The sequence below is a fragment of the Schistocerca gregaria genome, chromosome 7 (assembly GCF_023897955.1).
Source record: "Schistocerca gregaria isolate iqSchGreg1 chromosome 7, iqSchGreg1.2, whole genome shotgun sequence".
Taxonomy (NCBI): Eukaryota; Metazoa; Arthropoda; class Insecta; order Orthoptera; family Acrididae; genus Schistocerca; species Schistocerca gregaria.
Genome location: NC_064926.1, coordinates 442,243,260 through 442,315,348, shown reverse-complemented (window position 1 = coordinate 442,315,348; position 72,089 = coordinate 442,243,260).

The following is a 72,089-nucleotide window of genomic DNA, read 5'->3' as shown; positions in this document are numbered from 1 at the left end:
ATATTGAAAGGGTAATGCAGTATGTAAAGGGGGACGAAAATCTAATAGTCATGGGCGACTGGAATGCAGTTGTAGGGGAAGGAGTAGAAGAAAAGGTTACAGGGGAATATGGGCTTCGGACAAGGAATGAAAGAGGAGAAAGACTAATTGAGTTCTGTAACAAGTTTCAGCTAGTAACAGCGAATACCCTGTTCAAGAATCACACGAGGAGGAGGTATACTTGGAAAAGGCCGGGAGATACGGGAACATTTCAATTAGATTACATTATGGTCAGACAGAGATTCCGAAATCAGATTCTGGATTGTAAGGCGTACCCAGGAGCAGATATAGACTCAGATAACAATATAGTAGTGATGAAGAGTAGGCTGGAGTTCAAGACATTAGTCAGGAAGAATCAATACGCAAAGAAGTGGGATACGGATGTTCTAAGGAATGGAGAGATACGTTTGAAGTTCTATAACTCTATAGAGACAGTAATAAGGAATAGCGCAGTAGGCAGTACAGTTGAAGAGGGATGGACATCTCTTGGGAAGGAAAACATAGGTACAAAGAAGGTAGCTGCGAAGGAACCATGAGTAACAGAAGAAATACTTCAGTTGATTGATGAAAGGAGGAAGTACAAACACGTTCCGGGAAAATCAGGAATACAGAAATACAAGTCGCTGAGGAATGAAATAAATGGGAAGTGCAGGGAAGCTAAGACGAAATGGCTGCAGGAAAAATGTGAAGACATCGAAACCCTAGAACTTAGAACTACTTAAACCTAACTAACCTAAGAACATCACACACATCCATGGCAGAAGCAGGGTTCGAACCTGCGACCGTAACGGTCACCCGGTTCCAGACTAAAGTGCCTAGAACCGCTCGGCCACACCGGCGGGCTATGCGGTGACGGTGTTGAAACCAAGGGCTGAGAATGTTTTAACCACTAATCAAAGACGCCACCCCTCGACGACGGGTGAACACTTTTTATAGCACGTTAAGTTAAAAGAAAAAGATAAATTACTATCTGGATTAGTGTGAGTATGACTTGCGCACATAGCATTCCACACAAACGTAATTTTTGCCTGTTATCGACATATATGTTGCCAAGATATCAAAATATGTGACCTACATGGCTGTAGCTTTTTATTTCACTAAAGCAAGAGTTTAACTTTCCTTCACCTCCAAGAAACCGTAGATATTAGCATGTGACATGAACTTCAAATTGATATGTGTAATCGTGCCTGAGAAAAAAGTGTCTCTTAACAGACGGACAGACAGAAAGTCAGATCAGAAATGACAAAAGAAATTTTTTCATGTCATTTGATGACAAATAAACAATTTTCCCATTTTTCCCTTACTTGTCCTGTCAAAAATTGCTTCTTGCCTAATTTCATAACTCTGCGTCAACCCTCTAAGTTCACGAGTATCAAAAATGTGACATAAATGGCCCTGTCTTCTCATTGCATTAACTTAAATGTTGACACCGCCAAGGAGCCGTAAACTTTAGTATATGACAAATTTCAAATCGATATTTCTAATTGTTCCTGAGAAAAAGGGTTTTTAACATTCGGGAAGATAGACAGGCAGAACGAAAACAAAGTGTTCCTGTACGGATTCCGTTTTTTACTGATTGAGGTACGGAGCCATAAAACGACTTTTTCAGTCATGGAGTTGCTCCTATCCATCAGGGAAATTCCATTCAGCAACACACCGTCAACACAGTTTATTTTACCTGTAAGGAAGGGAAGAAGTGAAAAGACCGAGGTGTTGGCACACATAACAAGTTTAACTATATTTCCAATAGTTTCGTGAATAAAGTTGATCTCAGTTTCAGTAACAAAGGCAGCTTACTTTGCATGTACGAAGTCCTTAGGTCATATTGCTGGAACCCTTCAGTTTCAAAAAGAAAATGTCGATGTTGGCTATTCACAGTTTATAATTATTGTAGACCCGCGATCGCAAGCCCAGACCTCATCCGCCAATCATTACCGCTTTGTTTATGCGGAAACAAAGCAGGTAAAGTGGCGTAATGGGGCAGCAAACATTGCGAACAACACAGACTGGAGCGCAGCTGCCATACAAGCAGGCGCTGTTTGGGACTGACACACAAAATTTAGCAGCATACGTCATGAGCTGGCGGTCAGTACAGCGCTAGGCGTGGCCGACAGCTGGCCGACTGAGCTAACTGTTTCAGCTGCAGCTTCTGGAACACAGGTGGGCGTGTTCGGCTAATACTACCTTTGGTTTTGTTACATAATCATAAGTGAGTTATGAACTTATAATGTCATGATAATTTAATCGAAATGACATCCATACGTCACAAGTTCATACAAAAAAGATGTAACACATTCGCTCTTCGTGTCTTCGCGTCGAAAGTGCCATAATGACAGTATCGTGCTTCTGTACTGCAGTCACCAGATTTTCTTGGATACATTATCATAAATACAATGAGTTTGGTCATAAAAACGAACCATTTGAGTTCATAAGAAAATTGAGATGCTGTTGTGGGCGAAAGAGCAGACGAAAGGGTTACGAAAGAATATGGGCTTGGTACTAGGAACCCCGAGAGACGAGGAAGACTAATTAAGTTGTTAAATAAATTTCAGCTAGTTAGAGCGAATATTCCGTTCAAGAATCACAAGAGGAGGAGGTGCACTTGGAAAAGTCCGGGAGATACGGTAAGATTTCAACTACATTACGTCGTGATTAGTCAGATATTGCGATATCAGATACTTGACTAAAAGGCAGACACATGCCCAGATATAGACTGAGATCACAATTCAATAATGATGAAGAGTAGACTGAAGTTTAAGAGACTAGTCAGGAAGCATAACTGTGCCGTCAACTGGGATACCGAGGTAGTAAGAAATGAAGAGATAAGCTTGAAGTTCTCTGAGGCTATAGATACTACGATAATCTGTAGCGCACTAGGAATTTCAGTTGAAGAGGAATGGACATCTCTAGAAAGGGCAATCACAGAAATTAGAAGGAAAAATGTTAGTACAAGGAAGGCAACTGCGAATAAACTGTAAAAAATGGTTCGAATGGCTCTGAGAACTATGGGACTCAACATCTGAGGTCATCAGTCCCCTAGAACTTAGAACTACTTAAACCTAACCAACCCAAGGATATCACACACATCCATGCCCGAGGCAGGATTCGAACCTGCGATCGTAGCAGTCGCGCGGTTCCAGACTGACGCGCCTAGAACCGTTCAGCCAGCGCGGCCGGCGAATAAACTGTAGGTAACAGAATAAATACTTCAGTTAATCGATGAAAGTAGGATGTACAAAAATGTTCAGGGGAAGTCTGGAATACAGAAATATAAGTAATTTAGGAATGAAATAAATAGCAAGTGCAGGGTAGCTGAGACGAAACGGCGACATAAAAAAGTGAAGAAATCGAAAAAGAAATGATTATCGGAAGGACTTACTCAGCATATAGAAATGTCAAAACCACTTCGGTGAAATTAAAAGCGCGGGTCGTATCATTAAGAGTGTAATGGAAATTCCTCCGTTAAATGCAGAAAAGGAAGCAGATAGATGGAAAGACTGCAGTGCAGGCCTTTATAAGGACGAAGACTTATCTGATGATGTGGAAGAAGAAATAAGAGTCGATGTAGAAGAATATGGAATCCAGTACTAGAATCAAAATTTGAAAGAGCCTTGAACGACTTAAGATCGAATGACACAGAAGGAACAGAAAACATTACACCTGAATTTTTTAAATCTTTGGGAGAAGTAGCAACATCGTTGTATGTAGATTGTATGAGTCTGGAGATTTACCATCTGACTTTCGGAGAAACGTCATCTACAAAATTCCGAAGACTGCAAGTGCCGATCAGTATGAGAATTATCGCACTATCAGCTCAACAGCTCGTCCACCCAATTTGCTGACAAGAATAACATACAAAAGAATGGAAAAAATGATGTATTAGATAATGATCACTTTGGCTTTAGGAAGGGTAAATGCACCAGAGAGCCAGTTCTGACGTTGCAGTTGATAAGGGAAGCAAGACTAAAGATGCGTTCATAGGGTCTGTCAACCTGGTGAAAACTTTCCAGAATTTCATGTGGTGCAAGATGATCAAAATTCTAAGAAAAATAAGGGAAAGCTACAGACAAATAATATTCAGGATGTACAAGAGACAAGAGAGAACATTAAGAGTGGAAGACCAAGAACAAAGTGCTTGGAATAGAAAGGATGTGAGAGGGGTCTGTAGTCCTCTACCCCTACTGTTCAATCTATGCATCGAAGAAGTAGTAACGGAAATAAAAGAATTAAAATTGAAGTTGAAAGGATATCAGTGATAGCGGGCCGGAGTGGCCGAGCGGTTCTAGGCGCTACAGTCTGGAACCGCGCGACCGCTACGGTCGAAGGTTCGAATCCTGCCTCGGGCATGGATGTGTGTGATGTCCTTAGGTCAGTTAGATTTAAGTAGTTCTAAGTTATAGGGGACTGCTGACCTCAGAAGTTAAGTCCCATAGTGCTCACAGCCATTTGAACCATTTGATATCAGTGATAAGATTCGCTGTGGACTTTGCTGCCCTGAGTGAAACCGTAGAAGAACTATATGATCTTCTGAACAGAATGAACAGTCTAATTAGTACAAATATGGATTGAGAGTAAATCGAAGAAAGACGGAAGTAATGAGAAGTGGCAGAAATTAGAACAGCGAGAAGTTTAACATCAGAATTAGTGATCACGAAGTAGAAGAAGTTAATCAATTTCTTCACCTAGACAGCAAAATAACTCAAGACGGAAGGAGCAAGTAGAACAGCACTGGAAAAAAAGGCAGGTTCTCCAGAAAATCGACGAGGAAAGAAACACATCGAAAACGCTGACAAAAAGGACAGACAGAGTGGTAGGACATCTGTTAAGACATTACGGAATAGCTTCGATTGTACTAAAGGGAGGTGTAGAGGATAAGGGGTATAAACTATAGAGGCAGACAGAGTTTGGAATACAAAGAGCAAACAATGGAGGACATAGGTTGTTAATGGTACTCTGTGATGGACAGGTCACAGGCTGGCGCGCCGCATCGAAGCAGTGGGGAGACTGGTGACTGAAAACAAAGAAAAGATAAAAAATCTGTAACAAATTTCCAAAAATCTGGATAGTTTCCCAGATATTTAACTGTGCCTAAGGTCATGAAGAACGCGAAATGTAATGACATGCCTGTAGAGCGAAGTAAAGCGTCCACTACAGTAGACATCTGTAATGGTCTCTCCTTCGGCGTTTCCAAACAAATCTCAGTCTCCAATGCACACACTCCACAGCAGTGGGCACTCGCTACTGGTGTTGTGCCCTGCTCGCATTTGCACCTTCATGACTGACTGAAAACGCCAGAGAAGTAAGCTGTCCAGTGCAATAAAAATTGTGCACAACAGAGTTTAAGTAGTTCAGTATAGTTTACCATTGACACTAAGATTTATTGTTGATGGAAGAAAGACTTTAACACACGATGGACGATAGTGCAGTGTTGGGGAGCATTCACTGTTCATTTTCTAAGACAGAAAAAACTTTTAGTTCATTTCTTAAGTATGACAGGCAGTAAATTTTAATGCAATTTGCATGCAAAACGGTATTTCTTTAATAAATCTTAATGTTAAGAGAAAGCTAATATTTTTTTCTACTGTTATTTCTTTATATCTTTGTAATTGTGCCTACTGTATACCTAGTACTTCACGCTAAGTGCATACGCCCCAAAATGTTCCACACCATCTATGAATTACTACTTTCAGAAGACTTATTGGAAACGCCTCCCGTCCCGGATTTTGTCATGTACGTTTCATTAATTAGTTCCGTTTACTCAAAAGCGTAAGTAATTTTAAGACTGCAGTAGTGACATAGTATTGCATTGCATGTTAACCGGAAGCCTAGAAACCACGGAGGGGCTCCGTCTCCGCCACAGCGGTCCACAACCCGACGACGACTACCGCAGTCCACTTCACCGCCCCACACGGAACCATTCTTTCAGGGTTATGTGCGGGGCGGTTCGGCCCCCGGTGGACCCCTACCCGCCCCCCTCACCACTATGTTTGGATGCGTGATAGAATATGGTGGTGTACGCGTACGTGGAGAACTTGTTTGCACAGCAATCGCCCACGGAGGCGGAATAACGTGAACCAGCCCGCATTCGCCGAGGCAGATGGAAAACAGCCTAAAAAATCATCCACAGACTGGCCGCCTCACCGGACCTCTACACAAGTCCGCCGGGTGGATTCGTGCCGGGGACCAGGCGCTCCACCCCAATCCGGAAAGCGTGTGTTGGACCGCACGGGTAACCGGGCGGCGTAGTGGCAAGAACTTAGTTTTTAGGTATGTTAGTGAAATGTGGATAAGCAGAAAGGTATCCCAACACAAAAGTCAACAACTTCATGGCGTTTCTATGATAAATCTAATTCCCATAAGAATGACAAATAGGTCCATAATATAGGCGTAGAAGGTTACTAGTAAAATTTAGAGCTTGTCTTATCACTTACATACTTAGCAACACTACTTCGAAGAGATATGAATTGGAACAACTTAATAAGGAAGGCAATTGGGATACCGTTAAGGTAACAGTACACCATCGGGCAGTGTGATTTTCCTTGATGAGACTTCTCTAGAGCACTGCTCAAGCTTTGGAGTCATTGCCTACTGAGACATAGTCATTAGTTGGGGTACTTATCTATGGTGTCCATTAGACTGTTTATAGAAATGCTCAGCGAATTTAAATGGACGTTTTTGGAAGAAAGGCGATATTATCCCACCAAACCTATGAGGATAAATTTAGAAAAGCAACATTCGAAAAGGATTTTTGAGGAAATTACTGGACTCTCACCTCTCGGACCGACCACAGGAATAGGAGACGAGATTCTGCAGCTCATGGAGAGTCATTTGGAGACAAACATTTCCCTTGTTCTGATTGTGACAGAGAATTAGCTACGTTTTTCTTGTTGTTTCTCTTGTTGTGTTCTTCACTCCGAAGAATGGTTTGTTGCAGCTCTCTATTATACTCTACCCTGTGCAAGTCTCTTCATCTCCGAATAACTACTGCAACTTACATCCTTTCCAACATGCTAACTGTATTCACCGTTTTGTGTCCCTTTGCAATATTTACGCACCATACTTCCCTTCAACGTTAAATTGGCCACCCCTTGATGTCTCAGAAGGTGCCCTACATCTCACCCCTTCTTTTAACCAGGTTGTGTCACGAATATCCTTTCTCTCCACCTTTATTCAGTAGCTCTTCATCACTTAGATGGGCTACCCATCCCCTGTTTAGCATTCTTCTGTAACACCACACTTTAAAAGCTTCTGCTCTCTTCTTGTTTGAATGGTTTATCGTCCACATTCCATTTCCCAATGAGGCTACTCTCCAGATAAACAGCTTCAGAAAACAATTTACACTCATCAGCCTGATCATTATGATCCCTATGTAACAGCCGGTATGACCATCTCTGGCACTAGTAGCAGCAGCGACACATTCGTGAGCTGGAAGCAATAAGGCCATGGTAAGTCGCTGGAGGGAGTTGGTACCACATCTACACACACAAGTCACTTATTTCCCCTAAACTCCGGGGAGGCGGTCATGAGCCTCGACACCATGTTCAATCACATACCAGATGTTTTTAGGCGAGTTCGGGGGAGGGGGGAGAGGGGATCAGCATATCAATTGAAATTCACCACTGTGTTCCTCTGACCTCTACATCATACTCCTTACCTTGTGGCATCCGTATTATCTTGCTGAAAAATGCCAGTGCCGTCGGCAACCACGATCGTCATGAATTGGTGTAGGTGGTCTACAAGTTAGTTAGATTAGTTAGGTTTAATTAGTTCTATGTCTAGGGGACTGACGGCCTCAGATGTTAAGTCCCATAGTGCTTAGAGTCATTTGAACCATTTTCTCACTGTTCGTTCCTCCGTAGTTCGCCGCCTATTCTGTATTACCAGTCTGCCCAGCCCACGACGTCCGACATCTGTAATAAGGGGTGCCCGCCCAAATCCACGACGTCTACATGTGGTTTCACCTTGATTTCGCCACATGTTGAAAATACTCACCACAGGGCTTCTCGAACACCCGATAAGTCGTGTAGTTTCGGACAATCTGCCGCCGGTTAAATTCAAATAGATCGCGTGCCTCCCCAAAGTAAACACAGGCAGCATGCTCATACGTACTACATGCACCGTGCTTGTGTATGACTAACAGTCTTACCGCGCCAGGTGGCACTGCTATCACCTGGATGGGTTCATATCGAGAGTAGGTCGGTGTTCATAATGTTCTTGCTGACCAGTGTATATTCAGTGTTAACAAACTTCTCCTCTTCAGAAACGCTTCTACTGACATTACCAGTGTGTATTTTACATCCTTTCTACTTGAGCCACCATCAGTTACTTTACTGCCAAAAAGTAAAACTCATATACTACTTAAAATGTCTTATTTCCTTATTTTATTCCCTCAGCTGCACACGATTTAATTCGATTACATTCTGTTGTCTTCGTTCCTTAGTTGATAGTGGCTCTCCAGGCACCACAGTGAAGAGTGCAGTTGCAATCGATGGGGCGAGTAGTGGCGACGGGCTGGAGAGTCCCGTGGGAACACTATTGACGGTAATGAATGCTTCATTAAACTTCGGTATATGCTCTGTCGTCGCTCAGTGAGGCTAAGAGAACCTCAATGTGTTAACCCTGGCCGGTGCTGACATACGGACAGCGACTTCCGCCCTGGCGAGAGGATGCTGTGTAGGCGCCCTGTGTTGCTGAAAGCAGACCCATGGATGGCCAGTGGCCTGTATTGACCACGGGCTTTACGTCAGCGACGCGCTACTTCTCGATCCATGATGGCGTCTTCAGCGGTCCCTCAGCCCTACACGATTTCATCAAGACAGTGCATGGGGACTTCTGAGCGTAAGTTAACCTGTTGCCCTCTCAGGCACCAAGTCCCATGGGGCTCCCCGATTTCAGATCTGGTAGCGAGAAGACAAGGAAGGTTAATGTACAATACAATGCACAAGATGGATAACAAGGTCCTGACAACACCATCAGCAGATTTTGATTTCAAAGATGTGCCCTTTCGAACAGAGTTCACGTCTAAGAAATGCTGTCCCAAGGATTCAGTAGGAAAAGGCCGACTTAAATTTTAGGTGTCTGTGAGGTACGGTTGTTGGACTCTTCCCCTCCCTAACGAGACCTTTTTTAAAATTTTACAGTCATCTTTTTCACATGCTTTATCTTTTTCACGAAGTATTCTTTCCTGAAAAAAAGAGCTGCTCAAACGAGTCAGTCGAAGGTACTTTGTTAAAATTGTTTGTTACTGCATGACACCAAATGACTTTTGGTGAATAAAGTTAACTTCTTGTATGTCAGTTTACTTGTGGTTTCTTTGCTTTGCCCACATCAGTATACAGATAATTCGATAATCTCCGTAGTGTGATTATTTGCCTCTGTGGTATCATGTTTCGGTCGTTTTTATGTTATGTTGTTCTTTCTATTCTTAAAATTGCTTTTACTTAATATTTCTTGCAACAGCACCGGAGAAACTTTCAATCGAAATCTGCCATTAACGAAACTTAAACTTTATTCCACAAGTAAGCAAGCACCATCAAACCAAATAAACTGTCGAAAGACGAGCAAAGCACTGATAATGTAGCGGTCTCGTAGCAGTTCCAGCAGAACTGCGTCTGAGGTCTGCGACTATGTTGGTGCTAAACGTATAATGGGGTTATCGCTAAGGCAGCAGCACTTTCCGACGATCTAGCTTACAGGCAATTCCGAGACTTGTCCATTCAGTTATGACCGTACCTTACTTTCCAAATGTTTGTGAACAATGTAGGCAAGTAACTACATTGCTAACATTTCAATATTCAATCAAATACATTTGTATTTATTTTTATTTACTGAATTTATGGTTGTTTCTGGGCTCTATGTTTTTCTGTTATATGTCCACCAACGACTTAGTTCTCGCACCGCTGCTTCATGAACTCTTTGGATAAAATTAAATTGATATGGAAAATGTTGCATACGCACTAAGGTAGGTAAACTTAATGTTTGGTTGCCCTTTTTATGCGTCCGAAATTATGCGGTTTGCTGATCTTGTGTCTTTCATTCGTCATGCAATGCATACCATTAACTGGAAGAATTGCATTTACTTCCAGTAGAACGTAGTCATAATTCAAGACAGAAAATTATTACAGGAGAATGAAAGGCAAGAGAGTATTATTCTCGAATAACCTGATTACAAACGTAAACAGGGAAGAGGCCTGAAGTATTTGGGCCTTCGCGATGGGTTAGTAGCAACGATTACACATTGTACACTAACGGGCTACAAGAAAGAGTGAAAACTAGCAGACGAGAGATAAATATAAATTGTTGTAAATTACACGCGATTTAAATACAGTTATTAAGCCACTAATAAGAAGTAATATTTCCTGTCCTTTTCAAACAGTTATCAGAAATGGGAAAAGGTTCAAATGGCTCTGAGCACTATGGGACTTAACATCTGAGGTCATCAATCCCCTAGAACTTAGAACTACTTAAACGTAACTAACCTAAGCATATCACACACGTCCATGCCCGAGGCAGGATTCGAACCAGCGACTGTGCTATTCTAAGGAATTAAGTGTTCACGTTAACTGACATAGAACTTGTGGAGAGAACTTGAGTGTCATCCTTATTGAATTCCATTGTTTTTGCAAGTTGTTAACAGGGTCTTGGAAGGTACGGAACGGTTGATCGTGATTCGAAGTACTGCGGTTGACAGTCTATCGCTAGATTCACTTCAACTGCCCAAGCTTTATGAAGATGCACTTAACGATTTCGGAGACGAAATGATATCTTCACGTGTTAACATACTAACACAAAAGATTAAAAATCACTTAATTGTGACGAGGGCAGATAGTTATACGCCTGAACAACAACGGAAAAAGCTAAAAATTTCAACGCCAAGTTAACATGGTTGGCATACACTTTTAACGATAAAGTTTATTCTATGTCCTTGTCGTCGAGTGACTGATCACCTAATTAATTGAGAGCAATCGACTGTAACATATTCGTTTCTTTCTAAAGCTTTTTGTATGTTTTTTCCGTATTTCAGGAATAATTTTTTTACCTTCCTATGGTATTTAATTTCTTCAAAGTATCAAAAGCAGTAATTTAAAAACCGTCTATTTGCACTACAACTCATATCAGAGTACTTTTGTGCCACCCTGTTGTAAAAACTCCAGCTGTTTTGAATGCACGTTCTGTCCTTCATAAGTTCATAGTGAACCGCTAACCCTTTATTTACCTAACAACTTCATATCCATTACAGTCTCTTCTCTACATTTGTTTATTTACTTATTACTGCTTACAATTTCGATGGCCGCCACCTGGAATCTAATGTGGGTCGTATTTTCACAGAGGTAAAGAAAGTTTCATACGAATGTAATTAATGTTCGCATCAACATTTGTAATGTAATTTAAGCATTTACAATAACTGGTGGAATTAAATGAGAAAGAAATGGAAAATTTCTACAATATTAAATGAAAAATAATTTCCTAAACCTCTTAAACCACGATGCTATATTTGTCACTCCTATGAACTGCCAGCGCTGTGGATGGGTTACTATCAGTTCCTAATGAGACTGAAGTGACAAAGAAACTGGCATAGGCATGGGTAATCAAATACAAAAGTATTGAAAGTGGGAGAATACAGTGCTGCTGTCAGAAACGCCTGTATAACAGAAAAAGTGCTTAGCGTAGTTGTTAGATCGGTTACTGCTGCTACAATGACAGGTTATCAAGATTTAAATGCGTTTGCACGTGGTGTAATAATCGACGCATGAAAGATGGGATACAGCATTTCCAAAGCCAAGTGGTGGTTTTCCTGTACGATCATTCCACGATTGTACCGTGAATATCAGGAATCCGGTAAGAGATCAAATCTCCGAAATCCCTGCGGCCGGAAAAGATCTTAGAGGAACCGGGACCGAAACAACATCGATATGGGCTTTCGGAGCCGAAGTCCCACACATGTGCCTCTGCTGACACTACGACACAAAGCCTTACATTTCGCCTCGACCCGTCAGCACCGACATTGGACTATTGATGACTGTAATCACGTTTCCTGGTAGGATGACCCTCGTTTCACATTGTATCGAGTGAATGGACGTGTACCAGTATGGAGAAAACCTCAGGAATTCATAGACCCTGCATGTCAGCAGGGGACTGTTGAAGCTGGTAAATCGTATGTAAGCATTCTGTCTGACCTCTTGCATCCATTCATCTCAAATGTGTATTCCGACGGACTTGGGAAATTCCAGTAGGACAATGCGACACTCCACATGTCCAGAATTGTTATAGAGGGGCTCCAGGAACACTCTTATGAGTTTAAACACTTCCTCTAGCCACCAAACTCCCCATACATGGACATTATTGAGGATATTTGGGATGCCTTGCAACGTGCTGTTCAGAAGAACCTCCGCCCCATCGTACTCTCTCTGATTTATCGCCATCGCTGCAAGATTCATGATGTCAGTTCCATCCAGCACCAGAGATTATTCGCGTCCATGCCACGTCGTGTTGCGGCACTTCTGCGTGCTCGCGGCGGCCCTGCATGATTCTAGGCAGGTATAGAAATTTCTTAGGCTCTTCAGTGTATAACCACCGTTATATACCGGGATGAAGGAAGATACAATCCTGGAAATTGAAATAAGAACACGGTGAATTCATTGTCCCAGGAAGGGGAAACTTTATTGACACATACCTTCCTCCCAAAATGCCGCACCCTGGTCGTGTAGGGTGTCATCTAACAATAAAGGGACGGCAGGAATCAGGTCGGCGTGAGGAGCCGGGAACCGCAACTGCGACCGACGCGCCACCCAGCTGCGCTCCGACATCCGTCTTGTGCTGTGAGGGGAATATGGGTCGGAAAACCTCCGGAAAGGCACCCCCTCCCCTCCCCTCTTCCTGAGCCGGTCCATCGAAACACGGAGAAGTTGGCGATGAAGACGGCGATGGCGAGACGACGGACCACGACGACGCCGGGTCGACGGCGGACGCCGGGAAGTTGAGCTGCTGCGGCGACGAAGACTCTGGGTCCAGCTCCATCGGCTCCACAGACGATGAGAACGAGGCACACGGACGCGGCTGCGGCAGCTGCAAGATCCCGGTAGGGTTGCGAATGAGGGCACAGAAAATCTGCGGAAGAATCTCGTTATCGACAAGCTCGAATCTCGTTCTGCTGGTGGCGCGGCGACGCATCAGGACCTTGAATTAAACACACCCAACCACCCACGTTCAGAAGAGTCGTTCCTCTCTCCCAGTGCCTCGTGCGACCAAATACCCTGAAAAGAATAGAATCATCAAGAGAGTGCGTTGCAGTGGATGTAGCTTCTGGAACAGCGTGGCGTGGCGTCGAACATGTAGAAGCTCCGCCAACGACGAACCGTAGCGGGTCTGGTGGAGGTGCGCTATGAGGAAGAGCAGCAGCGCTTGCTCCCGTGTATGGAAGACATGTAGTTTGTTTACCTGTTGCTCGAACGTAAGCACAAATCATTTAGCTTCTCGGTTCGACTGAGAATGAAACGGAGCACTGGTAAGGTGAGTGATAGCACTGGCTGAACAAAACTGCTCAAAGTCCTGAGTCGTAAACTGTGTACCATTGTCTGTAGCCAAACCTTCACAGTAAAAAATAGATGACAAAGCCTCAATTGTACTAAGCGACGTACATCAGTTCATGGGAAATGCAAAGGGATATTTGCTCAAAAAGAGTCCACAACAATTAGCAGAGTGTTCCAAAAGGGACCAACAAAGCCAATATCCACTCGTTTCCACGGCTATAGAGACTTTGGCCAAGCCGAAAACGTTGGGGCGGGACCGATAGATTCTCAGCACAAGCTCGACACAGTAACGCCGTCTGTGGAATGTGGACGGCCAAGTACAGTGACGACGCGCTAACTACTTTCTGCTTAGAATTCTGCAATACCTCTGGCGGAGAAATCGCAACACATCGTTTTGAAATATTCTAATAATAAGGACACGCGATTGTCCAGAGCCATTTTGCAATAACGTCACAGCATGCTGGATTGAAAGGCTGTGCCGACAAGCAAAACAACGGCGCACAAAGGAATTCTGAATGTTTTTCAATGAAAGAGCCCCAGTAATACGGATGTAGAGCAACAAAAAAGTCAGGGTCTGTTTCTGTAGCCTGTGAAATTTTGCTATAGTTCAGCGTCCTGCGCATAGATCTGACAAAAAGATGCGGCAGCAGCATCGAATTCAGAACCAACAGGACCAACAGGAAGGTTAGAGAGGAGTCATCATTTGCAGGATTCGACGTGGTCCGGGACAATACTTAGTAACAATACCGTGAAAATAAGAAAACCCAAAGTTGCAGAGTTTGAGCCGTGCGTGGCGAAACAGTTTTGGATTGATGAAAGAAAAATTGAAGTGGTTTATGGCCCATCAATAGGTAAAACTTCAGACCGAATAAATAATGGTGAAACTTTGTCACGCATAGATAATAGGGAGAGTTCCCTTGTCGATTTGGGGATAGTTCCACTGCGTCTTGGTCAACAACCTGGGAGTGAAATCATCGCCCTGTCCTGTGAACCAAATCGGTACCGTACGAAGAAAGAAGTGTCCACTGCCACATCTAGAAGCTTAGCGGGATCGAAATTAATAAGCCATCTATCACGCAACAAGAAATTTCTGGAATACATCCTGACTCTCTTTGGTCCAAACAAAACGCACATTCTTCCCGCGCAAACGATTCAACGGGACCGCGATCTGGGCTGCCTCGGGTGTAAACCAGATACAATAGGTCAACTTCCGAGAACTGACTGCAATTCCGTCACGCTCCGAGCTGCAGCAGGTCCAGGACGGCCATAAAATATTATTTAAGGGGATGGAAACATTGGCTTTTGAGAACATGGCCTAATTACTGAATTTCAGACTGAAAAAGGCACATTGGTCCAACTGACACTTCAAACCTGCACCTAAAAGTACTTGAAAAAGTTTACGAAGGTTACTGATTTGTTCCTCTGGTGTGTGTCCTGGCACTAAAACATCGTTCAGTGTGAACAGAACGGAACTTTTGCAGTATGCTGTCCTAACTAACGCTGGAATACCAGGCGCGAAAGAGCTGCCATACTGCAAGCGCAAAGTGTTGATCTCAAACACTTTCCGAGACTCCTTATCTAGCGGAATTTGCAAATACGCATCATGTAAAAAAAATTTTGAAAAATAGCGACCTGCACCAAGCATCATTAATTCCTCATGGAGAGGCAACTGATAACTATCAGTTGTTGTTTGTGGATTCACGTTGGATTTAAGGTCAACACTACTAGCAAGTCTTCCAGAGGGCTTTGGTAAGATGACTGGGGGAGAAGCCAATTGACTAGCCTGGACAGGAGCAATAACACCGTTGTTTTGCCATTCTTTAAGTTCACTTACAACTTTGTCTCTTACTGCATGTGAGATGGGACGCGCACGGAAAAAAAAACCTTGCGCATTGTCCTTCGCTGTTACATGCGCCACAGAATTATTTGCTCTGTCAAAACGTACAGAAAATACATCAGGAAACTCCTCAATCAAGTGAGTAACACTCTTTTGGGTTGAAAGCATAAACGAACTACATTGTACTGAAGACGAATACCAAGCAAATCGTGCCGGCCGCGGTGGTCTCGCGGTTCTAGGCGCGCAGTCCGGAACCGTGCGACTGCTACGGTCGCAGGTTCGAATCCTGCCTCGGGCATGGATGTGTGTGATGTCCTTAGGTTAGTTAGGTTTAAGTAGTTCTAAGTTCTAGGGGACTAATGACCACAGCAGTTGAGTCCCATAGTGCTCAGAGCCATTTTTTTTTGAACCAAGCAAATCAAAAGAATCTAACCCAAAAATATTTTCACAGTGTCTCTAGCGCAAGACGTAAATGTCAGTGTTTGGTGAGAGATTGCAATGTGCCAGGCGAACAACATGTACCAAACACTGTAATTTCCTGGCTGTTACATGCCGTGGGCTAACTTGCGTGCAATATTTTGCCAACTGTGGCAAGTCCAACTGTTCATTAAGTGACACGATTACGCAGTATGACTGGAGCCCCAGTGTGGAACTGAAGGCGCACACAGCGCTCGGCAGTGACTAAGTTCACAAACAGTTCGTTTGACCGTCGTTGCACAGCATTTCCGCTGGGTGAAGGCACATCTGAATTTAGTCTTTATTAGTATCGGTAGCCGTTTTAGAAATAACTGCATTCACTTAGTGAGAAGGTCCTCCGCACTTACGAGAGCAAACTTGAGGAAGTTCTTTTTCTGTTGCAAGCACACAGACTTCACATGCAAAGCAAGTAACGTTTAGCGACCGGCAGTTTTCTCTTTTACGGTTAGAAAAGCAGCGGGGACATGATTTGACAGCAGACAAACTTGTTTACCGTGGGTACAGCGCTGTGGCCAGTTCGCGTCGCAAGGCCGGTTGTGTTTGTCACTTTGCGTTACATTGCAGATGGAAGCTACTTCAAAGATTTCCACGACACTGTCACCCGAGGACTGGTGTACATTTACTTGTCGAATGTTGAAAAAATTGTGAACGTCATCACGAATCACTGTGTCACTATAGTACTGTCCACAGCTACATTGAAAATGACACTGTCGTGTCAAACTCTGAAGGTCAGTAACCCACTGTCGGATATATCTGTTTTGCTTTTTCGCAATCGAAAGAACTTGTAATGAGCTGTAGCAACCTGTCCCTGACCCTCATAATACTTAGTGGGGGCAGAAGCTAATTCTTCAAAAACTAGCAACTCCGGCCTACTAGCCGGGAATACTGAATAAGGCGGTAAACTCCTGTGCCGGTCGTAGACAAGAAACAGTATCTTGTAACTGATGTGCAGCGCAATGAGAGTTGAACTGAGCATAATATTCATTTCATTCCTCCTCTAGTGGCACCGTGGCACCACCGTTTCAGATGGGAGAAGGTAAATTCGGTGCAAAATTTCTGAGCGCAGAAGCTACAGCCAGGCGCGGGCATGTTGACAGTAAGTTACACTTACCATCGGTTGAGAAGTAGAATGGAGGCCACAGGGCCATCGAACCAATGAAAAGAGTAAAAGCAGCGGTTTGCATGGCACAAGTTACAGGCAGAAGCGGCGCACTGGCACACCTTGGTGTTATCAGTACATGACTTGGAGCAGCACGTTAACAAAACAAAGGTGCACAGCGGCGTATAAATAGGTGCCGGTTCACTAACAGGGCATTCCAGTGTGACAGATTTCGAGGACGGCAGGGCCAGTCACAACAACCGGCTACACACAGTATGAGACAGGGCGCCAGCGTTCCTGTAAACGGCGGGTCGCTGGTTCGACCCTCTGAGGGCAACAAGACGAATTCAAGGGCGACAGCTCTCCTGGATGGTGGGGTGTGTCACGACTGGATACGTGCAGCAGCAGATGGGGCGCCAGCATTCCAGTCCACAGCAGGTCGCTGGTTCGACCTTCTGAGGCCAACGTGGGGTCCGCAGCCAGCCAGCGGTGGGCCACACCACGGCTTGAGTCGGCTGCTAGCGCATCCTGACGTCGACACTACTCCGTGGCTGTACAAGGCCGTCACACCGCAGGGCGTTGCACAGGTTGCTGAGGCAGCCATTCTGTGCCAAGCCATTTCGCAGAAAGAAGTGGTTTCCTCAGCATTGAGGAGTTCCTAGATAACAGAACGCAGCACGTCATTCTCAATGGAGAGAAGTCTTCCGAAGTAAGAGTGATTTCAGGTGTGCCGCAGGGGAGTGTCATAGGACCGTTGCTATTCACAATATACATAAATGACCTGGTGGATGACATCGGAAGTTCACTGAGGCTTTTTGCAGATGATGCTGTGGTGTATCGAGAGGTTGCAACAATGGAAAATTGTACTGAAATGCAGGAGGATCTGCAGCGAATTGACGCATGGTGCACGGAATGGCAATTGAATCTCAATGTAGCGAAGTGTAATGTGATGCGAATACATAGAAAGATAGGTCCCTTATCATTTAGCTACAAAATAGCAGGTCAGCAACTGGAAGCAGTTAATTCCATAAATTATCTGGGAGTACGCATTAGGAGTGATTTAAAATGGAATGATCATATAAAGTTGATCGTCGGTAAAGCAGATGCCAGACTGAGATTCATTGGAAGAATCCTAAGGAAATGCAATCCGACAACAAAGGAAGTAGGTTACAGTACGCTTGTTCGCCCAATGCTTGAATACTGCTCAGCAGTGTGGGATCCGCACCAGGTAGGGTTGATAGAAGAGATAGAGAAGATCCAACGGAGAGCAGCGCGCTTCGTTACAGGATCATTTAGTAATTGCGAAAGCGTTACGGAGATGATAGATAAACTCCAGTGGAAGACTCTGCAGGAGAGACGCTCAGTAGCTCGGTACGGGCTTTTGTTGAAGTTTCGAGAACATACCTTCACTGAAGAGTCAAGCAGTATATTGCTCCCTCCTACGTATATCTCGCGAAGAGACCATGAGGATAAAATCAGAGAGATTAGAGCCCACACAGATGCATACCGACAATCCTTCTTTCCACGTACAATACGGGACTGGAATAGAGGGGAGAACCGATAGAGGTACTCGGGGTACCCTCCGCCACACACCGTCAGGTGGCTTGCGGAGTACGGATGTAGATGTAGATGTAGATGTAGATGCAGACCAAGAGGAACGAGGGCACCGTAGCTGGAAATAATAAATCACTTGGAAAACTCGGACGAGTTTTAATACGGCGCATCCTGACAGTCTCCATCCTCGTCCAACCTATCCCCTCTACACTCCTGTTGTTCATTGAACGGTCGGAATGCTGGAATGCATGGAGGCGGTGCCATGGATGTGGCTAGCTGTTGTGGTGGAGTTGAGGCAGCAGTGGGTTTTGCATTCATTAGTTGCTGGAAAGCCATCATCAGCTGTGACGGCTGAGGGTCCTGTAACTGAATAAACTGCATTAGATCAAATGTGGCAGCAACTGGAGGCGTAGGAAGGGGGGGGGGGGTTAGTGGGTAGGAGAGAGGTTAGAGGCCTTTATAATGTGAAGAGGGTAACAGCAAAACAGTTATGAGTAGAAGCACGTCGAAAGAAAGAACTCATGTAGTAGCAGTGCGCCTCTGAAAGAAAACCGAGAAACATTAGTAAGCGCTGTGAAGGACCGGCATAGAGTGAAGGGAGCGTTGGTTCTGTATTCTGCGGGGCCAAATGTCGTCTCTACTATTGTATAAATCACCACTGACACAAGCAAGGAAGGAGAGTAGCTGCGATGGTCAGTTGCAGGAATCCAAGTGATCTGTAGGAAACACGTGTGGATTAATTTCTACAAAGAAGTGAATCATTACTCAACTTGTATCATGGGTTTCTGTGCCTCCTACTTGCAGTTGCTCATACAGGCTATCACTACTCGCAGAACACAGGCTAAGTATCGTCTTACCACTACTCAGTACTGATGCCCTTGAAGACTGCGACCGAATTGGACCGACAGAGATGGCCGGCTGATTAAATCAGCGAAGGCGCTGAACTATGTCTTCCTGGAGGTGTGGCGCTGCCCTCTGTTTCTATTAGCGCACAGGTCAGCGCCTTCTTGATGCTCTGTTCGGTGTTCAGTCGATGCTTCAGAACAGCACATATTTATTCCGTCATTGGATGGCTTGACGAAGATCCTGGTTATAGGAAACTGAATTATTGGCTGTTTGGAAGACATTACGCCCAGAAAGTAGCCTCTTCGTTTTTCTGAAAATGTCCGTCACTTGACAGTTTCTTCGTCCGATGAAACTACGTCTTCCTGGAGGTGTGGTGCTGCCCTCTCTTTCTATGAGCTCACAGGTCAGCGCCTTCTTGATGCTCTGTTCGGTGTTCAGTCGATGCTTCAGAACAGCACACATTTATTCCGTCATTGGATGGCTTGGCGAAGATCCTGGTTATAGGAAACTGAATTATTGGCTGTTTGGAAGACATTACGCCCAGAAAGTAGCCTCTTCGTTCTTCTGAAAATGTCCGTCACTTGACAGTTTCTTCGTCCGATGAAAGGCGATGAAATCACTGGCAGAATAGGTGGACTGAGGCAAAATTTGACAGCCTGAAGCAGCAACATGAGTGACTTTGTCCTGCGCAGACTGGGCTGGGGCATTGAGCAAATAAAATCCTTCTTACTTTGGACGGCGGGATTGCGCTTCATCTCCTCTACGTTTTCCACATACCCTTTCCAGGGTTTGTTTGTTACTTGTTTGCCAGTACACGACCAAGGAGTGCTCATTGTGACCCTGAGGCATGGTTGGCAAAATAGTGGAAATCCCTCTCTCTTTCTCCCTGTAGCTCGTGACTCTTATCATACCGCCATGAGCGCCTGTCTCCCTCCCACTTGACGAATTCGTGCAACGTCGCAGGACATTTCGGAAGTATGCTCCTCTGACGATTTGCTCAGTAATCTGTCAGCAACTCACGGTATCCCAACAGGAAAACTCACATTGGCATCATCTTGCTCGATGATTGAGGCCGTCTGCCTCTTACGGTGGTGGTAAATCCTGGCAGCAGCACTGCTTGCTGTCCCCAGGTCGTGCTCTAGCGGTTAGGGTTGCTGCCTCTGGATCCCGAGGTCCCGTTTCGATTCCCGACTAGGTCGGGGATTTCTTCGTCTGGGGACTAGGTATTAGTGTAGTTCCCTATCATCATTCGGGAAGTGTCGAGATTGGAAATGGAAAGATTGGTAATTTGCACAGGCGCTGGTGACCACGATGTTGAGCTCCCCACTAATCAATGTCATCAGCATCATAATCACTGCTTGCTTTGTTCCTTTGTCTTGAAGTGGTAATATACTCAGTACTCGTAATTGGTAGCTTGATGGTTAAAGGATCATCTGCATTGGCCTGATTCCATAGGCCAAAGGGCCCCCACACGAAAGGGCAAAGGCGGAGGGTGGAGGTGATTCTCCACCTGCCCCACCTCTCAAGAAAACGTAGAGTAATTATAATTTCAAGCTACATGGTATGGATGTAACAGCGTTCTGTTCATGATGATCAATTAGACGAAACAGGCCAGATCGCGGAATATCTCCTTTATTAAAATGACTTAGAACTACTTAAACCTAACTAACCTAAGGACATCACACACATCCATTCCCGAGGCAGGACTGGAACCTGCGACCGTAGCGGTCGCGGTTCCAGACTGTAGCTCCTAAAACGGCTCGGTCGGCTGTTGCTGCCTTCGTTCAGGGGCATCCCTGTATCGGTGTGAACACTCGAGCAGATTCTTTGGCCTCACTGGAAGTGTCTGCGCCACGTATCACCTGTGTCATATGGTGATGCATCACTGGTGTACATGTCTACCAAATCATAAGCGAACTGTGCGAACTTCCCCTCACCGATTTCATTCATACTAATAGGGTGTTTAGGGCACCTTAGTATTTCTACATATGTGAACATAAAGAAAGTTCTCAGCCTTTGTCTAGGAAACAGAGTTTGAAAGTTTTGGGCGTCGTCAAATAATTTGTGTGGTCGGTAGTATTCAAAGAGTCCACGTCCGAGGAAGAATGATCTTAGTCTCATAAGCGCTAGACAGGTAGGTTAGAAAATTTAAAAAGGGAAATGGATAGGTTAAAGTTAGATATAGTGGGAATTAGTGAAGTTCGGTGGCAGGAGGAACAAGACTTCTGGTCAGGTGACTACAGGGTTATAAACACAAAATCAAATAGGGGTAATGCAGGAGTAGGTTTAATAATGAATAGGAAAATAGGAATGCGGGTAAGCTACTACATACAGCATGGTGAAAGCATTATTGTGGCCAAGATAGATACGAAGCCCACACCTACTACAGTAGTACAAGTTTATATGCCAACTAGCTCTGCAGATGATGAAGAAATTGAAGAAATGTACGATGAAATAAAAGAAATTGTTCAGATAGTGAAGGGAGACGAAAATTTAATAGTAAGGGGGGACTGGAATTCGGCAGTAGGAAAAGGGAGAGAAGGAAACATAGTAGGTGAATATGGATTGGGGCTAAGAAATGAAAGAGGAAGCCGCCTAGTAGAATTTTGCACAGAGCATAAATTAATCATAGCTAACACTTGGTTTAAGAACCATGAAAGAAGGTTGTATACGTGGAAGAACCCTGGAGATACTAAAAGGTATCAAATAGATTATATAATGGTAAGGCAGAGATTTAGGAACCAGGTTTTAAGTTGTAAGACATTTCCAGGGGCAGATGTGGACTCGGACCACAATCTATTGGTTATGACCTGTAGATTAAAACTGAAGAAACTGCAAAAATGTGGGAAATTAAGGAGATGGGACCTGGATAAACAGAAAGAACCAGAGGTTGTACAGAGTTTCAGGGAGAGCATAAGGGGACAATTGACAGGAATAGGGGAAAGAAATACTGTAGAAGAAGAATGGGTAGCTCTGAGGGATGAAGTAGTGAAGGCAGCAGAGGATAAAGTAGGTAAAAAGACGAGGGCTGCTAGAAACCCTTGGGTAACAGAAGAAATATTGAATTTAATTGATGAAAGGAGAAAATATAAAAATGCAGTAAATGAAACAGGCAAAAAGGAATACAGACGTCTCAAAAATGAGATCGACAGGAAGTGCAAAATGGCTAAACAGGGATGTCTAGAGGACAAATGTAATGATGTAGAAGCTTATCTCACTAGGGGTAAGATAGATACGGCCTACAGGAAAATTAAAGAGACCTTTGGAGAGAAGAGAACCACGTGTATGAATATCAAGAGCTCAGATGGCAGCCCAGTTCTAAGCAAAGAATGGAAGGCAGAAAGGTGGAAGGAGTATATAGAAGGTTTATACAAGAGTGATGTACTTGAGGACAATATTATGGAAATGGAAGAGGATGTAGATGAAGACGAAATGGGAGATAAGATACTGCGTGAAGAGTTTGACAGAGCACTGAAAGACCTGAGTCGAAACAAGGCCCCTGGAGTAGACAACATTCCATTAGAACTACTGACGGCCTTGGGAGAGCCAGTCATGACAAAACTCTACCAGCTGGTGAGTAAGATGTATGAGACAGGCGAAATACCCTCAGACTTCAAGAAGAATATAATAATTCCAATCCCAAAGAAAGCAGGTGCTGAGAGGTGTGAAAATTACCGAACTATCAGTTTAATAAGTCACAGCTGCAAAATACTAACGCGAATTCTTTACAGACGAATGGAAAAACTGGTAGATGCGGACCTCGGGGAGGATCAGTTTGGATTCCGTCGAAATGTTGGAACACGTGAGGCAATACTGACCTTACGACTTATCTTAGAAGAAAGATTAAGAAAAGGCAAACCTACGTTTCTAGCATTTGTAGACTTAGAGAAAGCTTTTGACAATGTTGACTGGAATACTCTTTTTCAAATTCTAAAGGTGGCAGGGATAAAATACAGGGAGCGAAAGGCTTTTTACAATTTGTACAGAAACCAGATGGCAGTCATAAAAGTCGAGGGACATGAAAAGGAAGCAGTGGTTGGGAAAGGAGTGAGACAGGGATGTAGCCTCTCCCCGATGTTATTCAATCTGTATATTGAGCAAGCAGTAAAGGAAACAAAAGAAATATTTGGAGTAGGTATTAAAATTCATGGAGACGAAGTAAAAACTTTGAGGTTCGCCGATGACATTGTAATTCTGTCAGAGACGGCAAAGGACTTGGAAGAGCAGTTGAACGGAATGGACAGTGTCTTGAAAGGAGGATATAAGATGAACATCAACAAAAGCAAAACGAGGATAATGGAATGTAGTCAAATTAAATCGGGTGATGCTGAGGGAATTAGATTAGGAAATGAGACACTTCAAGTAGTAAAGGAGTTTTGCTATTTAGGAAGTAAAATAACTGATGATGGTCGAAGTAGAGAGGATATAAACTGTAGACTGGCAATGGCAAGGAAAGCGTTTCTGAAGAAGAGAAATTTGTTAACATCGAATATAGATTTATGTATCAGAAAGTCGTATCTGAAAGTATTTGTTTGGAGTGTAGCCATGTATGGAAGTGAAACATGGACAATAACTAGTTTGGACAAGAAGAGAATAGAAGCTTTCGAAATGTGGTGCTACAGAAGAATACTGAAGATAAGGTGGGTAGATCACGTAACTAATGAGGAGGTATTGAATAGGATTGGGGAGAAGAGAAGTTTGTGGCACAACTTGACTAGAAGAAGGGATCGGTTGGTAGGACATGTTTTGAGGCATCAAGGGATCACAAATTTAGCGTTGGAGGGCAGCGTGGAGGGTAAAAATCGTAGAGGGAGACCGAGAGATGACTACACTAAGCAGATTCAGAAGGATGTAGGTTGCAGTAGGTACTGGGAGATGAAGCAGCTTGCACAGGATAGACTAGCATGGAGAGCTGCATCAAACCAGTCTCAGGACTGAAGACAACAACAACAACAACAGGTCTTTGGATCGAATCTTGCTGCTGATACGTTCTTTACAGGCAGGCGAAGAACTTTACAATACGGCTAAAAAATTGTACGTACGTCGTCGGACAGAATGTAGAGCTCGTTTTCCAATAATTACACTCAAGAAACCATGCGCACACAGAAATTCGGCGTTCTTTACATGTACTTTATGTTGCATGAACTAATGCCTTCCATGTTTCTACAAGCAGTATCATCTATGCCTGTAGTTTACAAGGTACTTGCCACAAATGTAAATACAATAGTATAAGTAAAATTACTGTTTTATTGAAGTTTCTAGTGTATCCTCTTTTGTTTCCAGTCTCCTTATGAAGTAAACGAACCGTTTCCTGGATTATTAAAATAGAAATGAACCATTAAATATTGATAATCTGCGTAGTCACAATAAATCTGTTAGAATTACTATGCAATTAAAAAATAACGTGACCGAGATTTGATCCAAAGACCTTTCGGTTATGTAACGAAGTGCTTACCCGCACTGCTGAGGATTCTGTACTAGCACTCATATAACGTATAGACGAGTGTAGTTAAAATTCTGAAAATTGATTTTCTCGAAACCGGTTGAGAAATGTGTCCTCCCGTTTACATATGTTGAAGTTCTAGTAGTGCCCTACACCCCCTGTCAAGATGGATCAAGTCGACGTGGGGAATACTTTTTTTAAAATTTATTAGCTTTAGGAAACTGTATTACCTTTACTTGATCAGTTACCTACGCCATTTCATTTTGGTTCGTTAACCGGTATGCTGTGGGATTTTGGCAGCACCGTCCATCTTTATCTCTAAACAATCCAAAAATTAAATATGGGTTTGCTTATAAATAACTCATCTGCTACCAGTAACGATTTTCTTTATTCTATTTTTTGCACGTGCGTTTCGCAATACGATTCCCATTTTCAAGTGCGTTTTTTTGTGTTTATTATGCCATTTCTATGTGATGTTGTCGATGTTTCCTTACATATTGCAGTAAAGTCAACAAATTAAGCAGACTCTCATACATCGACAACATCACATAGAAATGGCACTTGAAAATATGAATCATTTCCCGAAGTGCGTCATGCGAAAAATGAAGTAAATAAAATGGTGACTGGTAGCAGATGACTTATTTATAACCAATCTTAATGTTTTCACAGTCGCAGGCTTTTAGAACCATTAATAATCGATAAAACCAAAAATTAATTAGCTGACTTGACTTTTCAATACATTGATAATAACCTTCCAGAGTTGGGGTCTGCACATTCGTGCCATGCATATCGTGAGGACCGCCGTACTGGCGATGTTGGCGCTGACGGCGGCGCGTGGAGCGGAGGGTCGGCTGCAGGCGGCTGCCGCTGCTGCAGAGGGCCGCCGCCGCCACTACCAGCTGTGGGCTTCGGTCGCGCTGCGCGTCGGCAGACTGCACTGCCAGGCCAGTCGCGTCATCCGCGTCGCCGTCATCGCCGAGGAAGTTAACGGCCCTGCAACACACGCAGCAGAGGTGAGTAGCGCGATGAAAGTTTCAGATAAACTACCGGCCATTAAAATTGCTAAACCAAGAAGATGACATGCTACAGACTTGAAATTTAACATACAGGACGAAGGTGCTGTGATATGCAAATGATTAGCATTTCACAGCATTCACAGAAGGTTGGCGTCGGTGGCGGCACCTACAACGTGGTGACATGAGGAAAGTTTCCAACCGATTTCTCATACACAAACAGCAGCTGACCGGCGTTGCCTGGTGACACGTTGTGGTACCTCGTGTAAGGAGGAGAAATGCGTACCGTCACGTTTCCGTCTTTGATAGCGGTCGGATTGTAGCCTATCGCGATTGCCGTTTATCGTACCGTGACATTGCTGCTCGCGTTGGTCGAGATCCAATGAATGTTAGCAGAATATGGAATCGGTGGTTCAGGAGGGTAATACGGAACGCCGTGCTGCAACCCAACGGCCTCGTGTCACTAGCACTCGAGATCACAGGCATCTTATCCGTATGGCTGTAACGGATCGTGCAACTACGTCTCGATCCCTAAGTCAACAGATGGGGACGGTTGCAAGACGACAACCATCTGCACGAACAGTTCGATGTTTGCAGCAGCATAGACTATCACCTCGGAGACCGTGGCTGCGGTTACCCTTGACGCTGCATGACAGACAGAAACGCCTGCGATAGTGTACTCAACGTCGAACCTGGGATCAAGAATGGCAAAACGTCATTTTTTCTGATGAATCCAGGTTCTGTTAACAGCATCATGATAACCGCATCCGTGTTTGGTGACATCGCGGTGAACGCACATTGGAAGCGTTTATTCGTCAACGCCATACTGGCGTACCACCCGGCGTGATGGTATGGGGTGCCATTGGTTACACGTCTCGGTGTTCTCTTGTTAGCATTGACAGCACTTTGAACGGTGGACGTTACATTTCAGATGTGTTACGTCCCGTGGCTCTACCCTTCATTCGAACCCTGCAAAACCATACATTTCAGCAGGATAATGCAGATGGGTAGATCACGTAACTAATGAGGAGGTATTGAATAGGATTGGGGAGAAGAGAAGTTTGCGGCACAACTTGACTAGAAGAAGGGATCGGTTGGTAGGACTTGTTTTGAGGCATCAAGGGATCACAAATTTAGCGTTGGAGGGCAGCGTGGAGGGTAAAAATCGTAGAGGGATACCGAGAGATAAGTACACTAAGCAGATTCAGAAGGATGTAGGTTGCAGTAGGTACTGGGAGATGAAGCAGCTTGCACAGGATAGAGTAGCATGGAGAGCTGCATCAAACCAGTCTCAGGACTGAAGACAACAACAACAACAACAATGCACGACCGCATGTTACAGGTCATCTGCAAGCCTTTCTGGATGCAGAAAATCTTCCACTGCTGCCCTGGCCAGCACATTCTCCATATCTCTCACCAATTGAAAACGTCTGGTCAATGTTGGCCGAGCAACTGGCTCGTCACAATACGCCATCAGTACCCTTGATGAACTGTGACAGCTGTACCTGTACACGCCATCCAAGCTTCTGTTTGACTCAACTCCCAGGCGTATCAAGGCAGTTATTACGACCAGAGGCGATTGTTCTGGGTACTGATTTTTCAGGATGTATGCACCCGAATTGCCGGGAAATGTAATCACATTTCAGTTCTAGTATAATATATTTGTCCAGTGAATACCCGTTTATCATCTGCATTTCTTCTTCGTGTAGGAATCTTAATGGCCAGTAGTGTAAAACCTTTGACATATACATTGTTGGAAAAAATTTGTATGCCCTTTTCGACATTTCCAGTTAACTCAGCATCGGTTCTGAAGTACCAGGTATCGACCCATTCTGAAACACCCATATCACCGCGTGGTGTAGCCTTCATGGGTGGCAATGCAGGCACAACTCTGGCAACAAGTCGATCATACAGATTGGCAGTCCTGTCCTGCGATGCTTTACGCCACGCCTGCTGGACTTATTCACGTAGTTCTGTAAGTTACGTTGATTGACGACTCGCACGCATCACTTCTCGATCCGTCATATCCACCACATTCTCGACTGGCGACAAGAGGGGAGGTCGTTTCGGCCAGGGAAATTGCTGCACGCCTTAAAGAACACATTGAGTTTCACGGGAAGTTGTTGAGAGAGCATTGTCCAGTTGGAACAACGCATCACCTTCCTGTTGCAAGAATGGTAAAAGAGACAGCACTCCCCAGATCTACGTCGTTTGTACCAAAGACCATCACCTGCGTGCTGGCAGAATCTGTTTTCACCGATGAAGGCTAAAGTTCACCATTCCATATGATCCTCTAACGGCACCAGTCTAGCCGCAATGCTGTGGTGTGTTAGTGGCAAACGGGGTAGAAGTGTGCGTTCCCATATTCCCGATGCTAATAATCGGTTCGCAACTATTCGTGTCAATATGTCGGAACCCACAAACCCTCTTGCCTGTGATGCACTAGTTCCACAATCTGCCTCTGCTGCCCTTACAATACGGTGATCCTGGCGGGCGTCTGTGTTGTGTGGACGTCCAGAACCTCATCGAAGTGTCTGAAAATGTTCACGAGACCAGTGATACCAGCATCGTTGCGCAAGCGACGCAACACTTCCAATTTGTGTGGCAGTTCTCCGAAGAGAACATCTCGCCACTCGGAAGGCCACAGTTTCATTCATACCACACTCACTCATTTGGCTGTAGAAAGAACAAGTGTGTCTTCATGACATAGTTTCCCGCTTGCTTCACACGTTTGCACCACACTCAGCCTTCTATATTTGAAAATTTCCTATTACAGGGTACGTGTAGTTTCCGCTATCGTAGCTATGCCACTACGCTATCTGTTGGCTGACAACGTATAAAATATAATCAGTACATTTACGATCTCCCAGGTGGCACCATCGGATCAAAATCGACATCGTCTCTCCGGACGCACTAATTTTTTTCCGGCAGTGTATTTTCGTATATCACATAAAATGAGTAGAATGTAATGACAACGCTTCTTAAAATTTCTGATTTTGCTTCCAAGTTGACAGGCCAAGGGCGATATATAAAACTTTTACAAAAAACAAATGGTTCAAATGGCTCTAAGCACTATGTGACTTAACACCTGAGTTCATCAGTCCCCTGGACTTAGAACTACTTAAACCTAACTAACCTAAGGACATCACACACATCCATGCCAAAGGCAGGATTCGAACCTGCGACCGTTGCAGCCTCGGGGTTGTGGGCTGAAGCGCCTAGAACCGCTCGGCCACAACGAGCGGCAGATCATTTCATCCCCATGTGCGAAATATCATTTCAAAAATCCACCCCCCCCCTCCGCCCCCCCCCCCTCCGCCCCCCAAATAGGAAGTACAATTTCTCGGCCAGGAAGGCTTCACAAAAGTAAATACTAGCTGAGAAAGAAATCATTGTAATACTCTCAAAAATCTTGTATCTCATTCAAAAGCTTCTTTTGAGATTACTGATTAAGTGGTCTGTTGCTCGATCTATATTTGGAATTTTCTATAACACTTAAACTAATTTTCATGAGTGGTAATACGTCTTCCTGTAAATACTGCCAGGCAGTTCCCGTCATTTAAACAGTCTGGTTAATGCAAGAAGTAAGAGCACATTTGCTATAATTTACATTTTCATAACATAATTTTTCTATCGCACTTATAGTTTTATAAAACTGTCTTTCTTTTGCCACTCCATCCTTGTTCTCTGACATTCTCATAAATCAGGTGCACAGGTATTAATGGTACAGGTCTAAGGAGACTGTCTCTAAAGAAATTTATTCTTTTTGCATCGCACAACAGCTTCAATGTTTATTTGTGAAGGTAAGCGACTGAACCGAAATCGGAAGCTCTAGAGAACACGAAGTCCCGTATCGTGTCCTAGATTAGTACCGTGCTTGTTTCCTCATTTTCTTCTTTGCAGGAATTCTCTGATCGTCAAACGCGCCTAATAGAAGTTCGTGCATCCGGCACTTCTTAATCCCTGTTTCTTATCTATCTTAAGATATCGTGAATAATTACTGTCTCTTGAAAACTCACTGTATTCTTCCGAATGAAAGTCGGCAACTGTTCAAGAGATCGTCGTTTTTACATGCACACTACGCAATGCTATGTCTATTTGACAGATTTCTGAATTTCATTGTTTCTATATATTTTTGTACACAGATACACTGCTCGCCCAGAACATTATGACCATCTGCCTGATAACCTGTATGTCCACCTTTGGCACGGATAACTGCGCTGATGTCTCGTAGTATGGAAGTAATGAGGTCATGATAGGTTACTGGACGAAGGTGGCACCACATCTGCACACACAAGCCACCCAGCTCCCATAAATTCCGTGGAGTGGGCCTATGAGCCCTGACGCCACGTTCAGTTTCATCCCAGATGTCTTCGGTCGGGTTCGGATCTGGTAAGGTGGACAGTTCATTAATCGGAACTCGATATTGCGTTCTTCGAACCAGTACACTCCTGGCCTTCTGACGTGGCGCACTCCCTTGTTTGAAAATGCCACTGCTATGGGAAATATGACCGTCATGAAGGGGTGTACGTTGTCTGCAACCAGTGTATGAAGCTCCTAGGCCGCCATGGTGCCTCGCGCGATCTCCACGGGACTCGTGATGCCCAAGCGAATGCTCCGCAGAGCATAATGGAGCTGCCGCCAGTTTGTCTCCTTCCAGCGGTACAAGTGTCGAGGAGTTTTTCCCCTGGAAGATGACGCATCCGCTCCCTCCCATCGGCAGTATGGGAGGGATTCATCAGACTGTGCAGCCCTCTGTCACTGCAGTAACTTCCAGTGCCGACGGTCAAGTGCCCATGGTTGCCGAAGTCGTGGTGTCAACATTGGCACATGTATGGGTCACCGGCTGCGGAGGCCCATCTTTAGGTGTGTTTGGTGCACTGTGTGTTCTGACACACTTGTAAGCTGCCCAGTATTAAAGTCTGATGTTAGTTCAACAATAGTTCGCCGCCTACCCTGTTTTATCTATCAGTTTACCCAGCCTAGACGTACGACATCTGTAATGAGGGGTGGCCACCGAACCCCACATCTGGACGTGATTTTATCTCGGCTTCACCACGTGTTGAAGACACACACCACAGCACTCTTCCAATGCACGACAAATATTGAAATTTCCGAAATGCTGAGCCTTCACAATCTGCCCTCGGTCAAACTCAGATGGATCGCGTGCCTTCCCCGTTCTACACAAGGTCAGCACGCTGACACTGTACGCACCGTGTGTGTGTCTGAGTAGCAGTCATTCGTCGCCAGATGGCGTTGCTATCGCCTTAATAAGTTTATATCGATAGCAGGTAGGTGGTCGCAGTGTTCTAGCTGACCAGTGTATGAAGCCAAAAAATACTGCTCTAAAACACCGAAACTGACCTAAAATAAATCGTTCCTGAATAATACTGGCATACATGTCCAGTGCCGAGCGAATGTGAGAGCTATGGTAGCGTCGAAAAAAAAAAAATGAAAAAACCGTGCTAAGCGATAACGTAGTTGCCCATAGCGCATAAAACGGACAGCAAATGCCTGTCGTTCTGATTTACCTTACCTGTAACTATTATAATACTCTTCGCAACCACTGTGTTAAGGAAACTGACAATTAAATTACACAATAGTGCGAACATATTCTATGATTTTGTCCTAATGTTTCCACAAAAACTCTGTAGCACATATCTAAAATGTGCACAAATACTTTTTTTTAAAAAAGGTCGGTATATTTTGTCTTTCTACAACACATCGTCTTTTTCTTTTACATCTCCCATCATTGACGTTGAGGTAGTACACTACCTCTCTGAAGTGCTAGGGGTCTCTAAAAGAGGCTGGAATAATAACTATCACTGAATTGATAAAATTACAGTTATTTGAGTGGAGTAATATGGGTAAGTATACGATAGCATACAATACATAATATGTTCCATGGCGGCTTTCATAAAAATGGGACTTTTTAGGCTCAAAACTCGAGTTTTGTTGGTGATGGAAAGGTTGGGTAAAGTGTACTCCTAAGCAGAAGGATCATTTTACTGTAACTATCGAATAGAACATGGTTAAATTTTTAATATTACACACTTCCGTCAGCTTAGGCAAATGGAGAAAATCGACTGCCTTTTTTTTTCGTTGTGTCAGAAGCTTGAACGTGGTAGGGAGGGTAGAAAATCTGAAAAGGGAAATGCAAACGGTCAATCTTGATATATAGCGGTCAGCAAAGTGAGGTAGAAAGAAGGCAAGTATTTCTGGTCAGACGAGCAGCATAAAATTGTGCCAAAATAAAACACCTACAGCCGTCCTTATGATTTTATTTTATTTTGTTGCAACAAATTTCAGTGCTTCAGTGTGTCATCTTCAGGTTGTTGTTGGCTGATGATTGGAGTCCTGACACGTAAGTTTCAGATTATCTGCGTATCCAGTAATGCTGCCAACTGATGATATATATATATATGTAGGGATCATACAAACCAGTACCGCATCAACAACAGCCTGAAGATGACGCAGTGAAGCGTTGGAACTGGTTGCAACAAAATAAAATAAATTCATAACGACGGCTGTAGATGTTTTATTTTGTCACAATAGTCTTCTCACAGACCTCCTGCCAAAAGGATGGTTATACAAAAGCAGCATAAAATGGTAAACGGTAGTACGATTTGTTATGAATAGGAAGGTAGGGCAGAGAGAGTGTTACTGCGAAAGGTTCAGTGGTAGATTTGTTCTTATCAGAGTCGATAGCAAAACAACATCGATAACAATAATCTAGGTATACATACATACCAACGACGCAAACTGAAAGTGAAGAGATAGGTAAAGAACATGAAGATATCGAAAAGATACTATAGTACGTAAAGACAGATAAAAGTCTAATAGTCATGTGGGACTGGAATGTAGTTATTGAAGGAGCAGAAGAAAAGGTTCCAGGAGAATATGGGCTTGGAACAGGGAATGAGAGAGGAGAAACTGAGTTCTGTGATAAATTTCAGTTAGTAATAGCGAATACTGTGTTCAAGAATCACAATAGGAGAAGCTAAATTTTGAAAAGGTCGGGTAATACGGCAATATTTCAGTTCAATTACCTCTTGTTCAAGCAGTGGTTCCGAAATGAGATACCGGATTCTAACGCATACCCAGGAGCAGAAATAGACTCAAATCATAATATAGTACTGATGAAGAGTAGACTAAGGTTTAAGTGATTAGCAGAAAGAATCAGTATACAAAGAAGTGGGACACGGAATTACTAAGGAATGACGAGATATGCATGAAGTTGTCGAAGGCTATTGATACAGTAGTAAGGAATAGCTCAGTAGGCAATATAATTGAAGAGAAGTGGACAACTTTGAAAAGGGAAACGACAGTAGTTGGAAAGACAAAACGTAAGTGTATACAAGGTAAGTGCGAAGAAACCATGGGTAACAGAAAAAAATACTTCATTTGATCGATGAAAGAAGCAAGTACAAAAATTCAGGAATACAGAAGTACAACTCACTGAGGAATGAAGTGCAGGGAAGCTAAGATTAACGGGCTGCATGAAAGATGTAAGGAATTCGAAAAAGGAATGGTAGCCCGAAGAACTGACTCAGCATATAAGAAAGTCAAAAAAACCGCTGGTTACATTAAAAGCAAGTGTGGTGCCATTAAGGGTGCAACGAGACTTCCACGGTTAAATGCAGAGGAGAGAGCGGGTAAATGGAAATGGAACACTGAAGTCCTCTATAAGAGATAAGCTTTGTCTTATGTGATAGAAGAAGGAACAGGAGTTGATTTAGAAGAGAGAGGTGATCTAGTATTAGAATTAGAATTTAAGAGAGGCTTGGTGGACTTAAGATCAAATAAGGCAGAAGCGGTAGATAACATTCCATCAGAATCTCTCGTTGTGAGTAAAGCGCATAAATCTGGCAACATACCCTCTGACTTTCGGAAAAAGTAACATCCACACATCTAAATCAAACACCGCAAACCACCTAATGGTGTGCGGCGGGGGGTATTTTTGTGCCACTAACTGAACCCTCCAACGCTGTTCCATTAGCGAAAAGCGCCTGGGAAGAATGATCTTCGGGAAGCCTCTGTATTGATTCTAAACTAAACTAAACTCCTCCCGAACAAGCCGTGAAATCCCAACGGTACTGACCGGCCGCCGTGTCATCCTCTCAGCTCATGGCGTCACTGGATGCGAATATGGAGGAGCACGTGGTCAGCACACCGCTCTCCCGGTCGTAAGTCAGTTTACGAGACCGAAGCCGCTACTTCTCAATCACGTAGCTCCTCAGCTTGCCTCACAGCGCTCGGAAGACCGGATGCTCACCCATCCAAGTGCTAGCCCAGCCCGAGAGCAATTAACTTCGGTGATGTTGCGGGAACCAGTGTTTCTATTGCGGCAAGACCATTGGCTGTATTGATTCTAATTTATCGAATATTTTTTTCCTCGTCTTCATTATATGAGACATATGCAGGGGGAAGTAATATGTTGTCCGACTTTTCCCGGAAAGTGCTCTCTCAAAATTTCAGTATGAAACCTTTCCGTGATGCACAACCCCTCTCTTGTAACACCTACCAATGGAGTCTGATCAGCATCTCCGTAATGCATTCGTGTTGACTAAACCATCCCGTGACAAAACGTGCCGCTTGTTGTTGGATCTTCTCAATCACTTCTATTAGTCCTATCTGGTAGGGCCGGCTCTGTGACCAGGCGGTTCTAGGCGCTTCAGTCCAGAACCGCGCTGCTGCTACGGTTGCAGGTTTGAATCCTGCCTCGGGGATGGATATGTGTAATGTCCTTAGTTTAGTTAGGTTTAAATAATTCTAAGTCTACGAGACTGATGTCTTCAGATGTTAAGTCCCATAGTGCTTAGAGCCATTTGAACGATTTTATTTGGGTAGGTATCCCAGATAGGTGAACAATACCGAAGAATGGGTCGAACAAGGGCCTTATATCTTCCTATGAATCTGAGTATGACATCTCATTTTCCTGCTATTCGTTTTAAATCGTCATTCCACTTAAGGTCGCTTCGGATAGTTACTCCTAGATGTTTGACGGCAGGTATTGTTTGCAGCAGTTTGTCATTAACAGCGTTGCTATGCAGTAGTGAATTTATTTTCCTATGTATGCACAATATGTTACATTTACTTATGCTGACCCTGAACGTAAATAAATATAACTGAAGTCTGGAAGAGCTGACAAGAGCGAGAATTATCGCACTGTCATCTTAACAGCTCATGCATCCAAGTTGATGACAAGAATAATGTACAGAAGAACCGAAAAGAAAACTAAGGATTTGTTAGGTGAAGATCAGTTTTGCTTTAGGGAAGGTAAAGTAGCCCGAGAGAAAATTCTGCCGTTTTGTTTGATAATGACAAGCTAAAGAAAACTCATGACACATTCATAGCATTTGTCGACCTGGAAAAAGTGTTCGACAATGTAAAATGGTGCAAGGTGTTCGAAACTGAGAAAAGTAGGGGTAAGCTATAGGGAGAGATGGATATTATACAACATATACAAGGGCCTAGAGGGAATGATAAGAGTGGACGATCAAGAACGATGAGCTCGAATTAAAGAGGGTGTATGGCCGAGATATAGTCTTACCAGGCTAACGAAGGAATGGTTCCTTTGAAAGGGCACGGCCGACTTCCTACCCCTTCCTGCCTCAAACTGAGCTTGTGCTCTGTCTCTAATGACCTCGATGTCGACGGGTCGACGGGACGTTCTTCCTTCCTTCTTGTAATACTGAATGTCGCATAGTGATGTTACACACTGTGGCACTCCTTCTTCTACATCGTCCATACTTTTAGGCAGACCTACAACACCACATCCGTTGAACATGTATTCGTTTACTTTTTCATACATAGCAGTGAAGTATGTTAGGCAACATCTCGGTACTTACTACCATTCCAAGTCTGACAGCAGGATATACCTCTGCCCGTCTGATGAAACCGTAATACTACTACAGATATAAATCTCTAATTTTACAGGATACAGAAGCTAAAAGCTCTAAAAAATTTTGTCGATTGTTATACGTATGAAGATACTATAGTTGTTTTGGTTGTCTTGTGGTAAACTGACACTCGAGAAATGATTTGCCTAGTAATAAATAAAATTAATCAACCATTCGGCACACCTCACGAACTACAAATGATTCAGAGAGTCAGTCAGAGGGACGTTAAATGTTCCTCTACCCGGTTTCATTTCTTACATTAAAACAAATCTTATCACAAAACGTCTGACTGATTGTGTCCTTCAATTTCATTTTATTTCTAGTTTTGTTCAGAGAGCTTGATCTTACGATATCTCATTCACTTCCCTAGCGTGTTCTGTTCTCCAAAGTCTTGATTTTTTCCTCTCTTTCTTTACAGAGAATAGCTGCGCCTTCCAGAGGTGAAGTGGTAGAAGCGTCATTGCCTTCCGAGCGCCTTCTGCTCTCGATCTGTCTCACGTTTAGTACCTGATTGGAAGGAAGCCATTTTAGCGGATAAATAGCACATCAATATAACTTTTTATGTACAAAGTAGCTAAACCTGGAAGAAGTGAACTGTTTGACACTTTCTGTACATAGCTAGCAGCAGCTGTTGCGAGATAAATCAGTTCTATCCCAAACCGTAATTTAAGATTTTCTTCATTACCCTGAGTATTTTCAAGCAATAGTTTATTATTATCATTCTTTCTTTTCTCAGACGTTATGTCAGGTCAAAAATGGAAAGTGACGCGGATCTTGATCGAACGTGACTTCCTTTTAACTGTACGGTATATGTTAAATTGCATTTAGGAACTTTCGGGTAATTGAACATGTATCAATAATTACAGATTTCTGTAGTTGTATATATTCGTTTGGGTGCAGCTGTATTGCATTGATGTACTGGTGGATATTGTGTGGTATGACTCCTGTAGTTGATAGTATAATTGGTATAATGTCAACTTTATCCTAATGCCACATGTCATTGACATTGGATGTATTTTTCAATTTTTTCTGCTGTTTTCTTCTGTATATTTGTGGTACTGGGTATGGATATTTCGATTAGTTGTGTTAATTTCTTCTTTTTCTTGGTGATTATGATGTCAGGTTTGATATGTGGAGTTGTTTTATCTGTTATAATGGTTCAGTTCCAGTACAATTAGTATTCATCATTCTCCAGTACATACTTGTATGTGGGATAGTGTTGTTTTATTAGTTTATGTTGTATGGCAAGTTGTTGATGTATTATTTTTGCTACATTGTCATGTCTTCTGGCGTATTCTGTATTTGCTAGTGTTGTACATCCGCTTGTGATGTGATCTACTGTTTATATTTGTTGTTTGCAAAGTCAGCATTTATCTTTTGTGGTACTGGGATGTTTAATAATATGCTTGCTGTAATATCTGGTGTTTATTGTTTGATCCTGTATTGCAATCATGAATCTTTCCGTCTCACTGTAAATATTGCCTTTTCTTAGCCATGTGTTGGATTTGTCTTGATCGATGTGTTAGGTGCTTGCCATGTAGTGTTTTCTTTTTCCAATTTACTTTCTTCGTATCTGTTGATGTTATGTGATCTAGAGGGTTGTAGAAGTGGTTATGAAATTGCAATGGTGTAGCCGATGTATTTATATAAGTGATGCTTTGTGTATTTTGCTAGATTCTGCTCGTTCCATAAAGATTTTTCTTAAATTGTCTACCTGTCCATGATATAGGTTTTTTATGTCGATATATCCCCTTCGTCCTTCCTTGATACTTAATGTGAATTTTTCTGTTGCTGAATGTATGTGATGTATTCTATATTTGTGACATTGTGATCGTTTAAGTGTATTGAGTGCTTCTAGGTCTGTGTTACTCCATTTCACTACTCCAAATGAGTAGGTCAATAATGGTATAGCATACGTATTTATAGCTTTTCTCTTGTTTCTTGCTGTCAATTCTCTTTTCAGTATTTTTGTTAGTCTTTGTCTATATTATTCTTTTAGTTCTTCTTTAATATTTGTATTATCTATTCCTCTATTTTTGTATCCTAGATATTTATAGGCAACTGTTTTTTTACATTGCTTCTATGCAGTCGCTGTGGTTATCCAACATGTAAACTTTTTGTTTAGTGTGTTTTCCCTTGACTATGCAATTTCTCTTACATTTGTCTGTTCCAAAAGCCATATTTATATGATTGCTGAATACTTCTGTTATCTTCAGTAATTGGTTGAGTTGTTGATTTGTTGCTGCCACTAGTTTTAGATTATCCATGTATAGCAAAATTTGTGTGATTTTGTGTCGGTATGTTCCAGTAATATTGTATCCATAATTTGTATTATTTAGCATGTTGAATAGTGGGTTCAGAGCAAGGCAGAACCAGAAAGGACTTAATGAGTCTCCTTGGTAAATTCCACACTTAATCTGTATTAGCTGTGATGTGATATTATTTGAATTTGTTTGGATATTAAGTGTGGTTTTCCGATTTTTCATTACTATGTTTAGGAACTGTATCAATTTAGGATCTACTTTGTATATTTCCAATATTTGTAGTAACCATGAGTGGGGTACACTATCAAAAACTTTTTGGAAATCAATGTATGCGTAGTGTAGTGACCTTTGTTTAGTTTTAGCCTGATATGTCACCTCTGCATTTATTATCAGTTGCTCTTTACATCCTCGTGCTCATTTGAAACAGCCTTTTTGTTCTTCATTTATAATTTTGTTCTGTGTTGTATGTGTCATTAATTTCTGTGTAATGACTGAAGTTAATATTTTGTATATTGTTGGTAGGCATGTTATAGGGCGACATTTAGCTGGGTTTGCTGTGTCTGCTTGATCCTTAGATTTCAGATAACGTATTCCATGTGTAAGTCTACCAGGGAATGTGTATGGGTCTCCAATGTAACTGTTAAATAATTTAGTTAAATGTGAATGTGTTGAGCTGAACTTCTTTAGCTAGAAATTTGCCATTTTATCTTTTCCAGGGGCTTTCCAATTGTGAGTAGAATTAATTTCTTGGGTGACGTCATGTAGCAAAATTATCACTTCAGGCATTTGTGGTATCATCTTGCAAGCGTCTATTTCTGCTTGTATCCACCGTGCATGCTTATTATGCTATGTACCGGGTTGGACCAATTGTTGCTCCAGAAGTGTTCCATCTCTGTTACGCTTGGTGGATCGTCTATTTTAATGTGCGTGTTGTCTATTGTCTGGTAAAATTTCTTTTGTTTTGTGTTGAATGTTTGGTTTTGTTTCCTTCTATTTTCACTTTTTTTGTATCTTCTAAGTCGTTTGGCCAATGCTTGTAATTTCTGCTTCTTTTCATCTAATTGCACTATCGCTACTTGTTGTGAGATTTTACCTAACCTTTTTCGTTTTTGTCTGACATTTCATTTCTTATAAATTGTGTTAACTGTCTGATGTCTTTTCTCAGTTTTTCTATTCTGGTCTGTAGCCTGTGTTGCCATTCTGGTTTTGTGGGTTTCTTCTGCGTGTTGGTTGGTTCTGATCTCTGCCTAGTGTGAATATTTAGTGTAGTGAGTGCTCCTATATAAACCAGTAGCTGCAACTCTTCCATAGTTGTATTTTCATTAATTTATTGTGTATGATTGTTTTGATAGTTGTTATTGTTGTTTCGACTTGTGGGTTATTTGGTGGTCTTTGAAAGAATGGTCTAATGTCTGTATTTGTGTCTTTGTATTCTATATATGTCAGCTGAAATTTTTCTTCTATATCTAACATATGTGACACTTCGTGTTCTATTTGTGCTTGTTCTGGTGGCTGATTACTGTATTTTCTTCTTCTTCTGATTGCACATTATTTTGTTCCGGTATTTGTTGTACTTGTTGTTTGATATTTTCTAATTCTGACTGATGTATCCTGTTATTTTTTATTGTTACACGGATCTGATCAGCTAGTCGTTGTTCTGTTAACAATTTTAATTCTGCGTGTCTGGTAATAAATGTTGTGTATACTTGTCATCTGTATCCATGTGTGTTATTCCCTAAGTTTGTTGCTTCGTAATAACAGAACAAGAGGTGTCGGTTAACTTCATTTAACCATCTCATCCTCTGTCTTTGTTTTCCTTCTAGGGTGGTTGCAGGAAGCAGATCCTGCAAAACACCTCTATTTGGTTTTAAATCATGTTCCGTGTGGCTAACAATTACCATTGTGGATGGTCATAGGGTTCAAGCGTCGTCCCTGACCACGTCAACGCTTGTCCGAGGCTTCATTAGTTCTGTCCTGAACCAACTAATCACACTACAAAGGGGGCTAGCCCTATTAATGGTTTGTTCTTTTCGTCACCTTTTAAGACAGGCAGAACGTACCGGAGGTCTATTCTTTTCCCGGGCCTCCACGTGTATTATTATTATTATTATTATTATTATTATTATTATTATTATTATTATTACTATTTGTTTGCGGAGCTAGACATCCCGCTAGCCAAGTATCCACTTCCCACTTTTCGTTTTGTTATGAAACTATGGACAAAAATCCATTGCGTAGCTTATAGGGAGTTCGACTTTCACTTAATTATCACGGTGTTGCCCCTTCTACCCATACTACATATGTACCGACGCTCTCAGACCTAAAACGGTGGCATGTAGTCATAGTAAGAGCTAAAAATGCGAAGACAGTGCCATGGTGCACCCAATTTGAAATGTTCAAAGATAAAATTCGAAAGGACAGTATTCGTATTGAATAACAGGTGATATAATTTTATCGGAGGGTACGTTTAGTTTTTTAGCTCTGAATGTTACTTTCTTCTGTTGAAGGCGTTCTTGAAGCTCCTGGACTTTCCGTACCGGTTCTACAGTTTTGTTCCCGGATCCCGAGTCGCAGTTTCCGACACGGTGTTGCCGTCCGACAGGTTGACGTGTCACGTGCATTTCGCCACAAGTCCGTCGTTCCTGCTGCGTTCCTTGGAAGCCTCCAGCGGCATCGGCGTGTCTCCGCGAAACAACCTCCTGATCATCTTCGTCCAGGACAGTAAATCTAGTTTGGCTACGGGCCGCGCGGAGGTGATGCGACCGTTGTGGGAGAACTTCCACATTCTGCACGCCGGCGTCCTGACGGCGAGAACCTACGAGGTGCCGACGAGACGGGAGGAGTGGAGCATGTACGAGCCGTTCTGCTTAGCCGCAGACGGCAGGAGGGGTAAAGTGCTTGCAATCCCCGTGGAGACGCAGCGGCTGCCGGCGAGACTGGCCGACCGGCGGCTAGCAGACGTGTGCGGCTATCCGCTGCGCGTCAGCGCCTTCCGCAAGCGCTACTCCTTCGAGCTGTACGGTCCTGACCAGGCGCCCTGTGACCGGTGTCCGGACGGCATCGCCGGCTACCGCGGGCTGGACGCGCGCATCCTGCAGGCCGTGGCGGAGCGGTACAACTTCAGCGTGGACGTGACCGGCCCTCGCGACCGCACCCGCTACGGCGCCCGCTTACCCGACGGCACCTTCACCGGCGCCCTGGCCGACCTCGTCTACCGCTGGGCGGACGTCGCCTTCAACTCCATGTTCCAGAAGAGCTACGGCACCGACGACATCGAGTTCGTGCGTCCGTTCGGTCAGGACTCGGTCTGCCTAATCGTACCCAAGGCGGCTCTGACGTCCAAGATCTACCTGCTGTCGTTCATCTTCGAGCCCGGGGCGCAGTGCTCGTTCCTCGCCGTGTACATCGTCGTCGCGGCGCTCTGGTTGCTGATCGTTAGAGTGGAGCGGACCGTGACGCGACGTGGCCGGGCGCGGGTGGACACCTTCCTGGAGGCGGTGCACTTCGTGACAGCGTCACCAGTGTCGGTGCGGCTACACGGGGTGGCGGAGCGCTGCCTCGTCTTCTTCAGCGTGCTGTTCTTCACCATCATCTGCTACATCGTGGAGGCGAAGATGGTGGCGGTGCTCTACAAACCGTCCTACTACGACATCGACACTCTGCAGGAGTTCAACGCATCGGGCTTGAGAATAAGCACGACCTCTCCAAATCTTGCAAATGTTCTCGGAGAGCTTGAAGAAGGTACACTTACCATTTACAAATAGGAAAACTATAAGTAAATCCGCATAAGAATTTTCCCGTTACTATTTGTTACTTTATAAGAATAAAAGTTTGTAATATTATACACAGCTGCTCATGATATCAACATTATGATATCGATTTTGTAACAATATTACATTCTCAAACGTTCAATATACAGGGCGGTCAGAAACAGTGTGAAGAGCTTCTAAGGCCTTTTGCAGGGTAGATTTGGGTGAGAAATATTTGTTACGAAAAAATTTGATGGGAAGTTAGTCAATGAGGCCGTTGCTCTCCAAACTCAAGCGGCTTGCCGGGTACAATTAACACTGCTCCCATTTTGGCTCGGGCTCCCTCCTTACTGCCGTCCCATATCCTATTTTTGTATCGCTCTCTTGTTCAGTTTTAGGAAACCAAATAAAGAACGTATTTGCCGACCTAGTTTATACCTGGCCACTTGAATCTCGACGCGCAACGATCTGATTAACTTTAATGCTAATAAACTAGGCGCAACGTATTGAAATTTTTTTCATAACAATCATTTCTCAGGGCATCCTACCCCACAACAGCATTCCAAGCTTTTCAGAGCGTTTCTGACCACCCTATAAACACCGGCAATACATCGAAACTCACTGTGATTCTTCTTGGACATACAACACACTCCATACACCGTACACTTTTATACTGTTATTTCCAATGGTATCACAGTTGCATGTGAGAATTATGGATGGAGCTGGACTGCAACTGAGAAAGCAGAGAAACGTCCGTTCTGTCAGACACGTATGAACAGGTAGGCCTACAGGTATCGAAACGAAGTAAGTGTGGGACAGTGCCTGTCGTTAGGTGATCAGCTGACGCTAGTAATAATGTGGCAAAACGTACGTCGAACATCAGAAAAGAAGGATTTGATAGTAAACAGTAAAGAAAATCGAAAAAGCCGCACATATGGAATAAAGAATAAATCGTCGTATACGATTCTTGTATTAACTCTGCTTGTAATTAAAAGTGAAAGATTTATACAAAATGCTGCCGTATAGTCGAGGTGGATTTAGCTGCAGCTTGTCGACATAATAATCCTGAAATTTAGTGTGTTACGGCGCACTAATGGTCTTACTTGGTATAGGACAAGTCACCGTTATTATTCAAATGGCTCTGAGCACTATGGGACTTAACATCTATTTCATCAGTCCCCTAGAACATAGAATAACTTAAACCTAACTAACCTATGGACATCACACACATCCATGTCCGAGGTAGGATTCGAACGTGCGACCGTAGCAGTCGTGCGGTTCCGGACTGAAGTGCCTAGAATCGCTCGGTCACCGCGGCCGGCTGACCCTTATGATGAAGCTTTAATCACACTTCGTTTTGTGTGCCACTGATTTAATCGGTACTTGAAATGCATAAAATAAACTTCAGGAATATGATAAATGATGAGAGATTTTTATGAAATATGTGTAATCGGTTCCCACGCCCGTGTTCCCGGGTTCGATTCCATGCGGGGTCAGGGATTTTCTCTGTCTCGTGATGGCTGGGTGTTGTGTGATGTCCTTAGGTTAGTTAGGTTACAGTAGTTCTAAGTTCTAGGGGACTGATGACCATAAATGTTAAGTCCCATAGTGCTCAGAGCCATTTGAACCTTTTTTTTTTTTGTATAGTCGGAGTAAAGTGGGCGACGTCTTCAAAATTACGTACAAGCCTGTCTCGAATAAATATTAATTAATGATTTCCGTTCCATTATTTAAAACAACTGTACCCACAGTGAAATGTAGTTGTATCCAGCTAATTAGCACCACATTTGCAAAGGGCAAAATAGGATAAACAGAGTGGCATGAATGCCTTTAAAAATAACTCTGACGCATTTCATGGCTCAGTACACGAAAGTACTGTACGCACACTGCTTTCGATGTCGGATGCAACCAACAGAGAGTCACTACAGTTGCGTCACTGCAGCGTACAGATATAGAAGAAGTTGTATGTCCAGCCACCTAGATAAGTGAAAATTTAAAATAACTACTAACTGAATTCAAAGCAAGGATCGTTTGATGGTTTTAAGTAGTATTTAAGGTTCAGATACTTACGTTCCTATGTGATCCAATGTGTGTTTCTACATTCAGATTTACAGTCAAATAAGTTTATAGAGTCCTTTGCTGTATTTGATTTAAAACCAATGATGGAATAATGTAATTGAGAAATTGAAAACATGATGTAAATATGAACATCATAAGCAAATATTGCCATATTCCCAACTTACAGTCTTAAAGTATAATACGTTAAGAAGGAATGATGATTTATATCGAGAGAGATGCTGAGAAATGAAGTCACGAAGTGTAGTGATCCTTTACTTTGTAAGTAAATATAATTGGAGTCTGAGTGGTCTATCTGGAAAGATGTACCACAAAAAACATTCCTTGTAAGCTTAGTTCAATGTTTACTCCGCTAATTACATAGATCGCAACATGGAACTCTTCAGTATGTTACAAAGTGAGTGATTCACATTTATATTTAAAATATCTCTAAAAATAGTTATGTTGAACATTTTGTATCTCATACAATGACAAATTGCACATAAAAGGCAACATAATATTATAGAACTGACGAACTCAAGTCGTTAACAAATAGTTACGAATCATAGTGGATACATTTTTATCACATATCCAAACGATGAATTAACAGAGGTATAAAAATAATATTCTTGAACTTAGAGGAATCAAAACTGATGGCAGACGTCTATTAGCGACAATTACTTTCGCTGCCACCGATGTAATTACAGAGGACGAAAAGCAATACAAAAAGCATCCAAATAGTATCCAAGATTCATTATGGAGAGCTACTATGTAGAACTAGCGTTTAAGAAACTCTACTTCGTCCACATTGAACGGTAATTTTGGAATTTTTGCCAGCTTCTTTTATTTTCTTCTACTACATGTTTTTTTTTTGAGGACTTACACCCTCATTTTCAGATGTATCAATACCTTATTTGAATATTTAGTTTCCTGTATGTACCCAGTTGTCTGCCTTATATTTAATGTCACTGTTAATTAGCTAATATGTATCGTACGTTCTCACAGTATTTTATACAACTTGTTCCTATATTTAACTTTAAAAACCCTTAGGATAATTTGTTGTACTATAAGTGTAGTACATATAGTAATGACCAAACACGACTAGTAAAACACTGACAAGGAAACTGTCCAATCCGACATTTCGAAACCTGCCCTGAATTGCTTTATACAGGTAGAATACACTGAAAGAAACACAATGTCAAAATTTTAGCTACTGACACTGCGTGGGTTATTTTGCCCATGTTGGGTCTAGTGAACGCCCTGGCAATTAAATATAGTTCGTGAACGACGCGAAAAAAAGAAGCCATATACCACAAAAATTTATTCTACTGTCCCTTATTAAGAAGTTTACTTTTATAGAGCAAACATTTTTCTGTTATTAACATTTTACATTTTACACATCCCACACATCGTCTTTGCTCTGTTTACATCTTTGGTCAATATTTAATTAATAATACCTTTGTATCTTCACTTAATGCTTAAGTTTGCATCGTAAACGACAACTAAAGAAAGTAGCACACGTACGATGCTCGACACTCATTTCAAAAATATTATGAAATGTGCCACAGTAATTTATTTACAATATATGTGCTGTGTGGAATTTAACAACTTATAAATCGAGCTATAAAACCACATGGACCACAACAAAACAAATCGCCGTTTACTGGAATGTATACAAGGGACCACAACTATTTAGCATCATATATAAAATTGCAAACACTTCAGCACATTTTTTTAATGAAACAGTTGATAAAGTGGCTCTAAGTACTCAAATATTCTTGTACAATGTGGAGCAGACGACATGCGATTGATCAAAACACTGTCTAACGAAAATATTAGCCACCTAAAGATGGGCATGGTAGCCCCAAACCGGTTATGGCACTAAAATAAAACATTTAAAAAGTATTTATCTCTAGTTGCGTCATTCATCAACCACAGTGCCAGTATCTTCAAAAAAAATTTCTGTTTCTGCCATGTAAAATCCTAATAGTCAGTTTTCACAAGTTAATGCTCTGACATGTTTCTGCTTGTATCACTCTTCTAGTGCACCGATAATGACGGTGTTAAGGTCAAATTCTATATCTTCAGATTTCTGCTAGTGACAGATCTCCTTCTTTATATTTTAATATTTAACAGTCGGTATACAGCACCAGTACCTAACGGCTTCGAATTTGCTTATCTAGACATTTGTGCCATACGTTTCTCATAATATATTTCACCTCCTTCCTTCCCAGTGCCCTTAGGACGATGGTTGATATAAACTAATATACCCTTTCATGATATTAGGTCACTTTCATAGGTAGTTACGTTAACGTTTCTACAGATGATTGTACAATTAATAGTGCAAGGAATCTTTTTCCCCACAGACTTTTTTGTGTTCATTTTCGGGGATGAAATTTTTCCAGTTATCCTACATGCAGCATATGCGCTTATTTTTGTGTGTAATGTGTTTGTTGTTCACTATGTGCCTGCTTGACAACGGCAACAGCTTTACAGCTACATAACTTTCGGTGTGTTTGCACTGCAGGCGTCCAACATCAAAAGTCACAGCAATAACAGTATCCCTATATTTGACAAATGCTGTTCCATTCTGTTGTGTTTTAACCACTCATGGGCTATTAGATTCCAAATCGGATGAAAACTGAGAAAAACAGGCTATTATTTTTTTAAATTGTTTGTAATTTTACATGTGTAAATTATTTTAAAAATAAACACCATCCACAAAGTTATCTCAAATATTTACTAGTTTTCGAGTTAAAATTCGGTAAATTTTTCATAATTTTCCCACAGTGTCAGTTTGCCTACCATGTAACTCAAGAACGATAAATCGGATTTCAGTGAACTACGATACTTTTGAAGATGAATGTTATTGATGGAGATTTATAACAACATAACAGTGATTAATATAATTTTTAAAACCCTTTTATACATGTATAAAGCATAAAAACCACTTCCATAAAGATTACCATTACATAGGTTTGAACAACTTTCTATTACACGTTGATTTCAGTTTAAGGGTTTATGAACCCCCTTGTCTGAAAATCGTAAATTATAATTAACTAAATAGTATTGAGCCTGACGCCGTACTTTAGTTCAGTCGATCTGCCGTGAATCATAACCAGCAAGTGATCAACAATGCCCTCATCGTAATTCATAGGCGTTGCCACTGTTTCTGTTTATTTTTTGTAGCTCTCCATCGAAGATGTAAAGAAGTTTACTAATATCATCTTTAGATCCCACGCTACACAGTATAATTATTTAATTTATAATGACGTTTCGAAGAAAAGATACGGGAAACGATAAAAATTTACATTACATTTAAGTTATAAAAATACTGCACGAATAAAAATGTTCAAATGTTTGTGAAATCTTATGGGACTTAACTGCTAAGGTCATCAGTCTCTAAGCTTACACACACACTCATGCCCGAGGGAGGACTCGAACCTCCGCCGGGGCCAGCCGCACAGTCCATGACTGCAGTGCCCCAGACCGCTCGGCTCATCCCGCGCGGCAACTGCACGAATACAAACTGAAACTATATAGTATTACCTACAGTTTGAAATTTATTTGAGAATTTTCTTTGCACAGATTTTAAGTTATCAGACTCAGAATCGCGCAGTTTTATTTATTTAGGGTGTCTTCGACCCTTACAAACGCGGAAGCACTTTCTTTTTTTTTTTTTTTTTTTTTTTTTTTTTACAGCTGTGAGTTTGCAACAATTAGTAACCATGTAGACTGAAGGCGTCCACTTTCATGACAATCCTTCTGTCGCTGAAAAAGACTAATATTTAGTGTCCTGCTGGGACGAATGCGTAGGCTGTAGGGCAGCAGACACACACATAGAAAGTAACGCAGAATAGGGAATAGCAAAACATTTTATTCATCCTTGGTGAGACCAGTTACACCGATTGTAGGGTTAGCCTATCTTTCCTGCATTGACTACAGCTGATGACCACAAACTAAATAATATTCTGCTAACTAAAAGTCCGAAGAAAAACAATTTCCTGTCCTGATGTACTATTCGAAGAAGAGTTCCAAAGTAACGGTACTCACTTAAAACTGTAGCTAAACGGTCTCAGTTCATACATGATAATTCTATTCTCTGTTCTGGTCCTACTGGAGACTTACCACTGTCTTTACATCGGCCCCTGTTTCTAGCTCACTCGACAACTTAATGACATGAAGACACGTCTAACCTTCTGCAGGAACACCCTAACAATACTCGGACTGACTTACAACTTGCAGCTGACAATGTCTGCTCGTGCACGCTTACTTAATCGCACGTCTCTCTCTCTGGTGGCACTGTCTCTCCAGGGGGCATGATTCTCTTGGGCAGCATGATCGCTTTGCGTGCAGCGATGCTCCTACTCGGGAGGGCGTTCACGTACTTCCGGTACTAAATGTTTCAAACTCTTTTTGTGTGCTATCTCGCTACACCAAATTAACATATCATCTACTGTAGATGACAGAAAACTTAACCCCTACAAAAATGCAAGTTTACCTGCTGTACGAAATGAAATTGAACTATCCATACGAAATTTTCACCTATCTCCTGCAGGTGCCTAATTTTTTCCATAGTCATTCAGAGAGCGCTCTTAGCATCTCAACATTAATGATTTGTTGGCCAGGAGTCGATCCAAAGACGCTGATGGACCACCTGATCCGGAAGGTGGTGGTGCTGGGCAGGGAGGTGAAGGCCGCGCCGGACCACGTGGCCTACTTCCGCAACACGGCGGCCATCGCGCGCGCCTCGGACGCCGAGTTTGGCGACTACGACAAGTACCGCGGCGCCGACGGCGAGTGGCTGCTGCACCTGGTGCGAGAGTGCCCACGCGACTACCTCACCTCATTCGCCGTGCCACGCGGCTCGGCCTACCTGCAGGCGCTCGACGCCTTCATCGGGCGCGCGCTGGAGACTGGGCTGATCAGCAAGTGGGAGCGCGACGAGTTCTTCACTATGATGCTGCTGGAGGGCAAGGACTACGTGCGTTCGCACCGCAGGAGCATCGAGTCCAGCGATGACGTAAGCACCAAGCTCTTCGACCTGAATGACCTGCAGCTTCCTTTCGTGCTCTGGTGCTTCGGAATCGCCAGCAGCGTCTTCGCTTTTGTGTGCGAGACGTTATTGGGGAAAAAACTTGTTTTCCGAAGAACATGAAACTTCCTTCTAGTTGTGATCTTCAGTCCGCAGACTGATCTGTTGTAACTCTCCACGCAAGTCTATCCTATGCAAGCCTTTTTATCTCTGCACAACCGCTACAACTTAGACGACCTTGAAACAGTAACAACATAGTCTAGACCACAATTCTTTGTTAACATTACAACACCTTTCGCGTTTCGGAGCTCCGCCATTTTCAGAGGCTCTAAAAATAAAATGTAGCCTACTTGAGAAGCACAGCAATTACCTTAAACAACATATCACGAATACATAATAAATAATCAGTGATGTATAATGTGAACATACTGATACGTGGTACATACTGGAAAAAAGGAAAACGTGAGAGGGAGGACCGACCAATATAGCTTTCTTTTCACACAACCTGTTTATTTATCAATATGTAAACAGTGTTTCACAGATAATCGAAGTATTTAACCATTACTTTTTCTTTTACAAAATGAAAAAGTTTGTAAAACTGATTTGACCTTAAACCTTAGCTTGAATAAGCTTTTAATCTTTTCAAAAGAAATCTGAAGTGCTGTATTGCAAAACAGCAAACAATATGACAATAATTACAAGACGGCCGAACTTGCAGCCCGCCCGTTAACGGGAGAAACAGCAGTGTTTACTACCGCACTGGACACAGTCTATCTTATTAAATGCCATTTTGCAACACATGAAAACTATATAAGCAACATTGATGGCAACAGTGATTCAGGTACTCAAAAAAGATGATTTAAGTTTTAATTTGAAAGCTGTGTGTCGAAAGGTTAAGATGGGCACCTGTGCTTGAAGTTAAACAGATTAGCAAACAATGTGACAATGATAAGGCTTACTCCAAAGCAACCAATCTCTTAATTTCAATCTGCAGCCGAGGTGCGACATGATCAAGACACGACTCTTCTGACTTTTATTATGACTAAAGCCCTGGTGACTGCCAATATTTTCAAAGTTAAATTGATTGTCAATTAGGACCGCTCTGAAGGGACGTCTTAAAACATTACTTGTGAACACTTATTACATGAGAACTCCCTCGGCAGAACCACACGATCCAGCTAAAGTACACCAATAATGATCCGGTCCTTCGAACACAGAAACGAACAGCTTAGTACAACAGGTTGTTCAGATTATAACTAACGACTGAGGAATGTAATTACAATCAAATAATTGAAGCGGTTAACAGCTAGATCTAACCACAAGGACCCTCTTATGTTTAACGCAACCTTTGTCTTAGAACAGTTGCTCCAGCTGTATTTACGGCCAAGTGCTGAGTAATTAGAGACAAAAGACCATACAATAGAGGGACAAATTTTCAAACGACAACTAGTGTCTTAGTACACTACCACTCTCTATCATATATCTACGACCAAAGGGCTGACCGAGTAAAAATCTGAGGATCGGGTACAAACCAGAAAATAATATTGAGGACTGGTAGAAAATTAAACAAATCACCACGAGGATTACAGAATGTTACTCCCCTTTATTAACATGCTGTTCCATGAATCCACGGTCCGTCGCAGTGGTTACTGAGTGGTGCCGATAAAAACCAGGTAGAAAAGGGCAGCCAGGCCACGAGCCGTCGTCCGACACGAATGTTGCCAACCAACCGACGTGATGTCGGCTTACTCGATGAAGTACTCCGGTACCTTCACTCTGTGCAGGCCCTCCTTGCACAGCTCGTAGCTTCTGTCGCTCGGATCAAGGGACCACGTGTTGTCGCGACGCTACCGCCAATCCCCAAACTTCGTGTCTCTCCTCGGGCTAGCGAATCCCATGTATATATCCGCAGGCAAAGACCTTCTGAGTGCACAACTCACACATACCAACTCTTCCTCATAGATATTGACAATGGGGCCACAATAGGGATAGTCGATACTACACCTGAGCCATTGGGTTCTAACAGAACAGTCTACTAACTGAATGCTGTCACGGCTCTCATATTAGGTGCAACAACCATCCAACAAATACAGATATACAGTATCTCGTACATGTCATTTCCTGGAGCATAGGCAAAAACCCTTTGGAATGCCCTGTTGATGCCTTAAGGAAAATATGACTCTTCTAATATACTACGATTACAGATATTTTAGTTACAAGAACAGACATAGAGGGGAAATCGTTAACACCTGAATTAATTAATATTGAGTCAGTGTGCTTTGGTCACAGGTTGCTAAATTCTCCATCTTTGTGTAATTTTTCCTCCTCTCATCTCATGCATACTAAACGCAAGGCAATCCTTGAAGTTGCCTAAATAAATTTTTCTGTCCCTTTGCTTGTCAAAGATAATAAAAAATTATCTTTCTAAATAATTTAAAGTAAAAAAATCTAAATTTTCTATGTGTGGCCTAATAGCTACAGAAAGCCTGAGGTTGATCTCCGTCCACTAAGAACCCGACGGCTGGGTGCTTACTAATGTTACTTTTTGCTCCTTGTATGTAGCCAACATTTTATTTTTAAAATTAGGAAGAAACAAAAAACATAACACCATGTTTATGTATTTTAAAAACACAGCGAACTTGAAGTTGATTAGTGAATTCACTTATCTTCCGTTGCTACTGTCATCACTTACCCATTTATTTTCGCATATTACTATTTAGTTGTATTTTACAACAAAAAAATGGTTCAAATGGCTCTGAGTACTATGGGACTTAACTACTGAGGTCATCAGTCCCCTAGAACTTAGAACTACTTAAACCTAACTAACCTAAGGACATCACACACATCCATGCCCGAGGCAGGATTCGAACCTGCGACCGTAGCAGTTACGCGGTTCCGGACTGAGTGCCTTAACCGCGAGACCACCGCGACCGCCTGTATTTTACATGTATGGTTATTTTCAGTTTCTTCTTTGCGTTTTTGTATTAATGCTGATTCAAAATTTCATGTATGACATGCTTCAGGCTTTCTTTAAACTTTACCTCACATTATAGCATGTTTCTTGAGTTTTTTGTATTGCTTTATGTGAAATAGGATCAAATGTCTGCAGACAGCTCTGTTTTTCTACTGTCTAATAGAAATTTTACTGAAAATTGTATGTACACGTTTGGTCTTCGCATCGGTTGTATACTCTCACAACCAGATCATACGAAAGTTTGACAGTGAATTGCACGCCTCTTTTGTGACCCCCGACCTCCAGTTCACCAGAATTGAAATGACCTTATTTACGTCTTGTTATTCAACGTTTAATTCAGACTTCAGATATAGCTGTATGTCTTACTTCTTATGATATATACATGACGTACGATTTCGTACACTACATTTGTTGCAAAAACATTGTAAATCTTTATTCCTGTAACTTCTGGTACTTTCGTAATTTTGGTATTCAGGAATAACGCAGTCAGCACTGTACATCAGCGCCATCTATTGTGGAATATGACCATAGAAATCTTATAGGAAACGTTAGTCTCAAGCAGCGTCTTCTGTACTTTAAACAAGTAATTCGTATTAATACATGGAATGTTATTTACATATCAGTGTGCGCGGGATATGCAAAGAAATGTATTCGTTGTATGTTAGTCGAGCCATCTTGTGAGTGCTGTCTAGTGGAACTACTTCTCGTATGCCATCTGCAAAGCATTACAATTACTTTGCACTTATATTTCACGATAGTGTTTATTTATATTTGTTGAGTAGATGTCACTTCTCCTGTCTTTACACTGTACATCGTACATTGTACGTCCTTGATCATTCATGATGTATTTGTCATTTTATGTAAAGCCAGTGTTGTGTTTCGCATTACTTTTTATTTTTAGATCCTATGAAAATGGCTGAAAGGCGAACTACATAATTTTTTTAAATGTAAATAAGAATCGTGGTGAAGACTACAGTTCACGAATATGACCGCCACATACCATAATTCATTTATACAGCTTGTGTCTACCATTGAATGTGTTCACTGCAGTCAAGTCTACGTCTCCTAGAACTTTCCCATCCCTCCTTCCCCATCCCCCATCCCCCAACACACACACATCCGTCCATTATTAAATTTATGGTTGCTTTACTGCTGTAAATTAACTTTCTCACCAATTCTTTTCACTATGTCCTCACTACTTATGTTATCTACCCATCTAATCTTTTCAATATTCTAATGCTGCATTACAAGCATCTATTTACTTCTTACATGTATTGTTTATCACCCAATTTTCACCTTAATGCAATTTTGAAAGGTTTTTCAATTTATGTTCGATGTTGACCAATTTGTTTCTTTCAGGAACGTTTTCGTGTTAGTGAGAATTTTATACTCTCTCTTCTTCGGCCATTGTTAGTTGCTTTGCCGGCCAAACAAAAAGCTCATATACCACTTTCGTTGTGTCTTTTCCTTACTACCTACCTACGCATCGCCTGACTTAAGCCATATGAATTCCTTTGTGCCTTTTAATTTTGTTCCAACTCAGTCTGTAACCCCTTTCCAAGACACTATCCCTTCTGCTCAAGTGTTTTTCCAACCCATTCCCACCTCCGTCACACTTATCTACAGAATGATTAACAATGCGTATACGTACATCTCACTCATTCCTCCTCTATTTTCCTGTCATATCGTCTGCAGTGTCATTTCCGTACTGTTTGTTTATCGGCGTTCATTCCGTGAATTTTATTCGTGATGCCGTCAAAATTTCAACGAGTGTGATCCATTCAACATCGTCTAAAGCTTTACGTGACTCTACAAAAGCTGTAAACTTCGATTTGCTTCCATTTTAAGATATTGGAGGTGTCTAGCCTATCATACCTGATCATGTCGGAAGCCACTCACATGATATTTAACGAGGAACCTTGCGAAAATTTGGCAGGGTAATTTTTTTATTCTTCAAGCAAATAGAGATCCGAATGTGGTATAAGCATTGTGTCATGGAAACGCAGTGGTATCTACTGGTGCTGCGTAACGCGGGTTCCATTTCTGATGTAATCTGTGCTCAACACCCCATTTAGGGCCGACGTAAGCCATATGGAGGATTGGGAATAGAAAAAAAAAATGTGTGGTGCCAACTAACTTCATGTAGGCCTAATACGTTTGTATGAAACTGCAATGGGACAGTTAAGGGAAAACACGTAGTACTACGACATCAACTATACCATGCGTTAGATGATATCATACGTTGGAACTTTACAAATGGACAAAAATGCACGCAAAGTAACCCTATTATAAAAACTAATAAATAAAAGAAAGGAATACATGAAAAATTCCTGTTCTCAGCTTTCGTCCTAGCGAGGGCCTCTATCAAATCATGGAAGAGAACTGTTCACCCCATGTTCAGATAATACCAAATCGAGAGCTTCTTGCAATGTAGCAAGTAATTTGTTCTCGATAAGGGTTGGGTTGCAGAATCCTCTCAGATAATTAGATGAGAGTGCAGAACACTTCTATTCAGAGATTTTCGTGCCCCGTATTCGATCTTCTTTTCTAAACTGATTTATGCTAATTTACTAAGACTGTTGATGTAACAAACAAAGAAATTTGTTTCACACTTTTGTTCGTATTTTATCTTATGCTGATGACTGCATCTTGTATGACTCTTTTTATTCAGGCAACGTGTAGGCCCCGGTCTACCGTCCCCCTAAGTCCCTATATCCAGCCGTGACCATATCACAGGCAGCCATCACAGAGAATCATAAAGTTAGAACACGCCTCCCCTTCGAGTTTTACGACACGTTACGGAATCCATGGAACATACAGTTTTTACAGCAGCGAGCATCGATACTCGCTCATGAAAATACACCGCCGTAGAAGAATTTCACTACCACTGGTCTTCAAATAAAACTGCACAATATTCACAATACTGCGCTCATCACAGTAAAGTCCTCTTAATAACGTTACACCAATGTTAATCTCTCACAGGCCACTCTGTCTGCAAACATTTGCAAACAGTGAAACGACACTCACACTGAAGGCCCGAAACGACGCAAGCAAAGCGGCAGGCTTAAGTGTACTTGGTGTGGGGAGAAGCCAGTATTTTATGTGTAAATACGAGTAAATCTCTAAATTCACCGTTCACTGTTCAAAATTTCCTTCAAAACAGACTAATATTCTTAAGTATACCAGAATTGTAACGTACTGCCCTTAATTGCCACTAAAAGGCACGCTTTCTGCATCGCTAGCTCAGTCGTCTGCACTTCGGTCACGTCGACTTCTCCACGTCGTCCTTCAGACGAGTACTCCCTCACCAGCGACTGCCGCTCCTGTTTCTTACCTCGGGGCAGCCTAGTGTCGTCTTTCGTCGATACACATATTGTGAGCGACACACGCTTAGGAGTTACTAACATGTATCTGCTGGATAAACTTCAACGTGAAGCTATAACGGCATTTTTTCTTACTTCATTTTCGTGAAATATACGTATTCCGTTTTACTCCACTATCTTTCTTACTTCCCCAATCAAGTCTGAAGTACGAGTACACCGAGCCGTCTGATGGGCGTCTTCGCAACTCTGTGCCGTCTTGTTTCTTTCTGAGATACCGATATCAACCGACGCCAACGTTCTGCAACATTCTCAGAGTCCTGCGCATGACTTCCACGTCGACACCTTTCCAGTCACGCTTCGGCTTCGTGTCTCCCCCTACGCTAAGGTTATGCCTCTTATATCGCCCTCTGACATTGATGAAACCTGGTAGTCAAGCGGAGGCAGGATTAGGTTACGGTTGTGAACGGGGCCGTAATTAGTTACTCCTGGTTGCCTTTTACAGTTATTTTAAACCAACAATTTCAGACTCAACAGTAAATAAAAATACCACACGTTATTAATGAAGGAATAAACAACTGTGTAAACAATAGTGTTTTCAGTGTGTTACAATTTAACAAATAACATTAAATACAGGTACAGCAGATGACGTTTTAAAAGCAAGCCGGTGCGATCTGTGCAGAAGGCCTTACAGACAAGGAATGGCAATAAACTAAGAATTGTTCAAAACTCGCTGCAACTTACAAATTACAAGTACTGAAATATTAAAGGCAAGTCACCGCAGACACAGTGGACGGCATCAGACGCTAGGACTGGCAGTAAATAGGGTTTTAAACGTTTACGGCGTAAATACAAGTACCAAATTAGAAACTTAAGGCAAATAACCACAATCACGGCTGAAGGCCTTACACGAAAGGAACGGCGATACTATAAAAAATTTAGAACCTGCTGTAAAACAGCAAATACAATAGCAAATGTTAATTTTTCTTAAAAAAAAAGCAAGCAACTGTTCACCAAACGGGTGAAATAAGATGATGGTAAACTCTGTAACATAATCCTTAACATCTACGGAACACTACAACGCTAGATTTATTCCAGAAGGCAACCAGAACTATTAACTAGACATATATAATCTTTAATATGGGCATTACAATGAACTGCAGGAAATAATACAATAATAAAACACAAGGACCAGTACATAAGTTCTTTAAAGGGTACTGAGGCAGAACATACCCTCAGAAGGCGTGGACTGAAGAAGCGTTAGACTGAACTACTGGCCGTCCCACCTCCCTTTAGAGCACACATGCCTTACAAGAACCAAGGGGCCACAGACGGTACTCCAGGAATCGACCACTGAGAAGGTCGGCAAAGAACACTTTCGCGAGCGATGAGATAGGCGCCAAGAGTTGCGTTCACTTCACAGGATGGTACCTCAGACTAGTGGCAGTTTAATGAATGACTAATGATAGTCTTGCTGAAGCCACCTGACGTCCGATAAACCAAATTCAGCCATGGGACAATAAGCCAAAGCCGGAACCGGCGGTCTGCACTCGTCCCCAGAATACTGTGTTTAGAGCACCCGGAACGAGAAACGAATCACTATCACCTGAGTAGAAGAATCACCAAATGTCCTACAATCAAAAAAGCTATCAAAACTACACGTCTTACCGGACAGCAGCGGCAAGGCGAGGAAACGTACGCTGCCGTTACATACACTAACCCCAGGGCAGGTAACTGGGGCGTTAGCGGCCACCAGGCAAGAAAAATTACCACTGGTTGACCTTAACAAATTTGTAACAGGTTGAACGCAGCAAACAGTAATAAGAAGTTGAGGAAAGCTAACCAGATCCGCCTTCACCGAGCACACCACTCGCTGATTTTCGTCTTGGCGACTCTGCTAGCAGCAACAAGAACGCAAGTCACTGGAGAATAGCGAGATACCACAATGGTTGAGGTTTCTCTACGTGGAGTGAAATGCACTCATCCTAAAGCTTGCTGGATCCGGTTTACGACGAGGTCGTACACCCTCGTCACCACAGCCCTTCCAGCCGGCAGTCCATGCGTGCCGCCAGCGGTCGCGGCATGTTTTGGCATTGGGCAGACCTGGCTCTCCATGAGTCCCCAACCGAAATGGCCCACTCACGTGACCCGGAAAAACAACGACGTCGCCCCAAAGATAGAGCAACATCGATAACCGTCGCTGCTGCTAGTAGCTGACAGGGAACGCTTGTGAAACCGATTGGCGCCAGTCAACACGGGAAGAAGACAAACAATTGCAACCATGCCAACTAACTCTACCGTCTGGCCTCCAACAGAAGCACCAACGCGAGCCGTAGCATGGCTCAGTTCACCTGAACACTTACATCTGCGTAAGTAAATAGGAAATGGTTTACAGTGCGTACCTCTGTTTTATGATACTTGCAGTTCCGCCTTTAATGAATGCACTCATAACTTCTTTCATTTATTACCAAACTATTTATAATTTCCATCTCACAAAGAAGGCCGAATCTCGCCCTTAGCTATTTAATAACACTATCGGTTTATTTTGAATTAACATTACGTATAAAACATGCAACTCTGTGGGTACTGAATGCAGCGTACGCAAGCGGATTCAACTTTAGAGTTAACTATTAAAGACAATCGAGTAGTCACTCTGTATGACTCTGCTCTCACGTTTCTTTGCACACTATTATTTTCGTGTATGTAGCACAACAAGCCTAACACCCCGTAGTGGGTAACAAGAGAATTTGAGGTAATATAAAATCTGGGATGGTTAGATATAGTCTCTAAAATGACGTTGCGGTAACCAGTTGATTTAACAGCTGGAGAAGCACTGAGTGGAAGACTGATGTCTATTATGAGTACAGGCCTAGTGGGTGTGATCTTGTATTATCGAAACAACGATAAAGTTGCTCATTCTATTGCAATGAAAGTCTCCATTTGGTGTTTTCTAATCATTTTGGACAACACTGAACCAAAATTAGCATACTTCCATCAATGAATTGTTTTTCTTTAGGGTTAATCAGGGAATCGGCGATTTTACTTAAGAAAAATTAGATGGAGTAGAAAGAATAAGAGCAGACTTTGTTGCAACCAAGAATGTTTTTATTCTCAAATAATTCAAAACCACCCTGCCCAAATGGAATGGAAAAATCCTTAGTTGGAAGATTCTTCTGTCGCTGTTTGGTTGAAAATTTTGATATTTATCAAGGACAGCACAAACGGTAGAAATTGTTTGGTCCGATATTTAACAGTCCAATATCGAGCAACTGTTGCAGAAACATACACAAGAACAAGTAGTATTTTGCTGATGTGGTCGGCTGCACATACTTTTCTCTTCATTTTGTAAATTTTTTCAGTCCTTGTGGTTATTTTCTGACGACCGTCTGTTAAGCTTACAATACATTCAAAGTGGGATCTTTCGCTGATAAACTACTGTTAAGAGTCTGATTGTTATACGAAATGTGAGCCGTTGTTGCAATACTTAAAATACTTGATTCATTTGCAATCTAATTTGATATCGTTTAGTTTTTTACAATATTGTGTACTACATGCACGGAAGAACAAGAAGCGTAGTCAAGAACTCTAAATGTGAGGTGGCTAACTTTGAAACGATTCTATTGCTTCCCCAAAGTGTAACAAACGTGCACACGTATTTACACAGTTAATGTTTACTGTCTAGTTAAATACAATGTGAATATAAGGTATATTATTAGTGTTATGTGTATTAATAAATATTTGTTCATTTTATTACTGTTTCCAAAACAATGTAAATGAAAAAATTCCTTCACTGCGTGATCTTTACGGTGGCCTAAGTATTTTATAACACTTACGTGTTAACTGAAAAACCATTCGGCTGATTTATGAGTCAATAGTCACACAGAAATGTCATGGAGAAATAACGTGGCTAAGATACATACCATTGCTTGAGAACAGACAGTGTTTAACTCCATGATACGAGGAAAACTCACAGCATTTTTTATATTTTAGACGCTATTATTTATAGGTCCACGTGGCAGAAAATTCTTTCCTAAGCGTCTTCGCATGACTGTAAGGCTCACATCTGCAAGAACAGCATTTTTCCAGAATTTGTTCGCGACTGGAAGGGATAGTTCACTGAATACACTGTGTAGTACGGTCCCAAAATATACGTTAATACACTCTAGAATCCGGTGGGTAGGTGACTCAGCACATTACAAGGCTTCTCGGGAGTGATAACAGTGCAAGCGCAACGGATTGTCGCAGGTTCGTTCACTGTCTGGTATTCCTGCTGCCCATGGTCTAGTTGCACTTCGCTGCACTTTAATAACCGCTATGTATCCTCTACACTCTCCGCCTTTCAGTCAACGTTTATTTTATGTAAATCAAAAACGAGTATGCGAGCGCATAAAGTTCGAAGTAGATTTAGATTAATGCATTTTGCTTTCGAGTATATATAATCTGACGTTGAAGCTAACTCATAATATTTACAGAGCAGATAATGCAGGCATTACCAATTATTATTATTATTTTATACTATCACGCGTTTTAACTCCGTAAAGAATATATTTCTGTATTGATTTTCATGATCAATCTGAACACATCAGAAATTTCTTCATTACTGTACACTGAAGAGCCAAAAAAATGTTGTAGGCAAGCGTATTCAAATACAGAGATATGTAGACTTGCGGAATACATCTTAACGAAGCAAAGTCTCTTAAGGCGCTCAGTCCGGAACCGCATGACTGCTACGGTCGCAGGTTCGAATCCTGCCTCGGGCATGGATGTGTGTGACGTCCTTAGGTTAGTTAGGTTTAAGTAGTTCTAAATTCTAGGGGACTGATGACCACAGATGTTAAGTCCCATAGTGCTCAGAGCCATTTGAACCATTTTTTTGAAGAAAAGTCTGTATAAGACAACAACTGTCTGGCGCAGTTGTTAGACCGGTTACTGCTGCTACAACGGCATGTTATCAAGGTCTGAGTGTGTTTGAACGAGGTGTTATTGGTGACGCACGAGCAACGGGGCACAGAATCTCCGAGGCAGCGATGAAGTATGGATTTTCCCGTACGACCATTTAACTAGAGCACCGTGAATATTAGGAATCCAGTAAAAGATAAAATCTGTGTCATCTCTGCGGCCGGAAAAGATCCTGTAAGAACGGGACCAACAATTACTGCAGAGTATCGTTCAACGTGACAGAAGTCCAACTCTTCCGCAAATTGCGTCAGATTCCAATGTTGGACCATTAACAAGTGTCAGCGGGTGAACCATTCAGCGAAGTACCATCCATATGGGCTTTCCGAGCCGAAGGCCCATTTGTGTACTATTGGCGACTGCACGACACAAAGCTTTACGCGTCACCTGGGCGCGTCAACACCGAAATTAGACAGTTGATGTCTGGTCGGCCGAGTCTCGTTTCAAATCGTGTCGAGTGAATAGACGTGTACGGGTATGGAGACAACCTCATGAATGCATGACCCCTGCATGTCAGTAGGGGAGTGTTCAAGCCATTGGAGGCTCTGTGCCGGCCGTGGTGGTCGAGCGGTTCGAGGCTCTCCCGTCCGGATCCGCGCGACTGCTACGGTCGCCGGTTCGAAACCTGTCTCGGCCATGGATGTATGTGATGTCTTCATGTTAGTTAGCTTTAAGTAGTTCTACGTTCTATGAGTCTAATGACCTCAGATGTTAAATCCCATAGTGCTCAGAGCCATTTGAACCATTTTGGAGGCTCTGTAATGCTGTGGAATGTGTGCAGTTGGAGTGATGTGGGACCTCTGACACGTCTAGATAAGAGTCTAACAGACGTCATGTACGTAAACATCCTGTTGGATCACCTGCATCCATTCATGTCCATTGTCCTTTCCGAGGAACTTGGGCAGATCCAGCAGGACAGTGCGGCACCCCACGCGTTTAGAATTACTACAGAGTGGCTCCAGGGTCACTCTTCTCGGTTAAAACGCTTCCGCTGGCCACCGCACTCCCCAAAGTTGAAGATTATTGAGCATAATTGGAATGCCTAAGCCCCCTCCTACTCTTACCGATTTTTGAACAGCCCTGCAGGATTCATGGTGTCAGTTCACTCCAGTTCAGACTTTAGTCGAGTCCATGTAACGTTGTGCTGCGGCACTTCTACTTACTCGCGGGGACAATACATCATATTAGGCAGGTATACCAGTTTCTTTGGCTCTTCACTGTATTTTATAAAGACAATTCTAAACGTTAAAAGTTTCCATTTCTGGAAAATCATCCTCAGAAGACATCATTAGGAAGACATCATTATGTGAACCTGACAAAACAATACGCAGTTAATGAATCTCCCCCTTAAATTTATCAAAACTAGAAAATCTACTGTGCAGGTCACGTAGCTGTAGCTAGCATTCATGGTACACTCCTGAGCGTAACTAGGAGAAGAATAAGTCTCACAACTATTTTCATTAGCACAGGTTTCCTCCACGAGAAGCTCAAAGGCACCACTGTTGTATCTTCTTTTAACAAAAAACTTGTCTTATCCCGACAGAATAGAAGCGAATAGAAATTGTGAAACATTTATTTTATGTGAACTAAAGTAACTGAAAACGCTGTCTTGGTACTTTCTAGTAAACCCGAGACCAGAGGGCGAGTCGGAAACATTATTCCATCTGTACAGGAATAATTTGTCCCAGTTTAATTTTTCAGCGAAGCCTTTCAAACTATAATTTTTGATGCTCACCAGGATTGCCGCAACAGTTTGAGAAGCCTCTTTGTTGAAGAAGAACGGTACGAGCTGAGGGACACGTTACTGTGACGTAATTTTCGGTTACGGCCGGTCAGGTAAAGGCAACTTAACAGATCTGGAGAGTTTCCTATAGCTCACTGATAAGAATAGGCGTTTAGAATGGTAATAGTAATTGGTGCCTAGATTGACAGTCCGCTCCTTTCTTGCTGGGACCGAATTCTTAAATAGAGTTTTGCAGCTTCACTTACGACTGTGTTCCGGAGCAGGCAACATTTAGCCCCCAGGTGCTTCACAGAGGACGTCACAGACGACTGCCAGATACCGCCAGTACGACACTTTTAGACGCTACGGCCTACACGCGCCACAATGTTCCACTGTTGGTAGTGTGGCACCGTTCAGAGATCGTAGTACCACTCCAAAGTCGGCAACGCGAATCGATACCACAGACATTACCGAGGCCCGCTGCAATCCGCAGCAGGCAATGAGAACGCTTCAAGAGACCACCAGTACCCTGTCAGCACTGCAACACCCTTGTACTGAGGTCAGTACAGTGTCGAGCGTTCAAAAAATCAGCACCAGTTGGTGACCTCGACTACAGCAGTAAAAATCATCATGGAGACAGTGACAGTTAAAGTTCAGATGAACTTGTAGTGTTGTAAACGTCAAACATTGTAGTGCAAAAGAGCAGTTTATTCATCTGTGCATTAAGTGATGGTTTCATAGTGAATTATAGTTGTAAATTATTAACCAATCGTGCGGTAAGGAACTGAATCAAAGTTAAATAAATCTTTTATTCATTTATGTAATAAAGTGAATATTTTGTGTGTTCTAGTTTGAGGAGCCTTCTCACACAACTATCGAAAATACATTTATGGCTGGATAAAAGTAATTTCGTGTCCTCAAAACAGTTGGCATATCTCTATCTTACTAGTCTCAATCTTCTACTAGGGGCTTCATTAATTACAATTTTGTGAGTTTTTTCTACTGATGCTCGGTAATATTAAGTACTGAAATCGGGAGGAAAAAGTGTTCAGTATCAAGAAGATGTATTCAGTATGAATCAAGGCTTCATATTGAATACTTCTTCTTGATACTGAACACTTTTTCCTCCCGATTCAGACCTGCAGGAGAGCTTCTGTTAAGTTTGGAAGGTAGGAGACGAGGTACTGGCAAAAGTAGAGCTGTGAGGACGGCGCGTGAGTCGTGCTTGGGTAGCTCAGTTGGTAAAAAAAAAAAAAAAAAATGCTAGAGCACTTGCCCGCGAAAGGCAAAGGTCCTGAGTTCGAGTCTCGGTCCGGCACACAATTTTAATCTGCCAGGAAATTTTATATCAGCGCACACTCCGCTGCAGAGTGAAAATCTCATTCTAATTACACAATTATTAAACAGTAATGTAGGACTCTTTTCCAAGGCGCCGTGCCATGATCGGGCTGGCAGAGCAAGTGCCTAGTTAGCAGGGGGAGGGCGGTGGGCACACGAATTGCAGTTCCATCTGTGCAGATAGATGTCAAGTTTTTGCGGTTACGTCTTTTGAAGGAAGTCGACCTATGGACGCCGGTGGCCTCCAGCTCTACGTATCGATCTCAAAAATACTCTCGTTGACAGCGAGGATTTGCGGTCAGAACTCAAAAACCCCAAGGTTCACCTGGAGTACTGGCAGTCATGCAACGGTCAACCCTCAGTCCATGTTGAGGGGATAGGTGCCATCAGCGTTGATGTCTGATGCAGTAATGGGCTGAGCAGCAGGACATTCCTCTAGAAGGTGGATGACAGACTGTGACCTGGTCGCAGAGGTCAAGTCTCTAGAAAGGCCGGAGGGTGATGGAAGTCTCTACTGTCGTCATTGTTGCTTTGGAAGCTGGCACTGCAGTTGGCAGTGGCAGAGTCTTTCCAGCAGGATTTGTAACTCCACGGACGACTGAAGACGGCTAGGTGTGCTGAGGGTCGACTCCCCTAGGTTCCCTTCTCACTGGAAGGCTGTAACTGAGACAAGGGCTAAGACTACACACTAGGCAGTCAGCAATCAGAACCCAGCAAATGATACTTTTGTTAAGTAGGGTGGCGTATTTATCTTGCCACTTCCAGTGCCACCTGCGGCAGTGGGGATGGCAATGACATCATACACTCCTGGAAATTGAAATAAGAACACCGTGAATTCATTGTCTCAGGAAGGGGAAACTTTATTCACACATTCCTGGGGTCAGATACATCACATAATCACACTGACAGAACCACAGGCACATAGACACAGGCAACAGAACATGCACAATGTCGGCACTAGTACAGTGTATATCCACCTTTCGCAGCAATGCAGGCTGCTATTCTCCCATGGAGACGATCGTAGTGATGCTGGATGTAGTCCTGTGGAACGGCTTGCCATGCCATTTCCACCTGGCGCCTCAGTTGGACCAGCGTTCGTGCTGGACGTGCAGACCGCGTGAGACGACGCTTCATCCAGTCCCAAACATGCTCAATGGGGGACAGATCCGGAGATCTTGCTGGCCACCTTCTAGAGCACGTTGGGTGGCACGGGATACATGCGGACGTGCATTGTCCTGTTGGAACAGCAAGTTCCCTTGCCGGTCTAGGAATGGTAGAACGATGGGTTCGATGACGGTTTGGATGTACCGTGCACTATTCAGTGTCCCCTCGACGATCACCAGAGGTGTACGGCCAGTGTAGGAGATCGCTCCACACACCATGATGCCGGGTGTTGGCCCTGTGTGCCTCGGTCGTATGCAGTCCTGATTGTGGCGCTCACCTGCACGGCGCCAACCACGCATACGACCATCATTGGCACCAAGGCAGAAGCTACTCTCATCGCTGAAGACGACACGTCTCCATTCGTCCCTCCATTCACGCCTGTCGCGACACCACTGGAGGCGGGCTGCTTATGTTGGGGCGTGAGCGGAAGACGGCCTAACGGTGTGCGGGACCGTAGCCCTGCTTCATGGAGACGGTTGCGAATGGTCCTCGCCGATACCCCAGGAGCAACAGTGTCCCTAATTTGCTGGGAAGTGGCGGTGCGGTCCCCTACGGCACTGCGTAGGATCCTACGGTCTTGGCGTGCATCCGTGCGTCGCTGCGGTCCGGTCCCAGGTCGACGGGCACGTGCACCTTCCGCCGACCACTGGCGACAACATGGATGTACCGTGGAGACCTCATGCCCCACGTGTTGAGCAATTTGGCGGTACGTCCACCCGGCCTCCCGCATGCCCACTATACGCCCTCGCTCAAAGTCCGTCAACTGCACATACGCTTCACGTCCACGCTGTCGCGGCATGCTACCAGTGTTAAAGACTGCGATGGAGCTCCGTATGCCACGGCAAACTGGCTGACACTGACGGCGGCGGTGCACAAATGCTGCGCAGCTAGCGCCATTCGACGGCCAACACCGCGGTTCCTGGTGTGTCCGCTGTGCCGTGCGTGTGATCATTGCTTGTACAGCCCTCTCGCAGTGTCCGGAGCAAGTATGGTGGGTCTGACACACCGGTGTCAATGTGTTCTTTTTTCCCATTTCCAGGAGTGTATGTCCTTGTTGTCAGCTCTCCTAGTGACTTTAGACTTTCGCAACTTCACCTGTCAGAGGTTATTTTCTCCCGGTTCAGCCCCTGAATACTTACTTTTGCGTTGTACCTAGCCCTTACTTGCGTCACTCTGCGCGTGATTGTTTTATGGCGCTGCAATAGTTTCCATGTTTGCCGCAACTCACTCAGCATTTCACCTGATGCTGGCAGTGTGCTGCTCATTGACACAGGCAATTCGGCTTCCGGAAGCTGCCAAGATAGAACTTAGACGAATCTTTAGTGTCCGCCTGTGGTCCTACCCTGGGGCGTAACAAAAGCGTGTAAGGGTGTTGCGGAGTAGGTTGTGTTGCGAAATAATAGGTAACAAAAAGTTTGATTCACCGCACCGATTTCACTAACATTGAAGTTAGCCTGTCTTGTTGTTTTGTGGTTAAATTCAAGTGGCCTGGCAGATACAGTTAGTGTCATTTGTTCTCATAGCGTAGATGATAGTGCAAGGGACTGCTCAGCCATTGCCTCTGGTTCGATCCTTACAACTGTCGCATGTCCAATTTTTCTGTTGCTCTCTTGTTCGGTTTTAGGAATCCAAAGGAAGAACACGTTTGGCGACTCCGTTTCTAGCATGGCGCTAGAACTTGCGCGCACAACAGACTCATTGGCTAACTTCAAAGCTAATTAACTCAAAAACGGGGCAACGTGTCGAATTTTTTTCTTAACAATTGTGTCTCAGCACAATCTACGGTGCAACGTAATTGCAGTATTTTCAGACTATTTCTGGCTACTCTGTATATGTTTGAATATGCATAAATTTGCACCACATCTTTAGGAGTTATGGTTCATTTTCATTTCACATCCTTCTTATCCCATGCTCTTCGGTACAGTGCAATGGACGATGTAATCAGGTTTTTTTTTTTTTTTTTTTTTTTTTTGCAGGCGGTGAAATTTTTGTGTGGTTAAATTTGCAGTTCCATCGACCACCCACACTGCTAAAGATGGGAGGCATGTGTTATTGCCAAAGAATTTTTCTGCAGGTGGGTGGTCGCTAGTGTTCCACATGTGGATAACCTTGCTTCAAGTTATCCGGATTTATTTTTACTTTTAGAAACCAAGGCCGTTTTTCAATCACCAGTATCACTCATACAGGTATTCAGTGTCTCGCATTTAGTACGCTACGATGTGAGCACTTGACAAAGGCAAAAGGTGTACATTACTTTTTTATTTATTTCTCATTATCGTTACATGTCATGAGTCGCTCGGTTTCGCGCTTCGCTAAAGGCTGATGCAACACTGTTGGTAGAGGGCTCTGAACTGTACCCTGCAACATGGCGATGTGTTACGTAAATGTGCCAGTGCATGGGAAACAGCGTGCTGTAATATAATTTCTAATCGCTGAAAACTGAAAGTACAAATTCGAAGATTTTTTCCACACGTGGAGCACCCTCCCTTTCAGCATAACTTTGCCAGACCACACAAGAGGTAATTTAATGTAATAATTAAGAATTCTAAACGTTTCGGGGTATAGATCCTCGTGATTGGGTTTCTTTAACTCTAGAACGCCTGCTGTTACTTCAGCCAACCTTGCAGCAGATATAAAGCCTAAATCTTAAAACTACTGATTGAAATATCAAGTCTCAACCATTGTGTTAAGGATGAGAGATTAGTATTTTCCTTTCTTTAAGATATCAAACGGAGTTCTGGCACGAACTTGCGTATGTTTCATTGATTTAAATCTGTCTGTAAATAATATACTTACTGGGCGGTGTTATCTTGTATCAAACTAATTTGAGTTGAACCGTCTGAGTTCGACTCGGTTTCAGTGTGTGCGACTCGGCCGAAGGGCTGTGTACTCAGTACTGCAACATAGATTTGATGAATTCATTTATGCTGTTAAATTGTGGGGTAGGTACAAAACTGGAACCTTCTCTTAAATTACTCGTAAGTGTAATTGTTTTAAGATGTTGTAATATGAGCGGTAATATTGCGTTTTTCTGTTTTAGACTTCTACAACGCAACTGCTTTAATGTATCTGGTTTTGGTAGGTCAGCTTGTTGGGACGTGTGCCGAAGTTACATATTCTCGTACTTGTTTCCAAGGTTACGATCGAAATCCTGTTAGCCCGCATCTCGTGGTCGTGCGGTAGCGTTCTCGCTTCCCGCGCCCGGGTTTTCGGGTTCGATTCCCGGCGGGATCAGGGATTTTCTCTGCCTAGTGATGGCTGGGTGTTGTGTGTTGTCCTTAGGTTAGTTATGTTACAGTAGTTTATAGTTGTAGGGGACTGATGACCATAGATGTTAAGTCTCATAGTGCTCAGAGCCATTTGAACCAAGCCAAATCCTGCGAAATATACTGATTGGCTCATCCGCACCATTAAACTATTTCGCGGCTTTTCATTGGCGCTTGTAAATAAATTTTTGATGTATTGTAATGAGCGTCTTTCATCATCATCATTTAAGACTGATTATGCCTTTCAGCGTTCAGTCTCGACCATAGTCCCCTTATAAAATTCCTCCATGATCCCCAGTTCAGTGCTAACATTGGTGCCTCTTCTGATGTTAAGCCTATTACTTCAAAATCCTTATTAACCGAGTCCAAGTACCTTCTCCTTGGTCTACCCCGACTCCTCCTCCTACCCTCTACTGTTGAACCCAAGAGTCTATTGGGTAACCTTGCTTCTCCCATGCGTGTAACAGGACCCCACCATCTAAGCCTGTTTGCCCTGACTACTACATCTATAGAGTTCATTCCCAGTTTTCCTTTTATTTCTTCATTGTGGACACCCTCCTTCCATTGCTCAAATCTACTAGTACCTGCAATCATCCTAGCTACTTTCATATCCGTAACCTCAACCCTATTGATAGGGTAACCTGAATCCACCCAGCTTTCGCTCGCATACAACAAAGTTTGTCGAAAGTTTGAACGCAGCCTTATTGATAAGGTAACCTGAATCCACCCAGCTTTCGCTCCCATACAACAAAGTTGATCGAAAGATTGAACGGTGCACAGATAACTTAGTCTTGATACTGACTTCCTTCTTGTAGAAGAGAGTAGATCGTAGCTGAGCGCTCACTGCATTAGCTTTGCTACATCTCGCTTCCAGTTCTTTCACAATGTTGCCATCCTGCGAGAATATGCATCCTAAGTACTTGAAACCATCCACCTGTTCTGTGTTCCTCCTATTTGGGCGTCTTTAAAGTATCTTAATCTTTGCTATGTGTTCATTCTTGGCGCTTTGGTGAAACTAAATGCAGGGCGGTAACATTAAGAGTTCAATAGTATTCCCACTTTTAAATGGAGGGCAGGGAGCAGACAGGTGGAAAGAGTGCACTGAGGACCTCCGTCAGGCGGAAGTCTTGTCTTTAAAAGAGCTCTTTAAAACTTAAACTCAAATAAGGCACAAGGGATAGATAAGTTTCTTTGGAATTTCCAATACCGTTGAGGGAAATGATAACAAAACGGTTAGTCGCGTTGGTGTACAGAAGGTATGACACTGGTGAAATATCATTAGACTTCGGAAAAACGTCACCCACACAATTCCGAAGACTGCAAATGCAAGAATTATCGTGCAATCAGCTTAACAACTCGTGCATCCAGGTTCCTGACGGCCCCTTCCGCTGGAGGTTGGAGTCCTCCCTCGGGCATGAGTGTGTGTGTGTGTGTGTGTGTGTGTGTATGTGTGTGTGTGTGTGTTTTGTTCTTGGCATAAATTACTTTAAGTAGTTGTGTGTATGTGTAGGGACCGATGACATCAGCAGTTTGGTTCCTTAGGAATTCGCACACATTGAAACATTTTTGAGGTTCCTAGCAAGAATGATACACAGACGAATGGAGAGGAAAACTGATGTTCTGTTTAGCCTTAGGAAAGGTAAAGGCACCAGACAGGCAGTTCTGACTTTGTTGTTGTAAATGGATACAAGACTCAAGAAAAAGTTCAAGGTATGTTCATAGGACTTGTACAGGTGGGATAAGCATCGAGAATGTCAAATGGTGCAAGATGTTCGAAATTTTACGAAATATAGGAGTAGGCTATACGGAAGGATAGGTAATACACAGTATGTGCAAGAACCAAGAGGGGACAGTAAGAGTGGAACACCATGAACGGAGAGCACAGATTTAAATGAGTGCAAGATAGCGATATAGTCTTTCGCCCCTACTGTTGAACCTGTACATAAATTTAAGTGGACAGATAATGTAAGGAATGAGGAGATACTCCGCAAATCGGCGAGGAAATGTTTATGTAAAAAACAATGGCAACATGATGGGAGAGGGTTATAGGATATCTGTTACGACATGAGGGCACAACTTCCATGGAACTTGAGGGATCTGTAGAGGGTGAAAACTGGAGAGGAAGACAGAATGGAATACACCTATCAAATAGTTGAGGATGCAGATTGTAAGTGCTAATGTGGGCACATGAGATGAATTCATGGCAGGTCGCATCAAACCAGTCAGAAGACTATTGACTTCAAAATGAAAAGAAATTGGCGTTTTTAAATAATTCTTAATGCAGTAATATCTGTTTACCTGTTATAAGGTGTCAGGCAAATCCAACACCTTCCATGAAAACCCTGACATGATAAAAATCCGGCAATATGTCACATAGCTCCGAATAAATCCTGACATTAAATTAACCAAAGTAATATGATCAACAAGTGAACAAATGGAATCCCAAAGACTAACACAAGAACACCTAAATGCATGTCATACCTTCCCACCGTGAAACAGACGCAGTTCCGAGGGGAGAAACGAGAACAGAAGCCAAGAGCAGAACTGTGTAGGCTAGAACGCCCTACGATAAGAGCAGAACAATCGGACACCGACATGCCGGCCGACCGCTGGGAGGTCCATCCCCCTGCCCATGTTAAAGGATAGAGCCCTCCAGAAGAACAGTATAAATCTTACGGTGACAATAAAAGGGCCACACCAGCTGCAAGTTTTAGCGTGAGACTATACGTGTCTGTGTTACATAGCAAACATTAAAAACATTGCCCCACCACCAAAAGTATAACGTTCCTCATTGGATAGACAGAATTTTTGTAGGCAGAGCTTAAGGTTAAAATTGAGGTGCTGAGTGATCAGTTGAAAACACAGCCAGATACCTTTTTCTTAAACCAACTTCGGTAAACAGTAGTAAGGAGAAGTTCGAGAGAGTTGCTACCGAGACCGCGAGGTGTGTGGAGCTGCACCACCCGCCGCCCCTGACGCTGCCTAACCAACGACAAGGTAATGATCGCATGCGATGCCGCATAAGAGCGCATAAGGCTTCACTCAGAACTGCAGAAGTCTCATCTGTTACATCCGCTTTTTACGTAACACTAGCGTCGATCGTCAATTAAACTTCGTGGTATTCACATTTGCTACTTAAAATTAAAATCTGAGACGCGATGATTTTTCTGTTATATAATTATTGAGAAGCCACATCAACCACTGTAATTTTAATTAAAGATAATTGAGGGTCACTATAGACCATTTTTGATCGTTTTCTCTTTTATGAAACTTAATTTAAACCTAGATTATAGATGTGATATGGCATAGGTCATCCTTCGATCCATTATAGAACTTGGAAACCAATTCAGGGAATGTTTGTTCACATTTTTGTTGAAGACAGTTGGTTTTTGTAATCCTGTATTAAAATATATCATTTTTTCAACAGTACAATTTATAAACAATGTTTTGTGAGTGGAATAAAAATTTCATTGGTATACTTAACGGCTTTTTCGACGTTATTTTACCAGCTAACTAAAAATAGGAAAGCATTGAACCCCTTCCACTAAATTTAGCTAGTATTAAGATTCTTTTACAGGGAGTGCAGTGAAGCTGAAGCTGAAATCATTAAGTATTTGGTTATATCATCGCTAGTCTCACTGAACTCTACATGTCATGTGTGGTCAGGCGTCTCCTTACCAGCAACAGCCATAGCGTCGTTGCGCGAAAGTGGTAGGGATACACGACTTAGAACAAACAGACACCACGCAGAATGTTAGACTGTTTGTCCATTGACCATTTAAATATTTTCATGGTATATTATTTGATTTATTGTTTACAGAAAATAAAATTTTAATTTTTTTTTCAGCTGAGTGTAAGCTACGTCGTTTACCATTGCCAGCTCCCCAGATGGTCACAATTTCAATTACAATAATTGCGTCCTAGTATTATTTCATGTAGTGATTCTGACCATGATTAATTAGTAAATAATTCACAGAATAAATGAGTACAAGAAATATCACGCCGTAAGAAAGTAGGATAATAAATAACTTTTGAATGCGGGCCCATTTTATGTTTTGCACCTAGCAACCACTCTCTTATCGTAGCAAGTGAAATTTTCCCTGTTTCACTAATTCTGTGTGGTATTTATTCAGTACGCCTTCTTAACTGTGTGGTCAGAGGGTCTGACTGCCATGAAGTTAAGTGGGCTTGAGTACGATTTCCGCCCGGGTCGGATATTTTCTCCGCTGGGGGACTGGGTGTTAAGTTGTCATCATCGTTTCATTATTATCGACACGCAAGTAGCCTAATATGGCGTCCACTGAACCCCTTGCAACTCGGGGCTTTAACTTTCTCCGATGCGGACATTGTGACATCACTGCCTTATGATCAATTCATCTCAGTATTTATATAAAATTAATCCAATATTATAGTTAAATAAGCCCACACTTCATCAAGTAACAAAGTCGTTGTGGTCAGAAATGTCGAGTCACACATGACGATTAAAGTCATTACTGCTTTGCTACA